The sequence below is a fragment of the Aegilops tauschii genome, chromosome 4 (assembly GCF_002575655.3).
Source record: "Aegilops tauschii subsp. strangulata cultivar AL8/78 chromosome 4, Aet v6.0, whole genome shotgun sequence".
In the NCBI taxonomy this organism is placed as follows: Eukaryota; Viridiplantae; Streptophyta; class Magnoliopsida; order Poales; family Poaceae; genus Aegilops; species Aegilops tauschii.
In genome coordinates this window covers 483,444,673-483,515,416 of record NC_053038.3, presented here as the reverse complement: position 1 = coordinate 483,515,416, position 70,744 = coordinate 483,444,673, and the positions used below count along the sequence as shown (strand labels likewise).

The 70,744-nt window shown below is 46.8% G+C and overlaps 5 protein-coding genes and 2 non-coding genes across 7 annotated transcripts; 3 read left to right on the top strand and 4 right to left on the bottom strand.

Annotated features, from left to right (window-relative positions):
• Positions 1-8,062: 8,062 nt before the first annotated feature.
• LOC109759390 (subtilisin-like protease SBT1.2) lies at positions 8,063-11,172 on the bottom strand. Its single transcript, XM_020318216.3, has one exon. The coding sequence runs from the start codon at positions 10,992-10,994 to the stop codon at positions 8,601-8,603; it is 2,394 nt and encodes a 797-aa protein (XP_020173805.1). The 5' UTR covers positions 10,995-11,172; the 3' UTR covers positions 8,063-8,600.
• A 15,593-nt stretch (positions 11,173-26,765) lies between these two features.
• On the bottom strand, positions 26,766-31,793 carry LOC109759387 (uncharacterized). Its single transcript, XM_020318213.4, has 5 exons — positions 30,135-31,793; positions 29,718-29,880; positions 28,453-28,616; positions 27,329-27,587; positions 26,766-27,246 (listed from the first exon to the last, which is right to left on the bottom strand). Exons 1-5 carry the CDS (start codon positions 31,469-31,471, stop codon positions 27,142-27,144), a joined length of 2,028 nt encoding a protein of 675 aa, XP_020173802.1. The 5' UTR covers positions 31,472-31,793; the 3' UTR covers positions 26,766-27,141.
• An 8,421-nt stretch (positions 31,794-40,214) lies between these two features.
• On the top strand, positions 40,215-41,267 carry LOC109759388 (NDR1/HIN1-like protein 13). The gene has a single exon (XM_020318214.4). It carries the CDS (start codon positions 40,277-40,279, stop codon positions 41,042-41,044), a length of 768 nt encoding a protein of 255 aa, XP_020173803.1. The 5' UTR covers positions 40,215-40,276; the 3' UTR covers positions 41,045-41,267.
• A 2,977-nt stretch (positions 41,268-44,244) lies between these two features.
• On the bottom strand, positions 44,245-44,317 carry TRNAR-ACG (transfer RNA arginine (anticodon ACG)). Its single transcript has one exon. It is a non-coding gene; the product is annotated as a tRNA-Arg (tRNA).
• Positions 44,318-48,950: 4,633 nt separating this feature from the next.
• LOC109759393 (mitochondrial arginine transporter BAC1) lies at positions 48,951-52,756 on the top strand. Its single transcript, XM_020318218.4, has 8 exons — positions 48,951-49,230; positions 50,510-50,599; positions 51,169-51,270; positions 51,374-51,478; positions 51,582-51,674; positions 51,745-51,945; positions 52,021-52,119; positions 52,214-52,756. Exons 1-8 carry the CDS (start codon positions 49,135-49,137, stop codon positions 52,346-52,348), a joined length of 921 nt encoding a protein of 306 aa, XP_020173807.1. The 5' UTR covers positions 48,951-49,134; the 3' UTR covers positions 52,349-52,756.
• A 2,118-nt stretch (positions 52,757-54,874) lies between these two features.
• TRNAD-GUC (transfer RNA aspartic acid (anticodon GUC)) lies at positions 54,875-54,946 on the top strand. The gene has a single exon. It is a non-coding gene; the product is annotated as a tRNA-Asp (tRNA).
• Positions 54,947-55,000: 54 nt separating this feature from the next.
• On the bottom strand, positions 55,001-56,852 carry LOC109759391 (ras-related protein RABH1b). Its single transcript, XM_020318217.4, has 6 exons — positions 56,703-56,852; positions 56,522-56,592; positions 55,936-56,024; positions 55,553-55,664; positions 55,355-55,445; positions 55,001-55,221 (listed from the first exon to the last, which is right to left on the bottom strand). The coding sequence occupies exons 1-6, from the start codon at positions 56,820-56,822 to the stop codon at positions 55,060-55,062; spliced, it is 645 nt and encodes a 214-aa protein (XP_020173806.1). The 5' UTR covers positions 56,823-56,852; the 3' UTR covers positions 55,001-55,059.
• Positions 56,853-70,744: the final 13,892 nt, after the last annotated feature.

Sequence of the window (70,744 nt, the reverse complement as noted above, 5' to 3'; positions counted from 1 at the left end):
GCACGGCGAAAAATGAGCGAGAGACCGACGTCTGTGCATACCTGACCCTCGATGCTGGCACCGCTTTCCGGGTGAGCTGCGACCTCCTCGACGATCCCATGCAATTTGGTGCACGCCGTTTGGATGAGCGCCCAATGGTTCGCCATGGCCTTCGAGTCGCGCTTCATGTGGATGGTGGCGAAGTAGGGGTCGACCAACTTGCACTCGTCAAACTCCGACTTGATGCGCTCCCAGTACGTGTCGGCGCTCTGGTTCATGCTGGTGATCGGGTCGAGGCAGGCGGTTTTCCACGCTTCAGTGAAGCACTCACCTTCTTTGGACGCCCACTTGACGCGCGGCTTGCCGGTCCTGGCCGCCCGCTTCTTCTTTTTCCCTTTCCTCGACGGAGCAGGCGCCGGCTCCTCCTCCTCGTCCTCCTCGTCCTCGTCCTCCTCCTTCTCGCCGTAGTCGAACTCGTCGTCTATGTCGCCGGTGAGGTCCATTGTATCGTCTTGGGCATTGAACCTGGGGGAGGCGGCGGCGGCGGCCGAGCCGCTCGTGATGATGTCGCCCATGTCGGCTTCCTTCGCGTCAGGGTTGCCGAGATGGAACGATGAGGCTTGCGAGAAGTGCAGTGCGCCACGGCACGAAGGCGGCGTCGGGGAGGCTGCGTAAGCCGGCGGTGAGTAGTTGTACGGGAGTATTGGACGCCGGTGAACGCGGGTGAGGGCGTGCGCTGGGGTGGTGGCCATGCGGAAAGGTGATGTTGGGGTTGAACCCGTCGTGCGCGTCGCCGTCGGCGTAGCCAGGCGAGGGCGAGCACCCCCGGGGTTGTGGCGACCCGACGCTCTGCTGGCTCCAAGGGCGTGCGGGTCGTGCCCGCCGGGTGGATTCATCATCCCCGCGCGAGACGCCTCTGCTTGCTCCGCCGCCGCCTGTTCCGCCTGTCGGTGGTGACAGCCTCCCGGCGCTGAACCTCCGCCTTCCAGTCGGCGTTTGACATGCCCGGTGGTTTGGACGGCGGCGCCCTCGACTGGGTGGCATCGGAATCGGTAGCGGCGTGAGGGGCCGTGTACTTCTTCGGCGGCATGGCGGCCGGATGGAGGGGAGATGGAGGACAATGGCGGGAGAAGAGGGGTAGGAGGGGGAAATGGAGGGGGAAAGCGGGGGGATCAGCGGGAAAAGGACCTTCTCTCGCCGACAAAGCGGACCCATCTGTTGCCGCCAGCTGTTATTTCGGTCCAAACCGGCGATAAATAAGGCTCTAGGATGCGACTGGGCCGATTTTTAGGCGCCGGCGCTAAAAAAAGAGCCATGGGGGGCATGTTGGAGACGCGAGTGGAGATGCTTTAATGCCTCAACCAACGACGCGACATTTTGTTGTGTCACCTTGTTTCAGACATGCCAAATGCACTAGAGTGTCATAAGCAATAGAAAGGCACTCGTTTTCTGTGCACATGTCAAGGAAATGCAAAAGCCATTCCTGTGCGGTGTCGATGACATCCTTGTGGCATCTTCCATACCTCGTTCATTGCACAAACAACAGAACCATGACCATTGGGCACCTACAAAATGTGTGGAAGGAGTCCTTGCATTCCCCCCTGCTTATAAAACATGTGGCATACATCTCAAGCATCGGTTTCACCTTATTCTCCAGCGTAGCCAGAGCATTTGTACCAAGTTTCCGCCAAACAAAACTTCCTTTTTTGGGAGGGAGGGGGGCACTTACTCATGCCACACAATGAAATGCTGATGTGTTCATGGAGCGCAAGGCGTTAGGCGCTACATATGAAGAAGACCCACTTGAGTCTAGGGCTCATGCAAGGATTTCGTTGAGATGTCAAGGCGAGGGATTGATCGTTAGGATTTCTTCAATGTGGATTGGCAAGAAGTACTGCTGGAAAAGATCCCCATCCGTCATATATAGTGAGGAGCTCCACCATGGAGTGCAAGCTGACCCTTTCAACTTTTTTATGTGTTGTTCTTGCAGATAATTTAACAATTATTCCCATTCACTATAAATTGTTAGGTGTATGCGCATGTATTTGAGCGCTTGCGTCCGTACTGTGTTAAAAAAAACTGTTAGGCTTTCCCTAAAGAAATAGTATATAGAGGGGCTGCTATAGGTGTGGGAGTTATGTCACGCTTACTCCGTGACTTAGCCCTGCCTCACCTCTGGCGCTGGCTGCGTGGTCGTTATAGTGGTCCAGGTCGTCCATTAGACCAGTTGATGCGTTTTTCCCATTGTTCTGTATTTTCATTAGTATTCTTCAGTTTTTCCCTTATTTTCAAACATATCTTTATTTTTTTAATACACGTTGTACATTTTGCGTATATACGCTTAACATTTTAATGATATGCATTGAACATTTTTCAAATACATGTTCAACATTTGTTTGGCATGGTACACATTGTGTAAAATTAATGGTACACATTGCACTTTTTTAATGCTACAAAACTTTACTATATTACGCAAACAGTTTATTAATTATATTGACTTTTTTTAATGTCACAAATATAGTTTTAAAACGTGAATATTGTGTAAATGTTACGTATGTTATTGTAGTGGTATGCAATAGTTTTTAGAATTTAAATGATTTTTATATTTTATGACATTTTTTCAAACATCATGAATAATTTTTGAAAAGTTTGAATATTTTTTATATGTCATGAGCATTTTTTGAATGAAAATAAGCATTTGTACATTGCACAATTTTTGTACATTGTACTATAAGCATTTTTTCTGTAAATAACATGCACATTTTTTTAATGCGTGGACATTTTCCGAAAGTCAGGAACAATTTTTATAGGGTGCTGACATTTTTCAAAAATTGCATGAATAAAGGCACCACCTCAAATTCCATTCGTACAACATGACAGCCGTTCGATGCTTTGCTCGTGGCGCACAATGACTTGTTGATGTGTTTGTGGACTGTGAGACGTTAGGGAGCTCCTATTTCGCACGTAAGCACCGGAACCAGCCGGTTTTTAATACTTCTGAAAGAAATTATGAAACCAAAATGATCTACGGATTTTATAAAAAAAAAATCATCCATTTGAGAAAAAGGTCATCGATTTTTTTATAAATCTCATCAATGTTGAAAAAACGTTCATCAATTTAGGAAAAAAAATCAACAATTGGGAAAAAGTTCATCCAATTAAAAAAATTTCATCAATTTTGAAAAATTAATCACAAAATTTGAAAAACAATCATCCATTTTGAAGAAAAACTTCACAAAATTTGAAGAAAAAAAGTTCATGAATTTGGATATTTTTGTGCATTTAGGAAAAGAAAAAGGGAACAGAAAAAGAAAAAAGAGAAACAACTGCGTTTTCTGGCATTGCGTGAAAATACGGAAAATGGCACAACACGTCCAGTGGCCAACTTGGTTAGTGTGTTTGGTGCCAAGTTGCAGAATGCACTATAACGGGCGTCTGAAGCACAAAATAGAAAGTGTCGAGACGTTAGGAGGTCCACCACGGAGTGCAAGCTGACCCTTCCCACTTTTTTATTTGTTATTCTTGCAGATAATTTAACTTTTATTTTCAATGAATATAAGGCTTCCCCTGAAAAAATAGCATATCCAGGGGCTGCTATAGGCATGGGAGCTATGTAACACTTCTTGCGCGATGTAGCTCCGCATCACCTCTGGCGCTGGTGGCCTAGTGGCTTTAGGGGTCCAGGCCGTCCATTAAGGCAGATTTGTTTTTTCTTACATTTTCCTGTATTTTCTGCCAATTTTTTATTTACTTATGTTCCTTTACTTAGTTTTTTCTACGTTTTTTCAATACATTTGTTCTTGTAAACACGTTATACATTTTTTTGGAAATGCGCATCACATTTTATTGACTTGCATTGAACATTTTTTAAAATACATGACAAACGTTTGTTTGAATATATATTTATTTTTTATGAATAAATGCAAACCATTTTATAATACATGCTGCACATTTTTTTGAATGGTATGGATTTTATTCATATTAAGCGAACATTTTTTAAAACAAACTATGTTTGGCTAGTTGTGAGATGTATCTCCGCCTTGCCTCTGGCGTTGAGTGCGCGGTCGCATTAGTGGGCGGGCCCGTCAAGGCGGTTTTTAGAAGGTTCTTTATACTGGTTTGGACCGGTTTTAGAACCTTGCGTGCAATTCTTTTTTTTTTACCTTTTCTTTCTTTATTTCTTCATTGGTTATCTCCGTGTTTTTCCTCTTCTTTCTTTTTTTCTTTATTTGTTTTTCAAATACATGCCTACTTTATTAATACAAGTTCTACATTTCTTGTATACATACCAAACATCTTATAAATTTGGACATTTTCCCAAATATATGTCAATTTTGTTTCAGATACACGTTTGAACATTTTCTCAGATACAAGTTAAAACAAAATTAAACACACATTGAAGATTTTTTAACGGTAAGAAACATTATTTTAAATTACGTGAATGTCGTTTTTGTACGAACGTTTTTTTAAACGTCAGACTCAGTTTAGAGCGTGTGAACATTTTTTCAAATGTCATGTACATTTTTTTGAATGGTTTTAATATTTTATAAAATTACTTTTGTATATATTTACATTATATTATAATTTTCTTAAATGTCAGAGAAATTGTTTCGAAACACTTGAGATTTTTTAAATGTCACAAACTTTTTTGTGAATGGTACGAACATTTGCTGAAAATTACGCTAACATAAAATGTACAATAGTTACTATTTTCCAGAGTTGTGATGAAAGTTTTTAAAATTTGAAGTAATTTATGTTTTAAAATATATGTATTTATAATATTTCAAACATATAAAAAGCTGTGAAAAAAGGAAAATAAAAATAAAAATTAGTGGAAACTTTACTGGGCTGGCCCAATAGGATTGCTACCCTCGTATGAGCCGAAACAAAGCCTCTGCTAAAGGACGCTTATAACGAATAGTTTTTTTTCGTTCCTTTCTCTCATTTTTAATTCAGCTTCTTAAAAAATAAAACATAAAATAATCATACAATTGAACTTAGTATTTAAAAGTATTCAAGATTTTTTGAAAACTGTTAATGATTTTATAAAAGTGTTCATACAATTTTAAAAAGTGTCCATAATATTTTTTAAAAAAGTTTTTAAGACATTTCAAAACAGTATTCGGGCTCCAAAAAATGTGTGACATTCTCAAACTTGTTCATGTAGTAAAATAAATGTTTGCATGTTTTGCAAAATGTCCACACAATTGAGAAAGTGTTCACGTATACTCCACAATCATGTGACACAAGATGATCTGAGCTAGTAATGTACATGTGTATTGCAAGTCGGAACCTATAACCAAGTAAGATCAAGTATTGACATATCACACATTATAGCATTCAAACATGTATATTTGGAGTCACGTATGCACGAAATTTGATATTTACATTTAATTCAGGTAGTTCATTCCTTTGAAAAATAAATTATTTGATATAATTATTGTCAACCTTAAACAAAAAATAAAGAAAGAAAAAATTCAATGACAATTCTTTTAGGGCAAAAAAAGCTTGAGTGAACTAAAATATGGAAGAATAAAAAAAGGGTTGAGATGTCATATTGTGCACCGATAATCATAAAGTAAAAAAATCAATGTCAATTCACTTAGAAGAAAAGATTTCACAAAATAAAAGCATGGTAGATTATAGAACAAAAAAGAGAAGCGTGTGTATTTTGATATTTGTGCATATAGTGCATTATGCTTAAGCATATCTACGAAGTCTTCTAGATCGTACATATGGCAAAATTAGGTGTAGTGAACAGAATGTCCAATGGCCAACAATACTTTTGATTTGCCAACTCTTCATCGTCTGATTGACTTTATCCAACATCCAATATTCAAAGTTATTCTTACACTATATAGTGGTATAGATTTTGATCGATTGGGCGCTCCACACTTTTGTATTTGCCATTGGTCTTCTATGCCACCGTCCCATTGTCCGCACATGCTCACCTGTCGTCCCACGTTGTGTATGTTGTTGCTATTGTGGTGCCGAGTTGTCCTCACTGGTAGGAGTGTATGCAACAATCATAGATTCCTAAATTTGGTAGGTCTAAGCCTAAATCCTTAGTTATTTATTATATTTTTGTATTTCCGTCATTTAATAATATAGTCAAATATATTTTTTAAAGTCAATTTTATAAACCTTGACATTTATAGAGAGAACTATTTATATCTACAATAACAAATACATACAATGTGAAAATACGTCTCATGATGTATGCAGTAGTATGTATGTGGTATTTAGATGAGATATTTTTCACTATAAAATTTGATCAAAGGTTGTCAAGCTTGCCTTTTAAAAAACTATATGCTCTGCATTATGAAGTGGAGAGAGGATTAGTTTATTAGTTCTTTAAAAGAAATAAGGCCTCAATCTACATTCTGTCCACGAAGAGCTGGCTATGTTAAATACTCACGGATTAACAAAATTCTTGTATTACTCACATTTATCGTAGTCAAAATAATGTAAGCCACTTGTTGGCATCCTTTGATAGGATTATGGGTCGCACCATGGTGTGGCTTGAATCTGGACCTAATGAGGTCGTTAAACTCTGTAATTCTGTTGGTAGCTCGGCTACGTGAGTAATATAAATAATTTCCCGCAAAAAAAAAAAGAGTTGGCTATGTTGCAACAACCAACGGAAGGCACGTGCTTTGAAAGATCCTTGTTTTGGCAGTCGGTAGATTTTATTGACTTAGAATAGAGCATCAAGAGGATACAAACACAATGATCACAACCAGGCTCGGCACAGTGAGAATGCACACATGCAACACCAACACTCATAAAAAACATGCCAGCAAATACCAAAGTCATATAAGACCAAACCTATGTGTAGGCGAGGAAAAGGTAGAAGAAAAACCAAAAGCGATCAGATCCGTGATCGGCAAACTATATGAATGATCATATCCGCATCAACCATCTCATGACACCACAGGGACGACGAGTTTTTTCAACATCAACACCTTCATTAAGGAAGCGGCGCTCAATAGCCCCCATCACCGGGTCCAACCATCTAAGGCCAGAATCTAGATTTTCACCTGAAGGACCAGCCCGAGAATATCCGAGCAATGTCTTCAACAAGTTAACAATGTATAAACATCACCATTGTCTAGTATAACCAACTCGGATATCTTAGGTTTTCACTCCGGAGCTCGAGACCGGGTGCTCGAATAGCATCACTTTTGACGTCACTCATGTGTCGTTGCCATCAGTTTTCTGCGATCCCAGCAGCTACATGCGGCGTGCGACTACGGCCGCTGCACAATCATCATCCTGCTTGCAGGGGCGGAGCCAGGATTTAGACATAGGGGGGGGGGGGGGGCAGATGACGATGAAGCCAGAAATATTTCGTGTCTCATAAATTATTGGAGAGTTTTATATCTAGTTTTCACTCTAACTTAGCTTTGCTCGAATAGACAAAAAATATTTGCAGTCGGGTGTGTCTAGCTATTGCAAATAGTGGTGAACAATTCCACATACACGGCTGGTAGATTAAGTTGATAATCAAACAGTTGAAAAATATGGCATGAAGTACCTTGATACAGAACATTATCATGTGTATGTTTAAGATATATGAACATGACCAATCATTGTATAACTAAATGAATTGATTTAGCTTGTATTCATGCAGTTTTGTACAGTATGAAAAATCATCACTCCTTGGGAGTTGGGACAACACCAAATTTTACTTGATAACTACTAACGTGAGGACATACTTAAACAAGTAGAATCAATTTGCACTGTATGAAAAAAAAAAAACAATCAAGGCTGCCGAAATACATACCTGGAGTATCAAATCCAGCCCCTCCCATTCCCCTCTGCCGGTCACTACGGCTGGCCAGTTTGTAGGCATAGATGCGACAGCCATCCGCTGGTCAACTTCGCTTGATGAAGCATGGATGGATCTGTGCTTCCGAAAGATTGTGCACACCTATGCACTAGCACGGCGACGGCGGCCGATGGAAGCGCTTGATTAAGCCTTATGCTGGGCGTGTGGGCAGCGGCGGCAACAGATGGATTGGAGGTTTAGGTCAAACGGCGTGGAAATAGAACAACCGTGTGCGTTGATCCGTGATTTGTCTGATGCGTAGATCACTCAAGGGAAATCAATGCCATTTGGGCTAATTGTCTTGGACTTGGGCCAAACAACAAAGTCCAATCTAGTAGGCATCCGTGATTAGACTAATTGCTGCTAATAGATAGGCCGCTGGTAAATAAAAAATACACAATAGATTAGTAGTTTAGTACTAGCCCCCCCCCAAAACATCCATGGGGGTGGCCGAACCATGGCGGGGGCCTGGCCCCCCCGCTCGTCCCCCCACTGCCTCCGCCCCTGCCTGCTTGTATTCTCTTCTCTCAGTTGCACAAGAGATGTGCATAGTTAACAAACTTATTTCTCTGATTGAGATGATTTGGATTTTTGGGCTTGGGAATCCATCTCGATAAACCAACCAGGTGTTGGCTCTCTAACTCAAGTCCTCCCTTCCCCGCTCTACTTCGGAGGGGAACTACTAATATCATCGGATCCTGGATACAGCAAACTGGAGAGAAGAATCAGGCACTGCACTAGCTACCAGCAAGCTGCTGATCATGCCTGATCGCCTGCTAAATTTGCACCTCTACTCCACGGGCCAGGTCACGGCAATGGGGCTCCTCACCGTGCGCCGCCTGCCCTGCCCAGCGCTCTGCTGCTTCCACACCAGGTACCCCTCCGCGCTGTCCTTCCCCGCCGCGGCCGACGCGTCCACCCGCACCTGGAAGCTCTTCTTCTCGCCGAACTCCGCGAACGCCAGCGTCGTGGGCGCGACCGTGACCTTGATTCCGGGCGGGGCGGCCACCCGCGCCGTGTACGTCGAGTTGGGCGCACCCACGTTGGTGACCGTCCTCCGGAGCACTGCTGATGTCTCGCCGCCGCCGTCCTTGAACGCCACCGCGATCGACGGGTAGTTGAGCGTGAACCCCGGGTTCTCGTGCAGCAGCTCGCTGCAGTTGACGGCGCTGTGCGTGATCTTGAACACCTCCCTCTGCGTGTACCCCAGCGTGCAGAGGTGCGTCACGTAGTCGGCCGGCTCGATGTCGTACACCAGGCCCGGGTCCACGGCGAGGGCCGGGTTCACGTGCCCGGCGCCCATGGCGAACGCGTCGGCGCGGTCCCCGCCGTCTCCGTCGGTGATCGGCTTGCCCTGCCGGTCAGTCACGTCGGCCGTCGTCATGATCGCTGACCGCACCATCGCTGGGCTCCATGAAGGGTGCGCTGACCTGACCAGCGCCGCGATGCCGCTCACGTGCGGGCACGCCATCGACGTCCCCGACAGCACCGTGAAGTTGGACCGCCGCGCGTCGCCGTCCAGCCCCGACGGGCCAACGCTGCCCGGCCACGCTGCGATGATGTTAACCCCGGGGGCGATCACGTCCGGCTTCAGCACCGACGGGCTCGTCACGCTCGGCCCGCGCGCCGAGAAGAGCGCCACCGCTGGCGCGCGCGCTAGCCCGATCCGCGTGCCGCCGAACGCGATCCTCGCCACCGGCCGCGGCGTCGAGCTGATGTAGTTCTTGAGCTCGACAGCCTCCTGGTAGCCGACGAGCGTCGCGGGAAGGACGTGCACGTCGACGGAGTCCTCCTGCCGGTTGATCTCGGAGTTCGCGAGCACCATGGCCGCGCCGCCCGCTTCTTTCACCGCCTGGCCTTTGTCTGCCCGGCCGGTGATGCCGCGGTCGCATACCACCATCTTCCCGGCGACTTCGGCCGCGGAGAGGGACCCCTTCATGCAGTACATCGCTTCCCGGGACCCACCGGCGGCGTAGAACAGCTCGAGCGCCTTCTTCCCGCCATTTTTCAAATCGATTTTTCCCGGGTACATGGACTCGCCGTACAGGACCCGGCCGTTGCCGAGCCGGACGTAGGCCGGGAAGCGGCGGTCCAGTGTGGCGGCGCCGACGGTGAGCATCCAGGGCGCTTCGTTGGCCACGGAGCTCGGCTCCGGCCCGTTGTTACCGGCGGCGCTCACGACGGAGACGCCGCGCACCGTGGCACGGAAGCTGCCGATGGCGATGCTGTCCTCGAAGAGCGGGATGGGGAAGCCGCCGAGCGAGAGCGACAGCACGTCGACGCCGTCGCGCACCGCGTCGTCCATCCCAGCGAGGATATCGGAGCTGAAGCATCCGTTGAACCAGCAGACCTTGTAGGCGGCGACGTGCGCGCCGGGAGACACGCCGCGCGCCTCCCCGGCCCCGGCGCCGAGGACACTGGCTCCGGCCACGGCGGACCCCGCGGCTGTCGACGCCGTGTGAGTCCCGTGCCCGTGCGCGTCCCGCGGCGAAGCGTACTCCCGCGCGCGCGCTGCGGCGTCAGACGGGTCCGTCGGGTAGTTGGCGCGGTGGCCCTTGGAGTAGAACCGCGCGCCGACGAGCTTCCGATTGCAGTTCGTCGCGTTGAACCGCTCCCCGGTCTCGCACACGCCCCGCCACCGGTCCGGCACCGGCGGCATCCCGCGGTCGTCGAAGCTCGGGCTCTCCGGCCACACGCCCGTGTCGAGCACCCCGACGACCACGCCACGGCCGTACCGCGCGCGTGCCCACGCCCCGGTCGGGCACACGTTGAGGCCGAGGAAACGGTACGAGTACGTGGTGTGCAGCTCGACCCGGCGGTCCTCGCGCACCGACGCGACGCCCTGCAGCGCCCGCAGAGCTGCCGCCTCGCCGACCGTGAGCCGCGCCGCAAAGCCGTCGAACACGGTGTGGTAAGAGTACAGCAGCCGCGACGACGGCTTCCGCTGGCGCTTGTCATCTTGCTCCACCGAGGAAGGCACGGATTTGATGAGGAAGGCGAGGTGCCAGTCGTGGTCGGAGGAGGTTGCGTCGCCGCCGCCGGTAGATCCGCGTGGGTGCAGCTGCACAATGTAGGTCCGCAGAGCCTCCGCCTGATCCGCGGCGGCGCCATGAAGAAACACCAACGAGGAGAGGAAGAGGGAGAAGAACGCCACGTGGGAGGCGAACAGGTGGAGGAAACCCATGGCTACCTAGCTAAGCAACAATCGAGCAGGTGATCACTTTGGTTTGCAACGGTGAGGTGGGAGATGGAGAGGTGGGATTCATCGGAATGCACGGTGCTATTTGAAGCGGCAGCGCCGGGGAGCGGCGCGCGGGCGCGGGGGGAGGCGCGGCGAGATTTGAGACGGGGAGGGAGGCCTCGTGAGGAGGATCACCCTCATCACCGGCCGTGACACGAGACGGGTACCGGAGGGAGTAATGGCAGGCAGGGCCGGCCGGGCTCCGGCCGCTAGTCACCCGATCGAGCTCTGACTGACGCTGGGTTCCTTAATGGCGCAGACACGGGTAGAGACAGAGGAGGAAGACGGAGGGAGGAGCGTACCTGCGCGTGGTGTGAGGAGGAGTAATTGTTCAGCGTGCGGGACGGGGCGGGTGTGGTGCTACACGACGAAGACGGGCGCGCAGGGCCTGAATCCTCCATTGCTCGTCCGTGCCAGTGCCAAGCCATGCAAGGGCAGAATTGACAAATTTAACCTCAAAGCCAAAGTATTTCATAAACTAAACTGTTTTTGAAAATATTTCACACCGCTGACCCTTTTATGCAGCTCCCAACAGTAAGGCGCTGCACTCTACTTGCAACTCCTTAAGTTAGGCGCTGCACAGTGTAGTGCACTCCTTACAGCTAGGCGCTGCACAGTGTGGCGCCTGTGTGTTAGGCGCTGCACAGTAGAGTCTAGCGCCTTACTGTTAGCCGCTGCACATTAGGGGTCAGCTGAGTGAAATATTTTTAAACATAGTTTAATTTGTTAAATAGTTTCGCCCCGAGGTCAAATTTATGGTTTTTGCCCCATGCAAGCGCCGGCCTCGCTGCCTCGTGCGTGCCATTTATGATGCCTGCTGCCTCCTTGCTTCTGTTGCGCGCCGCCCCAAGAACGTCTTTCATTCTTTGCACGCGTATATGGTGATCTATGCGATGCGTGGCCGAGGCGCTCCTCCTGCGAGAAGGTTCTTTTTTTTTTGCGAGAAGCTTTGCACCAGCGTATTTTATCATTGTGATGTGGGCTGTGGTATGCTTGCTATACCTGGACAAAAAACTTTAAAAAAAATTCCGAAAATCTGGTACTACTATTTAATTCTATGTTCGGAGGGTTACTAGGAAAATTTGAGATCATTTGCTTAGCCATTTGAAAGTTTTGGATGGTCTTTGAAAGTTTCTGTCCAGTTTGGCTAAAGCATTTAAGCTTTTTCGACATAGTGAAAAATGGTCAATAATTTACCCTAGGTTCTCTGAGTATCATAGAAAATTTTGATAGTATTTTGCCTAGCAATTTGAGAGTTTGGCTAATTTTGCTATTTTGGTGAAATTTGGACTCAAAACAATTCTAAGACAGATCAACTTCGGCTTGGCTCGATCCAAGCCAGTCAAGCCACTCCCCTAGTAAATGACATGTAGGTCTTGCATTTCGAATTTTGCTTCCACATCCTAACCTACTTTATTACATGATTTTTCGTACTAAAAACCTCTAGAGTTGTTATTTTGTGTTACAACTGCCTCTAACTTACGTAATGCTATAATGTCCTCAAATAAAAACTAGTTAAGCACTCCCCTCTAAAAACAAGTTGCAACTAGCACAAACACAGTCGACTACTCAACTTGGATGTGAATCTTAAGAATAGAGTAGGTATGTTGATTGCTCCTGGATGAGGAGGGAGACTGGACTACCTCAACTACCTACTCCGCTAGCTCATGCTACCAGGCACTCTTCATACGCGCCTGCGAGGACCCACACTGGAGGATCACCTGGAAGCTTTGGGTGCCGCTTCACATTAAGTTTCATCTGCCTTTCGCTCCAGGACCAATGCTGGACAGCTGAGCGCCTAGTTCGTCATGGGCTACCCCACGAGGCCGCTTGCGCCTTCTGCGGTAAAGGGGAGAAAACAATGCAACATCTATTCACGGGTTGCTCGTTCTCCCGGCAGGTGTGGCATGAGATACTAGGCTGGATTAGATCAACCGCCCTGTCGAGTGTGGACACTGACTTCCACTCCTACTGGGCCTACTCTTTCGACCATGCACCCAGGCCGGCGCGAAAGGGATTGGCCTCCCTCGTCATCTTCACTGCCTGGTGGCTCTGGAAGCACCGGAACGTTGGCATCTTCGACGGCGAGCGGCCTTCGGTCTCCCACCTCGCCAACATAATCAGAGACGAAGCTCACCTTTGGGCTAGGGCCGGCGCCACCAGGATCCAACATATCATCCCCAAGAGCTAGTTTGTGTTCATGTAGGGGTTGAGCAACCCCGTACCTGTCTGCTCCTAACTCACTTCCATGCCTTCTTGTGTACATGGCTTAGTGAGTTCGTGTAATCCCATGTTGTAACGCTCTTCTTTTATCAATGGAAAGACACGCAGCCTTAGCATATTTGCAAAAAAAAGGACGAGGAGGGAGACTGAGCCGCTTCCGCCATGGCGAATTTCTCACCTGCCTTTGATGACAGTTAATTCGATCAACAATAAGGTCTTGTGCTTTATTCACCGAGTTTTAACATCGTAAGATTTCGGGGGTTGATAGACTAATACTGAAGGATATTTGACTTATCGCGTCAAGTGTATAGGGTGCAACAGGCCGAACCATGTGGCTAGTTTTTTTATTTGTTTTTAGTTTTTCCACTTTTGCTCGTATTTTTTTTATTTTAGTTTTTCATCTATTTGATTTTTGTTTTCCCTTTTATTATTTTATGGGATACCTTTTTTTTATTCTAGGGCAAAATGTGAATACTTTTGAAGTGTATAAACATATAACCTGGCATGGCTCAACAATTTTTTTCAAATCATAATTTTTTTTGAAAAGTTCATTAACTTATTTGTAACATATGATAATTTATTTATGCGCATGAACATTTCTATTGTGATATGTGAAATTTTTTGTTTTCCCAAAAAAATGTTTTGACAATTAACCTTTTGATTTTTTTAAAAAATATTAAAGAAAAGTATAGTTCCTAAATATATACAAAGTAAAATATATTAGTTATGGGTCTTACTAGTGGTGACCCATATAATAACCCTTGAGGCGATTTGCTAAGCTATCTCTGGATCTGGCGGAAGCGGGACTCCTTCTCCTTCTTATGGGCATCATATAGCTAATTCCCAACCTGAAGGCAGAAGGTCTTCTTGATCTTGGCCTCTACCTTAGCAGGCCAATCCTTCTTATCAGCACGAGGAGGTTGCTCAAAATCACCATCACTCGAGCCATCAGTATCTGCAGAAAGCTCCTCTCTCATACCACCACGAGGGTTAGAATGCTTCTTCACCCAGAGACGCTTCACGTCATGAACAGTGAGGTTGTTGACGTTTAATTTAAGCATGTGCACGTGCACGTGGGATGGACGTGTGGAGGGAGACGTAGAGTTCGAAAACATATAAAGTAAATCTAGGTTTCGATATAAAACATATAAATGTTGCGGTTGCATTTGAAAATAAAAAAAATGCAAAAATATATTCAACATTGATCTTGTTCCGAATATCTTGTCAAAAAACATGGCGATGAAAGAACTAATTCGGATGTACGGTTCAACATATATGACAATATTTATATGGAGTGACACCGACCCAGTGATGGGAGAGAAAAGTGTGGAGTGTGTTTTGTTTTTAACATAGTACATGAGGCCTTTCTGCAAATATTCTACCAATCCATGTTTGAGCTTACTTGCATCCCTATGTTTCATATCCAATGGCTCAAATGCCAGTCGCGCATCCGGTGCAACAACTGGTCTGGTGCATAGGATACGTTCTCCCATAGCATGTATAAAAGTTACACTGGTTTGCCGATCCTCGCCGTCCTTGCGTCCACCGGAGCTCGATAGCGCGGAATCGAGCTCCACCACCAACCATCCACTTGCGTACGAGACGGGTGAAGGGGGCATCGCAAAAACAGATCAGGAGCTTTGGAGCATACGCCAGCTGCATGATGGATGCAGGAGAGCTCACAGTCACGGGAGAGAAGGGGGGAAGAGGCGGGTGGAGATGCGTGCCGTTTCTCGTGGAATTGTTTTCCAATAAGAATGTAGTGGTATGTGACTGTGGTGTATCTATACTCAGAGGTCAAGAGATGATAAAATAAAGGAAAAGAATCCAAAATAAACCTTGAATTTGTAGACGAAAGCTACATCGAAACCTGAACTTCCAATCCCTGAAATCAGCACACCGAACTCTTTAATCCCGATCTATTTTAAACCTTGAGTGTATTCCCAAACAGAGACAGCAGGTTGAACCCGGGATCTTCAGCTGCGGCTGGACGCGACTGGGCCGGCCCACAAGGCGCAGCCAACGATCCGGTTCGGCCCTGCCGCCACATAGACAATCCCGTCGAAAACCCGCTCAAGGTTTAAAATAGACCGGGATTAAAGAGTTCGGTGTGCTGATTTTAGGGATTAGAAGTTCAGGGTCCGATTTAGCTTTTGTCTACAAATTCAAGGTTTATTTTGGACTTTTTTCTAAAATAAAAGGAAAACATAACGCATGGAGCCGAGAAATGGACGGCGATCGAGCGAGGTGCTACGTACCCATTGCCGCCGAGGCTGGTGCACGTAGTACGTACGTCCACGGCCGGTGGCCACCCCGGGGGCCAGGTGAGTAGTACCGCGCGCGCCACCGCCGGCGGCTGGCTAGCCTGCCCCCCGATGCATGTAATGGCTGCCTAGTAAGCCCCACATGCGACCACGCGTGGCAGACACATAGTATATGCTGAATTTGGTAGTACGTTGCATGCTAGTGCATCTCTTGCATGCATGCACGCACGGCAAGATCATGTCAAGATGCACCGCACTGTATATGGCCTCGGTTGGTCAGAGAGGTGCATGTGTCCCTCCAGCCGGCCATGACGACGCTGCGTGTGGGCGCGGCGCGGTCGACATTTGGTTGCGTCGACATCGTGGGTCAAATTTTAGGTTTGACGTACGTGTGTGTCGTTGAGCTGGATTGATCTACTTGCAAGAGGTTATGTTGTAGATGCTCCTGTGGTAACATTGTTATTAATTGTTCTTGGAACTACACATATGGTTCATGTCATCCCTGTGTCTTTTTGGAGTATGTGGTCTTCCAGCATCTAAAAGAAAGTTCTCCCCGAATGTCTATCCGTTCGATCGTGCCGCCGCCGGTACGGTGGAACATAGTAGTGGACTGTATTATTGCTAGCTTCCACCAGTGACGGCCGTCCTCCAGTTAAGCTAGCCTCATGCACATGCATGCACCGTCTTCTAGCTAGCCTGTTTGCCCCGCCGTTCCACGCCGGTCTCCCTCCGTACGTGGACATTTCAACGTCGGCCGTTGCTCCGGCCAATATCTCTCCACATCTCCCCCCCTCTATCTCTCTCTCTCTCACACACACACGCGCGGCCGAGCCAACGTTGGTCGTATCCACGGTTGAATATTCTCGCCCTATATAAAGGGCCCATTGGCCATTGCATACGCTGTACTACTCCGGTGACAGAGACCACGTCCCTGCTACTGCTAGCTTCTTCTCACGTTGCGCGCAATATGGACGGACGTGATCCAGCCGCTACAGGTCCATGGTGGTACCCCGACGACTGCCCTGCCCCTGGCGAGGTCGCGGCCGTTGCAGGAGCCGCCGGCGGCGACGACGACGAGTTCCTCGACATGTTCGTCGTCAGCTCCATGCATGCATGTGGCTAGGTTTGGTTATTTCCGCAATGCATGATTCACCATCGATCGTACCTGTACGTGTGTTGTTGCAGTGAATATCTGCTCGGGATGGGGTGGGAAGCAGGCGCGCCTGTTTCCTGCGCCCGCTCTTCGCCACCGCGCGCGCCCCCTGAGCCGCCACCTTCCGACGACGTGATGGCAACGTGGCTCTACCCAATCGTCAGCGGCGACGAAAATGCCGGCGACGGCCCGATGGTGAGGAACGAGCCGTCGGCGATGGCCGCGGAGACCAAGGGGAAGCTTCCAGCTACGGAGGGCGTGGCCGATGTCAAGGTAAGAACACGTGAACACAATTACTATATGCGTGTCTTTTTAGTTGCTACTCCCTCCGTTCCTAAATATAAGTCTTTTTAGACATTTCAAATGAACTACAACATACGGATGTATGTAGACATATTTTAGAGTATAGATTCACTCATTTTGCTTTGTATGTAGTCACTTGTTGGAATCTCTAAAAAGACTTATATTTGAAAACGGAGGGAGTATATATTATGCATCTAAAACACCCAATGGAACTTGGGTCTAGGGCTCTAGCTAGGTGCACCTTAATTGAATATTTTTTAATATATAAAAATAAAAAAATGTCACAGATAGGGTCTAGTGTTATACTCACGTGTAAAATTTCACGAAGATATTACTTTCGTGGTCTTCTGTGTGCAAGAAACAAAGCCAGTTATATATAAAAGTCACTACTCGAGTTCTTTTGAAGTTACAACTTCGTTTTTCTCGTCCAAAAGAACACTGAAGGCATTTCTTCATGAAACTTCATACATGAGTAGAACACACGATCATGTTCGCCAAAAAAATAGAATTGCTTGGTTTTTAAATATTTTTACAATTTAAAATGCCATATAGGGTGTGCCTAGACCCATGTCCCAAAAATATGCACCACTCTATTCATGTGTTGTCAAGTCAGTTTAAGTAGATAAGAAGCTCTTCTCTCTGACTCTTCTTCTTCTTGCAAGATTTTTTGGTGAACTTAAGGAAACATAATGATCATTTTCTAACAAATGGTGAATGGTGGATTTTATTAACTTAAAAGGAAGCGTGAAGGAAAAACAAACACGATGAGCACATACCCGGCCTTTGCATAGCTAAGATGCACACAGTCAGTACTAACCCACACACAACAGATCACGTCAACATTGAGCAAATTTATACAAGACCGAAGCCATGTCTATGGTCCGGTATTATCTGGATGTTTGATCACGTACTAATATATTTGTACCCTTTTGTTTAACTTGTATAATTTCTGAGGTAATACTCCGGATGCAATAAGGATTCTGCTTTCTGTTTTACTTTTCTTTGCTCTTAATCTTCCCTAAAACTCAAACCTCAACATCTTGTATAGTCTTTCCGTGTTTTTAAGGGAATCAGCCTCCTTTAGCAATAAACAGGGTAGGATATACGTGCATGCGTTCATAGGGGTGAGTGTACATGCGTTTGTGTGCGCGCGCGCGCATTGTACTGTGATTCTAAAAAAAAAGCACTCTAGACTGTTAATTAAGAAGGAAAATAAGTCATGTTATAACTTATAAGAAAGTCTAAAGATGTTCCTCTGAGTTGAGAAGATGTTTCCTCTTCTAAAAACATGTACATGTATGCAGATTATCCTAATGTGTAGTGGTCTGATCTGTGTGTTTCCGCAAGCATGCATGTGGACTGATTGATTTTTCTTAACCAAAGAGGACAACATCATGCAATTTCCAAGGAACAAGCAAGTGGACTGAATTTCCCATAATAATTTGCACATGGTGGAAAACAGAGCACGGCTCGAGTGGCTTGAGAAGCATGTCTATGCCTCGCCTGCCTGGGTTCGAGTCCGGATTTCTTCTAAGATGGCGACTCCGGGTGCTAGTATCCTGGAGTTTGCTTTTTTTTCACGTAGTGGAGTCAACTGTATATTTTTTTTCAACTTGTGTCTCTGTTTTACTCAACTCTTTTCATGGAATTTTGTGGAAAGCCGTAATCGGTGAAAATCGTATGTGCGGCTTCGAGCGTAAGCACTAAAACGGTGCAACAAAAATGGCCGTGTGCACCAATCATGTCGAGCTAATCTTGCTCAGCATATACGTGCAATTCGTATCTCCGCTTGACTCTGCCATCATCATCAGGACACAAACATGGCGAGCGATTCAGGCGGGAGGAGGAAGGCGGTATCAGCATCAACATCGGGAGGGCCAAACAGGACAAGGCCGTCTCATCACTCAGAGACGCACAACAGTACGGAAAAGGTAATGCTCTGCTTTGGCCGCCTCCTCGATCGTCTCGCGTCTCCACTCCCATGCCGAACAAACCGTCGCATCGCCATGCAATTTTGGCTGTGCAGAGGCGAAGGTGCAAGATCAGTGACAGGCTGAGGACCCTGCAGCAGCTCGTCCCTGGGTGCGATAAGGTCCGGTTTCTGAATTTTACTGTGATCGATCACCCATCCTTATTCTTCAGAGCGTTTTGTGAGCTGAAGCTGCAAGTTTCTTATGGCGTGGCGCCTCGCTCTCATGGACATTCCTCTGCGCTGTGCAGACTAACCAGGAGTCGACGCTGGACCAGACGATCAAGTACATGAAGTCGCTGCAGCAGCAGGTCCAGGCAATGATCATGAGGCAAGCACCAGCAGTGTACCCCACCATGCACACGGCATCGGCGCCGGCCGTCATGGTGCCGCCCGGCGCCGGAGGCCCCGTCCCGCTCCTGCCTGCAGAGATGGCTCCGTTCGGGGCCATGCTCCCGTGCCCACCTTCACCTTACCACGCCGTGATGGCGCCAGCACCGGCGCCGCCGCCGCCATTGTACCCTCCACAGCCGGCGGCCTCTGCTGCTCCAGATCCAGGGGCCGCCTCCATGGAGCAGCATTACAATCGGGGGAAAGGGAGGAGGAGAAGATTGTGAGGCAGAATCAAGCGACTCGGATGGAATGGCTAGTCTAGCTCTCTGGTGATCCGCTCGGGTTTTCAGTATAATAGTGCTACCTTGCGTCTGTAGCAGGACATATTTGAAATCCTTTTGAACTTTCAATCCCTGTACATGTATTTAGTGTGCTACATCTCGAGTTTTCTGGTCCTTGCATTACTACTTGTTACGAGACAGACACGCATCTCTTGACATATACATACACCCTTTTGGCAGTTTGAGCAGTCAAAACGTCTTGCGTTTAGAGCATCTCTAGACGTTGGTCCCTCAGGGGGCGCCTAAAATCGCCGCCTGGGATGAGCTGGCGCAAAAAATCGACCTGGGGGCGAGTTGGTCCCCAGCCGCCGGCCCCAGGCCGTCCCTAGACGCGGTCAAAGAAGAAATATATATAGCAAATTTCGGTAAAGTTTGGCAAAGTTCGGCTAAACACGACTAAATTTCGGCAAACTTGGGCATATATTAGACATGTTCGCGGATTTTCATTACATAGCAAATATATAACTAATCTAAAAAAGAAACTGGCTGAACGCCGAGTAGTCGCCGTCGTCGCCGCCATCCTCACCGTCGTCATCGTCGGCCTTCTCCTCCTTGACGTGGGCGCCCCTGCTGGACCCCTCCCCGGCGTCGCCATGGCGGACTGGTGGCGGTGGCGGCACGTCGTCGTCGTTGCTGTCGTCGATGACGACGACGACTCCTTCGTCGCGGTGCACTGGCGCTCCCTCGCCATCTTCAGGGAATCCTGTCGTGCCCATTCCAGGGCCGCGTCGTCGTCGAGCTCGACCTCGCTGTGCTTCGTCTTCACGGCAGGGAGACCCGGCTCCATCTTCACTGGCGTGAGCCCCGGCTCCGTCTTTGGCTTGACGAAGCGCGGAGGAGGAGCCGACGAGGAGGCGCGCTGGCCGCCCTCGTTCATGACGATGCCGGCGCTGCGAGTGCGCTGGCCGAGCGGCGTCTCCGCCGCGGGCTCGGCCTTGACGTCGAGCAGCGCCGGAGAGCCGGAGGAGTGGGAGGAAGAGCGCGAGGAGGAAGAAGAGGAGGAGCCGAACCTCCTTGGCACCCATTGTCCGTCGCGTCGGCGGTGCGCCGGGGCGGCCGCCCTCGCCGGGGGGTACGCCAACGGCGGGTTGTTGCCGCCCTCGAGGTGCGTCAGCACGCCCTCGAGTGTGCGGCCGGGGACGCCCCACCACAGGTGGCGCCCCTCGCTGTTCTTCAGGCCGCCGACCACCGGCGCGTCGTTGGTGGACGCAAGCCGCTGCTGCTGACGGCGCTCGAAGTACGCCGCCCAAGCCGCGTGGTTGTCGGCGGCGTACTGGGGGAGGGCGAGCTGGGCGTCGGTGAGGGAGGCGCGCACGACCTCCACCTCGTCGGCGAAGTACGAGGGGCGCGCCACGGCGTCGGGCAACGGGGGAATGGGCACTCCCCCGTTGCTGAGCCTCCACCCCGTCGGCCCAGCGCGCATGTCCGGCGGCGCCAGGATGTTCGCCTGGAACAGGAGCCACGACTCCTGTTCGCGGTGCGTGCGGCGGCCAAAGCCGTTGGCCGCCGCCTCGTCTCCGGGGAAACGCTCGGCCATCGGGAGAGGGGGAGGGAGAGGGAGGGCTCGGCGGCGGCTCACGGGAGAGGGAGAGGGAGGGCTCGGCGGCGGCGCTCGGGAGAGGTAGAACTCGGCGGCTAGGGCGGGCGGGGCTGGTGTGGCCAGAGGCGAGCGAGGCCACCGGCTTATATAGCCGCGCCGCGCCCGTGTGTACGCGTGCGAGGGAGGGGAGGCGTCGGCGCGCCGCCCCGTGACGCGCCGCCCGTGAGGAATCAATGGCAAGGCTGACCGGCGGCAGCCATTGATTCCCCGCGGGAAACCGAGGCGTTGGGGGAAGACGAGGCGCGGTGTCGCTGACGCGGCTGGCCCGCGGCTCTTTCGCGCCAAAACCGCTCGCCCCGGCGCCCCGGGCTGCCCCCAGCGCGCCGAGTTCGGCCTGGGTCCGCCGGCGCTGATTTCGGCCCAGGCTGGCAAAAATCGGGCTCCTGGGGACGCGACTGGGCCGTTTTTTCACTGCCGGCGCGAAAAAATCGCCTGGGAAGGCCTTTCTGGGGGCGCGGCTGGAGATGCTCTTAGGAACAGAGGCGGTATCTTTGTGGCCAACGAATCTACTCATGTAGTGGTAAATAGTACGCGTCCTGCTCCAAAACAATGAAAAAGGTGTGTGCCGCACCCTATAAGGGACTGCCAGTGAGATACTTTGCCAACCCGCTAACACTAAGGCTCTGTTTGTTTGGTCTTTTGCTTATGCTTTTGCAGCTTTTTCACTTTGGTCAAAAAACCATAAAAACTCCTAAATAGGTGTTTTTTGAAGCTTTTATGGCTTTCAGAGCTAAATATTGTTATATTGATTCATCAAAAGCCACAAAGCCCCAAAAGCACCTATTTAGGAGCTTTTATGGCTTTTTGGTCAAAATGGAAAAGCAAGGCTTCCCAAAACTAAAGACCACGACAGTTTGGTTCACAAGAATAAAACCTTGAAAATGAATCTACATTGCATCTACGCGGTTACTTTTTAGTACACGTTGTAGTACCATTTCAGCACATCCACCACAAGTCCACAACTAGACCTGGAAATGATTGTCTCTTAAACCTAGTAACCAAATTTATCTGTTTGAGATCGAAAGTGAAATCTCTGTCTTGATTGATGGTTACAGGCGCTACTTATACCATCTGGAGAGACGCGATCGAAGGAAGGCGTCGGTTCCAGGGGGCAGGAGCGAGAAGCCGCCTGTGCGGGACAAACCGCACGACGGTTTGGGCAAGGGGAGATTTTCCCCTAATTACAAATTGTAATTAATTCTAACACTCCCCCTAATCTACACTTGACCATGTAGAACCATCTTCACGATTATCCGGGAAGCTCTATCATCTCAAAAGATTCTCCTTCAAAAGTTCTTCATAAAATCTTTGATGAGATCCTGAAACATATACTCACAAAGAAAGATAGCACAATGTGATGTCATTAAAATGAGGATATCTCAAGAAGAGACTCCCCCTGACACCTGCAAGTCCCTAAGTCTTCGCATACCAATTCCATGAACACATTTCTGGAATGTAGAATTTGGTAGAGACTTGGTAAATAAATCAGCAAGGTTGTCGCATGATTTGACTTGCAGAATGCTTATTTCCCCGCTTTTCTGAAGATTATGGGGGAAAAACCATTTAGGAGAAATATGCTTGGTGATATTACTCTTGATGTATCCTGTTTGCATCTGCGCAACACAGGCCGCATTATCTTCATAGATAATGGTAGGTGATTTTATCGAACCCATTCCACATGACTGTTGTATGTGGTTTATCATTCTGCGAAGCCATACACATTCGCATGTTGCTTCAAATAATGAAATTATTTCAGAATGATTGGTAGATGTTGCCACCAGAGTCTGTTTCGAAGACTTCCATGATATAGCAGTGCCACCATGTAGGAACACGAAGCCGGTCTGAGATCTGGCATTATGGGGATCAGACAAATAACCGGCATCTGCATATCCAATCATATCAGAGTCCTGATTTTTCTGGAACTGGAAAAATAGGCCAAGATCCTTTGTGCCTTGGAGATATCGAAAGATATTCTTCACTCCAGACCAATGACGTTTGGTGGGAGCTGCGCTATGTCTAGCAAGTAGATTCACTGCAAATGCAATATCAGGTCTTGTGCAATTTGCAAGATACATAAGCGCTCCAACAGCACTAAGGTATGGAACTTCAGGTCCCAACACCTCTTCTCCATCATCCCTTGGTCTGAACGGATCTTTCTCTATGTCTAGAGATCGAACCACCATGGGAGTTTTAGATGGATAGGATTTGTCCATATTGAATTTCTCCAATATTTTCTGGATATAGGCAGATTGGTGTACCATGATTCCTGAGGGAAGATGCTCAAGTTGAATACCTAAGCAAAATTTGGTTTTACCCAAATCCTTCATCTCAAATTCCATCTTTAGGTGATTGCGTGCTTCATCAATGTCTGGTGTGCTGCCGATGATGTTGAGATCGTCAACATACACAGAAATGATGCAAAATCCTGTAGAGGACTTCTTGATGAAAACACATGGGCAATCAGTACTATTGGAGTAACCTTTCTGAAGAAGGAACTCACTGAGTCGGTTGTGCCACATCCGTCCCGACTGCCTGAAGCCATATAATGACTTATTCAGCTTTACACAATACATGTTGCGTTTTGCATTTTTATTCGGGATAGAGATTCCATCAGGAACCTTCATATATATGTCCGAATCTAGTGACCCGTAAAGGTATGCGGTCACGACGTCCATCAACTGCATAGATAGACGATTTTGCACTGCCAAGGATATAAGATATCGAAAAGTGGTTGCACTCATTACTGGAGAATATGTTTCAGTGAAATCAATGCCGGGTTTTTGTGTGAAACCTTGTGCTACGAGCCTTGCTTTATATCTCACCACCTCATTGTTCTCATTCCGTTTCCGGAGAAAAACCCATTTGAATCCCACAGGGAAAACACTGGGAGGTGTAGGTATTGCTTCAGTGAATACCTTTCTTTTGTTAAGCGAGGCAATTTCTGCTTGGATTGCATCCTTCCATTTAGGCCAGTCGGGGCGCTTTTGGCACTCAACGATAGACCTTGGATCATGATCAGTGAGAAGGGTATCTGCAATCTTTTCAGCAAAATATATGTCGACAGTCGTAGTCTTACGGTCAAATGATTCTCCAGAATCAACATAGTTGATGGAAATTTCCTGCACCCCTAGTGACTCTTCGTGATTTCCCAATACGATCGAGTCTGGGTGTTCCGATGTCCCAGTTAGTTTGTGCATACTGGAACTGGGTTGTGGAGATTGCCCTTTCACTGGGTGTATACTACCCATCAGGTGTTTGTCAACGTTGAGTTGACCTGCATTTACTGACTCCGAGGTTTTTTTCCTCGATTTCCTTTGCTGCTTGCTAGAAGCATGCTCTGGGTCAGAGGCCGTACTACTCCCCCTCTTTTTAGGAATAGGGAGTTGAGTGGTTTTTATTGGTACCTCCACTCTTTCTGGCGCGTTTCTGGCCGGGTTTAAGGATTTTGTAACACCTTTCAAATTAGTAAATGAATCTGGCAGATTATTTGCAAGATGTTGCAAATTAATGATCTTCCGAACTTGAAGTTCGGTCTCATGGGTACGTGGATCAGAGGATGAAATGGAATGAGCATTCCAATCAATTTCCGGGCATTCTTTCTGGTACTTGAAATCTCCCCCTAATGCCGAAAATGTTCCTCATTAAATATGCAATCAGCGTGACGGGCTGTGAACAGATCCCCAGTCAGGGGTTCCAGGTACTTAATAATCGACGGCGATTTGTACCCTACATAGATCCCCAACTTCCTGTGTGGGCCCATAGATGTCCGCTGTGGTGGTGAGATCGGGATGTATGCAGCACATCCGAACTTACTCAGATGGGAAATGCTTGGAGGATTTCCACGTACCAATTCCAGAGGGGAAGAACTGTGATATGCAGTTGGCCTCAATTGTATCAAGTCAGCAGCGTGTAAAACAGCATGACCCCAACAAGAGGTTGGCAAATTGCAATTCGTCAACAAAGGTCTTGCAATGAATTTGATCATCTTAATCAACGCTGCAGCCAAACCATTTTGTGTATGGACATATGGAACAGAGTGCTGAACTTCAATCCCCAAAGCCATGCAATAATCATTGAAAGCACGTGAGGAGAATTCTGCAGCATTGTCCATTCGAATTGATTTAATTTGACTTTCAGGATAATGGGCTTGCAACTTAATGACTTGCCTCATTATCTTGGCAAATGCATGGTTTCGTGTGGATAGAAGACACACATGTGACCATCGTGTAGATGCGTTAATCAGAACCATGAAATACCGGAAAGGTCCAGATAATGGCTGAATGGGACCACAAATGTCTCCTTAAATACGTTCAAGGAACTGAAGTGGTTCAGCTTGTATTTTGAGGTGTGAGGGCCTCAAAATTAGCTTTCCCGTGGCACAAGATGTGCACACAAAATCAGAAGATTGAGGAAATTTTGACTCAAGCAAATTATGACCAATGGAATTGCTAATAATTTTTCTCATCATCCCTATTCCAGGATGGCCTAGGCGATCATGCCAGGTTTGGAATGCGTTAACATTCTGAAAAATTACTTTGTATGCAACATGTTCCACGGGTTTGATGTACGTATAGTACAAACCAGACGATAGAGAAGGAATTTTCTCATGTACCTTTTTGCCATATCCGTCATCTTTAGTAAAGAGTAGATACTCCTCTTTGTTGTCTTCATGGGTTTCAATATGAAAACCATTTTTACGGATATCTCGATAACTGATCAGGGTACGTGCAGAATCGGGATATAGTAAAGCATCCTCAATTGTCACATATGTACCACTTGGTAGAATATCTCCATTCGTCTTTTTCAGAGTTTGGAAAAATTTCATCTCCCTCAGTATGGAGTTTGTGGCACCACTGTCCACAAGGCATAATTCCTCTTCCATCGGATTGTCCCCGTAGAAAACGGCGGCGAGTGCTCCCTCTCTTCTCCTTTCTCTGATGTTTCTTTTGCTCTCGCTGGCTGTTCTACGTGCGTGATAACGTGTTTGAGATCGAAAGTGAAATCTCTGTCTTGATTGATGGTTACAGGCGCTACTTATACCATCTGAAGAGACGCGATCGAAGGGAGGCGTCGGTTCCAGGGGGCAGGAGCGAGAAGCCGCCTGTGCGGGACAAACCGCACGACGGTTTGGGCAAGGGGAGATTTTCCCCTAATTACAAATTGTAATTAATTCTAACATTATCCAAGCTAATTATGCTATTGCAAAGCAAAACAAGCAAATTTGCTATCAATGAAAATAGCAGCTTCTTTTAGTCAAATTATCCACACCATATCTCTATGAAAATACAATAAAAAAATAATGATCTTCAATCAAAGAAACAATTGGTAACAAGTTGTTCAATTGTGATATACTCCTATAATCAATCAGCTTTGGTCCAACAGTACATCAACTATGTACTGAATGAAACGCCCGCCATATATACCTTCTGTAACAGGCAAAACAGGTGAGCTCTACAATACATTTTCTGTAATACCACAGACATGAACATGATGAGCTATTATTTCATTACCAAAACTGGAGAGAAGAGTTCAAGCAAGTTGGAGTGACCAAAATATATAGCAACAACTAGCAACTTGTCCACCATTACTAATTATTCTCCGTCCACACAATCCAAAGGAAAACGATACAGCAGATACAAACTAGACAACTTGGAAAGCACACGTTTTTTTTTCTTTACAACTATACACCATCACCATCGGAATAGGCGCGCAGCAAAACTTACATCTCGGATGGCAACACCTGGTAAATTCTACAGAAGTTGACGATGTGTCGAACCTTTCTTGCAGCCAAAAACCACCCTTCTGAACTCAGAAGACCGTGTGCAGATACATCATAGTAAACAGCTACTGAAACATAAATTGACAACAATACAGATTTCTTTGGCGCCGCAGATTGTACACCTTTCACCTCCTAGAGATGGCTCTAGAGATTCTCTTACAACAGGGACTGGTCCGAAGGGCTTCTTCATGAGGGCGGATTGCTTCAACCAGGGCATTATGGAGATGGCCCTGTCAAGGAAAAACGATAGTGAGCAATATGCATGCTGTAATTTGAAGTACTTCAAAAAATCATATGGATCGAAACACTCACCCTGCTGTTAACAAGGGCAGTATGAATGACATAGTTCGCAAAAGGGTCTTGCAGCAGTTGTTCAAAATGAGGCACTGAAATCAAGTCAAACACTATGGCAGCTTTGTCTTCATCTGAGAAGACCTTCAGGCATTTCTCAACCACATTGCTGCTCACTTTTTGCTTTGAGAGATAAACATAACTTCCTTCAAACTGAGATGCCAGGTGTGCATTTGCAGAAGGAATTTTCTGGTCCAGGACATACTGTACCACATAATTGCTGAAACAGGGGGGAAATAGGCAAGAACTTTAGTTTTATGAGTTAATATAGCTTACATGTTGCCAAACATCTGCCTGAAAAATACCAAGCTATCTCATGATAGAGAAACGAAACATATGATGGATATACATTCACTACTTGCCAAAAGATAAATCAGGTTGGGGATGTCTAACTCTCAAATTATACAAGGGAGCAAGAAAAAAATTGAAACGTGCAAATAGTTATTCCAACAAAGGTTGGGTTCATTTAATTAGCACAGAGTTCATACATTCACTACTTGCCAAAAGATAAATCAGGTTGGGGATGTCTAACTCTCAAATTATACAAGGGAGCAAGAAAAAAATTGAAATGTGCAAATAGTTATTACAACAAAGGTTGGGTTCATGTAATTAGCACACGGTTCGTACCATTATCAGCACGATTATTGTATTGTCTGTGAAATGCAAACAGACCATGAAGACTAATTACTGTTACATGTTATCACCTGAAAATGAGTTGAATCTAGAGCAACAGAAACTATGGGAAAATAAGATTTTTAAGGTCAAGGGACTAATCAAGTTGATGGTGTGAAGATATGGTTCTTCTGAGAAGGGAGGTGAAGATAACTCTTGCTCCAGCAAAAGATCGGTTAATGATAAGATCAAAAAAGTATTATCAGTATAAGCTGGATATTCTTCCCTTTAATTAATCCACCAGTAATATGAATCTATATATCTAGTGTTGATTACATGTCACTGATAAGATCTCTACAAGTAAGCAGACAAGTAAAACTGCTTCACAAAAGAATTGGGAAAGACATAGTGCAAGAATGTTCCTTTATAAATAGCATAAAGTACAAGATAATAAAGAGGAACGGTGGGTTTACCCAAATGGATCTTGAGCGAGCTGAAAGGCATGAGCACACACTTCCACAATTAGCTTCGCCTGATATTCACCACGTGCACTAGTTATGCACTTTTGTAAAACACAGCAGCCATGGCGATGTATTGCCATTTCAAAACAGTGAGTTGCAGCAGCCTCAAATATGAACTGTCCAAAGAGAGTAGAATAAATCAATAAATACATCGCAGATGATAATAATATAACAAAATCAAGTAAGATAACAAGAATTCCGTAACACACTACTAATTTACCCGACATTACTTATGATGTTCATTGAGCTATTGACAGTTTGTAAGGCGATCATACTTGCTCCATAAATAAATTTCTATATGTTGGCATTCACCATTGGATCAACTGTAAGTGCAGAATATACTTGTATAAGGTCTGGTACATTAACTTCATGATCGATATATCCCCATGTTAAAAGAAACCTTAGCATCAATCAGATATTCCTACTGATATTAGTCTTATGGGTTCTTCTCCAACAAAAGGAACGTTCAGAGATATGTAAAAGACAATAGAAGAATAAAGGAATGCATGATATAATAATCAAAGTCAAGTACAGGGGGGGGGGGGGGGGGGAGGGGCACAAAGGGTCACTCCAAACCAAGAATTAGTCCACTGGAGAACCTAAACACTAGTAATTTAGTTAAGCATAACCACAATTAGGTTTTGGATTATTTTAGGACGTGAATTTTTTTTAATGTCCCAATCTGTTAACTCAAATTTCAGGTCATATTTTAGTTACGCCTAGTCGTCCAGATCCCAAGTATCACACAAATAAAAATAAGACCTAGTACTACCTACCTCAAGACTCAAGTGCTAGGTACTTTTTGTATATACAGTGATGCATTTGGAATTAAGATAACAATCAGCAAACAGAGTCTCCTGAATATTGGCTAGCGCATATAAACTGCTAATGAAACTCTTTCAAAGATAAACTTCTAAGAATATGCACATACTGATGCAAATTTACATAATGTAAGTAAACACGTAACGTGTTATAAATTCAAACCAACATAGTTCTAATGAGTTTATGCACATGTGTAGGTTCAAGTACTTCAATATTTAATTTGCACTAGATTGTGCAGGTTGCATGGAGGTCCACAGAACATAGCTGATAAATTCGCTGTCATGGTGCTGATTCTCAAACTTATGGAGTGCATTTGTCAAAAAAAATATGACAATTAATAATTGCTAGAAGTCAGTTATATGACCAAAAATAGCTTTGTAAGTACTATTATGTACCTTGTTCTCCTCTGCACCAAAGTTTGACAAGCACTTCTGTATGACATGATTACCATTGAGATCATTGACAAGATGCATGAAGCCTGGTTGTAGGGCCGAAATAATGAGCACTATCTGCTTCCTGACCTTCAGAGTCTCTATCAATTTCTGAACTGCCCTTGTCCTGAAACAAATCACAACAACCAAATCATCACCAATCATTTGCAAGCATTTACGTAGTAACAAAGGGGGTTTATGTTGCAATGTAAGCATCATGGCACACTTCTACTGCCTGTGCACTTCCTTGTCCAAACACAAATTGCAGCATTCACAAATACAGTAATAATTTGTGACAATTGGCTAGCGAGTAAAATTACTTCTAATTTCAGGATCATGGTGCAGTTAATTGATCGGTTTAGGCAAGAGAAGGTAAATTACCCATGAGAGTTCACAGAGATTCTCAGCAGCTTCACAGGGTCCTCCGTCAGCACGGCAATGATCCTCAGCCTCTGATCCTCATCACACACATCAAGAAGCTTCTGAATGAGATAGTTGGCAAACGAGTTGATCATGAGCTCTGCCATGTGGTCAATGATTCCTTCAAAAATCACATCCACGTGTTGCTTCCCTTCCTCGAACTTCTGCTGCAAGAACCGGCAGCCATTCTGGTCCTTGGCCATGAAGTAGATGTACCCCTTAACTCCAACCATGTTCTCATACCTCAGCATCCGAGGACTCTCCAGCTCCAGTGCCCTGTTGTTGTTGGCATGCTGCTGAAACCTCCTGTCCTTGGCACGGTAGAGAACAGGCATGTTCTTCTTGCCATCAAAATTCTGACCGTCCTCGCGGCGAAACGCCTCCATCTGATTATTCATGCCACCTTTCATGTAGCGATTGCCGGTGTGCACAGGCACGCCGTACTCGCAGTGCAATTTGGGTGAACGGCCTGCTCCACCACGGGGGTCGAGGGCAATCGGACCAGTCCCAACAAACCCCCAGTTGTGCTGTTCTGGGGCAGCCTGCCCAGGAAGCATGAAGGGCTCGGGGTGAGCATGAGCAGGGTGCACCAGGCCCTGTCCCCAACCAATGCCAGTGCCGTTTGCTGTCCTATTGTACATGAAGCCGTTCATATTGACCTCCAGGCCGCTGGGGTGGCCGCCCAGGCCGACGTCCGGGCCGAGCGCGAAGCGGTAGCCGGCCGCCATGGCCTGCTCGTTCACCAGGGGCTCGCCGTGAACCGAGGAGCCCGGCGCACCAAAGGGGTAGCCATAGTACGCGGCGCCACGCGGCGCAGAGAAGTCCGCCGGGGCGCCGTTGCCGACGGGCGGGGCCTGGGGCGCGGCGGGCGCGTCCTCGACGAGCAGGCCGCGGAGCTGGTTCGCCAGCCACTGCTTCTCCGGGTCGTCCACGGGCTGCACGAGCGGGGAGGGCGCGGCGGCGACGAACGGGCTCGACGGATGCAGGGGCGCCGGGCAGACGCGGAGCGGCGGGTGGTACGCGCCGGCGCCGCCGCCGCCCTGGTGATCACCGTCGTCGCGGCGGTTGACGACGACGGCGTAGCAGGCGTCGTCGGCGCGCCGGGGCGACGCGGCGTAGCCTTGATGGCGCGGCGGCGCGAGCCCGTGACGGCGGTCGCCGCCGCCGTGGCCCTGGGAGAGGGCGGCGCCGGCGCCGGCGCGGTGCGCCTGGGGGGAGGTGACCTGGGGGATCTCGCTGAGGAGCAAGTCCATCTCTTTCTCCTCGGGCCGCTCCTCCGCCGCCGCCGGGCCCTTCATCGCCAGATCAACAAACACCGGGCGAGGCGAGGCGAAACCAAGAGGGAGAGGAGGCGGAGGAAAAGCAGAGAGAATCCGATCAGAGATTGCAACCGGGAGGCGGGGCGGGCGGGATCGGCGGGGAATCCGCGGATCGGGAGCGGGGATCGGGAGCAGGGGTTAGCAGTGGTGCATTGGGAGGCGGATGGGGCGGAGGGGAGGGGAGGAGGCCGGTGAGGCATGCAAAAGAGGGGAGAGGAGGGGCGCAGGAGGGAGGCGTTGGTGGGTTTATATACCCAATTGACTGGGCGCAGGGCTTCCTCCCTCCCTCTTGGCTTGGCCTGGCCTCCTCCCCTCCTCCCTGCTCCCTCCCTCAGCTCTTCCCCTTCCTCCGCACCGCACTGCTGGATGGATGACTGACCGGAGGGGACGAGCGTACCACCGTATTTTTTTTTCATTTTTTTATTTTATACCAACACCAACAACAAATGTAGATGATCTTTCTACGTACGCCACGCCATAAAATGCGAGGAATCCGCGGCTTCCGTTGGCTCGCCGGATGGATTTTAACCGCCCTTCCCTTTCCTTTCCTTTGCCACCAGATCTGGGATGGATCTTTTCAGCTTCGGCTTTGGGTAATCCATCCATTGCTACAACTAGTACTACCACCACTACCCTTTTAAATTTGTGCTACCAATTGAGATAGAACCTGCCTTACATAACACGCCAGCCTTTGTTGTGCATTTTAAAATGTTCACGTACGTTCTTGAGACCAGTTTGTGATTGTGTTATGCGGTTTCCTTTTTAGGGGCCGTCTTTGCGTTAGTTATTGATCATGAAGACTAGAAGGATGAACTCTTTGAGCACAACACGTTTGTAGACTCTGACTATTTCCCACCTAAACTCAATGCTTTGGTCTAAAAAAAAGTTTGCAAACTGAAAGTTCTTTTTTTTAATAAGGAAACTGAGGATGATAGGTTGAAATAAGAGCTGCTTTTTTTGTAGAAGTTGAAATAAGAGTTAAATGCGCTATTACAATTTTGACGATGAAACTTTTGAAAAAAAAATACTTTTTGGTGTAACTCTACGACTTGGTATACTTGCGTCATCCTTCTTGTTTCTACGACTTTCTAGGTTGGGTTCCACTATCTCCCGATAACGGACAAAAGAACTTGTTATGATAAAGTGAATACTAATTATGATACTGGCGATGGTAGTTCGAAGACAAGAGTTATCTTAAGTGTGTCTGTACAGTTTTGATGATGCAACGCTAAGAACTTCGTATACTATGCGTCGTCTTTTTTTCTCCTATGGCTTTTTAGGTCCAGTTTCCGTGGTATCGTGAATCCGAACAAAAAGTGCTCGATCACCCGGTGCAAACATAAGGAAACGTAGAACAAAAGACACCCTACTGCTAGCAAAGCCACATCATTGTTTACGAAAAGTCCAAACTACCACACACGGGACGTAAAGCAGACAAAACAAAAAAACCAAAACTGAAAGCCCAGCACGTTTACTTCACTCAATCCGTGTTACCTACAATACACTAGAAGAAACCGCCACGTAAAACCCGTGCACGCACACGAGTGAATGTTATTGGTCTCTTTTCGTGTCGAAATGTTTCAGATTTCCGAGTTTAACTTGCCATGAAAATGTTGCACGTTGATTTTACGTAGTTTTTATAGTTGAAAGCTTTTTTTTTTGTTTTGGGGGTAAAAAATAATGTTTCCTCAAGTGGAGTTGAATGTTTTCGTTCACGTAACCTCAAAGCTCCTCGCAAAAAAAGAGTAACCTCAAAGCTGACCAACCAGTTGGATGCTAAACAATCAGAATATCCTTTTTGCGAAAAGTAAGTGCTTTGTCAACCGGCGTTTCTTCTGGTACTTCGACAACAATGGCATTCTTTTGGAGGGGAACTTTTGGTTTATGGGTGTATATACACCCTATATGAAAAAATATTAACTAAAGGTCAAAAAAATCTGAAAATATTTTTGAAATAAACTTGACCTTCCATTGTACTTGTGAAAAAAATCCACAAAAAGAAAAATCTCCTTTGACTTCTTTAAAAAAAGATAATTTTTCGGCCGAAACATTGTGAATAGTGCCATTTAGCCTTTCGTTTTTAGTACCAAATATTTTTTTTGTTTTTTGCCTTGAAGTTAATGCTGGTTTTTTATTCGTGAAACATTATATAAGTGCAAAAGAAAGTCAAGTTTATTATAAAAAACTTTATGAACTACTTTTTTCGTATTTTTTTTCATATAGAGTGTAGATACAACCAGAAACCAACGGGTATTTCCCACATTCTTTTTCTTTAGTTTCGGTGGTCACTCTATGGGAGTGACGGAATTTGTAGAGAGGCTAAGAAGAATCGTTCTAAGCAATACATGCCCACCAAAAAAGCGCAAAGAGCAAGTAGACTAAACTGCTCTCCCTTGCTATAAAGTAAAACGAAGAGTAGAAAGAAAGAGGCAAATATGACACTTGGCTGTTGGGCTAATCCAAACCGGGAAAAGAAGAGCAGAAACTTGCCCGTGTGGCGACTCCAACTGCTCTGCTCAGTGCACCCCATGGACAATCCTTCACACTTCCTCTGCCCCAAGCATATGGTTTTTCTTTCCTTTTTTGCCGGGAGTGCCCAAGTATATGATGCAAGCTAGTAGAGATTATGCGGTGAAGGTACGAGTTTAGCTACTTTATTATACATTTTTTCCGGGAATTAAAAATGTGACAGGTTAAGAGACCCACCCAACTATTTAAGGAAATATTTCCTCCATGCTTGTTAGCCATGCGATCCTTCGTCTTCATGCATCACTGACCAAGTCACATCATACGTTTCCAGTTCTGCACACCAGCATTGATTTTTCATTAGAGGGTCTACTTCATTGCAGCAAGAATAATTTTCTTTTAGTACAATTAATGAATGTTAATTGCCATCCATGAAGGGCATTCGATTCATCAGTTGAGAACGTATGGCAATTGGGATTAGTGCAGTGGTATACAATGGTTAAAATTGATCAGTGCTATTTTTCTTCAAACATACCGTGAGCGTTTTTTTTAAACAAGGACAAAATCTCTGACATTTCAGGCAGAGCTACCGGAAGCAAATGACTGCACTCTCCTTAATTGTGCACGTGGGTTGCCATGGGGTCAAAAAACACAATAAGATGACCATACGTGAAAAATCTTGATGTAATGCAAAACAGATAGATAAAATAAAAATATGTTTTGGTTATCTCTGATACTCCCTCCGTTCCTTTATATAAGGTGTATTTGTTTTTTATAAAATTCCAAAATGTAAGGTGCATTTCTTCTAATTCATCATAATTCCGCTTTTAACCCTCCAGAAAAAGGAAAGTATATTTCTCCTAATTGCATATATATCTCCTTGTAGAGAAAAAAAAGTATCTTTCTCTCGATTGCGTGTATCTCTTCCTTTACTAATCTAAATGATTTACTTGTCGATAATCAACTAATTAGCCAAGAGTGATTTCGCCCTACATTGTCTATAATTATGTGCCTTGGTCACCGTGCCGAAACTAATACACCTTATATAAAGGAATGGAGGGAGTATTAATGGGGAGTTGATAGGTTCGCTCACCTTTTGCCGGTTTTTAACTCCCCATTTCCCTCCCTCATTTGATTTCCTGTTGACTTTTGTAGTAATCTTCTTGCAATTTTTTTAAATATAAATAGAATGGCTTAGAATAACCTGAACCAAATCAGTACATTTAACAAACCACATTCTGCATTAACTCAATTAAATCTTAGCAAAATCTCAACTAAATAAATAAAATCTTTGCCTTTCCTACCCATATGTAAATTAAATCAAATCATACTAAAACCTCAACTAAACTAATACTCCTAAATAAAAGAAATCTTGTCTTACCCTAAGCATACTCAAATCAAATTAAATCTTACTAAAACCACTACTAAATCAAAACTTTTCTTGTTTTGCTCTACGCATACTCAAATCAAAATCAAATCTTACCAAAATCTATAATATGATGGGTGTAAGGTATATGTCAGACAAGATTGATATTAAACCACTAGAATATGTATGTCTCGTTGCAACGAACAGACAACTAGTTAGTAAAGCATAATTTTTGTTATTTCTTAAACGGATAAAATAGCTATGTGTCCGTGATTGATATTTATTTGCTTATATATGAATTGTGAATTTACTTCTATTTATTGAGTTGCCAAAGATGTTTGGCAGGTACCAAAATTTACCACAAGAAACAATTTATTTACATACCATGAATTGATTGCTTTACAGTAGATTGATCTAGTTTATTGGGTTAACAAAAATTGGTTTGATGGGAACCATAAAGGGATGAAAACCGAAAAAAAAATCAGTGGAGGATGAGAGGATGGACGAAGAGGTGGTAGGGAAAAAATATCGTAAGATTAAACTATGCGTTTTTTAAGTAGTAAATACTCCCACCGTCCCAAAATAAATGTCTCAACTTTGTACTAATTTTATGTGTACAACTTAGGTCAAATTCGTATGTGAACCCCTTCACTGCTGTATGCGAGGGCACCCTAAGCGCTAGGGTTTCTCGTGCTTCCCGTCGGCGCCGCCACCGGTCTATCTCATCTTCTATGGTCTTAGGGTCATGGAAGTGCGGTGGATCTCAACCCTTGCCGGTGGGAGGGCTTCGTTTTCAGATGTTTTTTTATATTTTGTTAGGGTTCGTGTCTTGCTCAGAGAGGCGAGGCGGTGGCGGCTCCCTGAAGATGGAATAAGGTCCTCCCGCCCAAGCCCCTGTCCCGATGGTGTTTATAGCATCGTTGGAGGGCGTGTGGAGGTTTGTCTCCGGCGGATCTCGCGGGATTCAGTCAATGTTTGTTTTCGATGGACCCACGTGGATCCGGTCTTCGTTCGTCTATGTTCATGTGTCTGCAAGTTGGATCATTTTGATCTACACATCTCTTCATCGGCGGTAGTTGTTGTCCTGGCGCACTGGTCCTATGAGGCCTTTGCACGATGACTTCGTCGTTGTCTATTACAATTAGGTTTGCCCGACTCCGGCGAGAGAGGGGCGATGAAGGTGGCGCATCTTCGGCTCGCTCCAGTGTTTGTAGTCGTCACTAGGTGGTCTATTTACTTCTGATTTTCTTTTTACTACCTTAACAGTTGATGAATATATTGAATTTTTCCTCGCAAAAAAATGTACTAAATTTAATACGTAGTTGTACTAAGTTTAAGACACTTTTATTTTAGGATGAAGGGAGCAGAAGAGAAGTTTGTATTTGTTTTTTCTTTCTTTTTCACTAATTATGCTATGACTGGCGTAGCGGCCCGCCGGCCCCTTCAGGAGTGCATGCTGCATTTCATTAATTATGAAGAGGGTTTGATATGTACTCCCTCCGTTTCTAAATATAAGTCTTTTTAGACAATTCAAATAGACTACAACAGATGTATGTAGACATATTTTAAAGTGTAGATTCACTCATTTTGCTTTGTATGTAGTAGTCACTTATTGAAATCTCTAGAAAGATTTATATTTGGGAACGAAGGGAGTACAATTAAACCACCCAAAGTTGATGTATCTCAGTGTTTCGACCTAGCGATTGACGGGTCTGCTGCTTTTTGAATCTTGGCAAAAATGATTGTTGGCATCGATGATTTCAGAAGACTCCAATTCGTTTGAGACATAAATCTCAAATGACCTATACAATCTCTACTCCTAATGGAGCAGTTGGTAGCCTGGTATGATTTATTTTCGTCCGGTTTTTCTTCGTCCCACCTCCTCCCACTTGGTTTTCTCCCTCCCATTAAAAAACCAAATCCCATTAGGGGGATCTTGTTTCATGCTTCCTTTGTAGGTGCTGATTCAATTCAATTACGTAAATAATAAGTAATTAAGAATTCAGAAATTGCACCATATATGTGAGATCACCTTCCTAATAGATAGACATAAGATTTTTCTCGATAACCTTTCATAATAAAATGAGATATTTCTTCACAAAAATCACTAGTCCCACACGCTATGTCATTTATTATTATCATTCTCTCTACTATTAATTGAGAATCACAAGTTTCATATGGGCGCATGCATCCGCGCGCCCCTGCGAAGGGACGTCGTGCACGACACCATGAAAGATGTTGTGGCCGGGCCTAACGCTGGCACGGTGCTTGAGAATGCCAGGGCGTGGATCACAGCGTCGAAGCCGGCTGTGGGGGGAGGCGCATTACATTTCTTGTAGAGCCACACAGGCTACCGTCTCAAATAAAGTGTGTCCATTTAAATATCAAGAAATTCGTTAAAGGAATGTGTCCTACATTACTCGGTAGTCGTCATCATTGGCGTTTGTAGCAGCCATTCAGGCGTTTTTTTAGAAATCGAGCACTAAATCAATTTTGAAATCAAACCATTGATGCAATTAATTAGCTAAGCAGTTAATTACGTATGCAATTAATCTCTACTCCTAATGAAGCAGTTGGTAGCCGGGTACGGTTTATTTTCGTCCGGTTTTTCTTCGTCCCACCTCCCACCACCTCCTCCCACTTGGTTTTCTCCCTCCCATTAAAAAACCAAACCCCATTAGGGGGATCTTGTTTCATGCTTCCGTGCTGATTCAATTCAATTACGTAAACAATAAGTAATTAAGAATTCAGAAATTGCACCATATATGTGAGATCACCTTCCTAAAAGATAGACATAAGATTTTTCTCGATAACCTTCCATAATAAAATGAGATATTTCTTCATAAAAAATCACTAATCCCGCGCGCTATGTCATTTATTATTATCATTATTTTTACTATTAATTGAGAATCACAAGTTTCATATGGGCGCATGCATCCGCGCGCCCCTGCGAAGGGACGTCGTGCACGACACCATGGAAGATGTCGTGGTCGGGCCTAACGCTGGCAAGGTGCTTGAGAATGCCATGGCGTGGATCGCAGCATCGAGGACAACCGTGGGGGAGGCGGGTCATCAGACCGCCACGTGGACTCGGTCATATTATATTCTTGTAGAGCCACACAGGCTACCGTCTCAAATCAGGTGTGTCCATTTAAATATCAAGAAATTCATTAAGGGAATGTGTCCTATATTACTCGGTAGTCGTCATCATTGGCGTTTGTAGCAGCCATTCATGCGATTTTATTTAGAAATCGAGCACTAAATCAATTTTGAAATTAAACCATTGATGCAATTAATTAGCTAGATAGTTAATTACGTATGCAATTAATTAGATCCATTTAAATAGGATTTTTTTGCACCGAATCAATTTGGAGGTTGAGTGATTAATGCAATTAATTAATTTGTTAGACAATTATTTATGCCTACAGATAATTAGAAGTAGGGATATTTTCCACTTAGTCAGATAATTAATTGATTTGGTAATTAGGCATGCAAAGAATTAGGTAGGTCGTTAATTATTTGTGTACTTAATTAATTAAGAAAGCAGTTAATCGCGGTGAATCATTTTGAAAGCGTTCGTGGACAAGGACGATCAACGGGCTCTGAACTACATGGCCAAGCACCGAGCACCGCTTGCCAACATGAACAACAGCCACCATGCACTTGCGAGATGGGCGACCTAGCGTTCACCTAGTGTATGAAGACTATGCTCCGCATGATGTCCACACGCTGACGGTTGCCGAAATATTCGCGGGTGAGGACAACACGACACAACATTGGCCAGGTGGTTCATGCGATAATAAGAAGAAAGAGTGTTCCAAGAACAAGAAGGAAAAAGAACTAAAGCCATCAAACGGTCCGTGGTGTTGGAGAAAGAAAAGAGCGTTCCAAATAATAAGAGAGAGAAAAAAGAAAGAGTATTCTTGAAAATAAGTAGGAACGAGAACTAAACACGACGAAGAAATGAGAAAGAAGAAGATGAGGCGTCGATGACGAACACACTAATGTTGACGTGGTGCTTGTTGGCGCCAATGAAACGGGTTAGCGAAGACGCGAGGAGTAGAAGGTGTAGGGAAAGACGAGGAAGAGAAGAACGACAATTATCCCTTCTAGCATATGTGGGATGGAGGTGGAGCTTATTGGCGACTAGGAATACATTCATGTTGCCACTCTCCTCCAATGTCAATGTGCATTTGCAAAGTTGAATGGACGTTTGAGAATGCTATCTATAGTTATTTGTTGCTTTGTGTCAATAGTATGTTGTTAGTTTAACCCGCTATATTATATTGTAAACATGAAAAATTTCATCCTTATTGCAATGCACGACGACGATGAGGTCGACGTCATCTGGTTCTAAAGGAGGTGGCTCCAGCGAGAAATGTCCCGCTACGGCAAGAAGCCGATCAGGAATGGGAGGTTCCGACAGAAAAAGAGAAGGTGCGTCATTAGATGAGGTTTTTTGTGTTGAACCCGAGTGTTACAGATAACATTGCGGATAGCCCGTAGCAACGCACGAGCGTTCTGCTAGTAAAAAGTAGAGTGTATCTAGGTCTGATCTAACTATTATCTAAGCGACTCAATCAAACATCACAATGAAAGAAAAGTTGAAAAAGACAGCATGAGGCTCTACTAAAATCATGGACATAGAACTTAGATCTCGTCTATATGAGAATTTAGCAAATCCGAAAAAGAATACAATCAGTAAGGTGCATCCTGGCAGCTGCATCGGCAGAAGCAAGCTGGCCGGGTGCCACGTCGGGCGCGATGGCGGTTGCGACGAGCCTTGACCGGTGGTGCGTGCCACCAGCCAACAATAGGCATGTCGTCAAAACCGTGGCGCGCACGGGCGCTCCTCCTGGTTTCCCTCCAAATCGGGCCTCCCGCCCGCCTCATGCGACGTCCTCCGCCAGCTCCCTCCCGCCCCCTCGCACCTCGCCGTCCTCTTTCCTTCCATGGCGGAGAGGGCGCTCCCGCCGCCCGTGCCCGAGCAGGCCTCCGCCGCCGCCGCCCAGCTCAGGGCGCCGCCGCACGAGACCTACGTCGTCAAGGTCCAGAAGGACCAGATATACCGCGTGCCGCCCCCCGAGAACGCCTACCTCGCCGAGCGGTACCGCGCGGAGCGCGCCGGCGGCGGCAAGAGCGGCGGCGGCTCGGCGTGCTCGACGCCCCTCCTGCTCACGCTCGGCCTGGCGGCCGCGGCGGTGCTGCTCCTGGGCGCCAGCGTCTGGCTCTCCGTCGTCGTGATGCGGCCGGCCCCGCCGAGCTTCTCCGTGAACAGGCTCTCCGCGCGCAACGCGTCGGCGCAGCGCCACGCGGAGGTGGACTACGACTTCTTCCTCACGGCGATCAACCCCAACAAGGTGACCGCGCTGTGGTACAAGGACGGGGGCACGGCCAGGCTGCTGCACCAGGGCACGGCCCTGGCCAAGGCCGCGGACGTGGGGACGCCCGAGGACGGCGGCGCGGACGCCAAGGACTTCAACGTGCTGCTGCGCGGCGGCGGCCACGCGACATCCAAGGCGGTGGAGAGGGCGCTCAGGGGGTCGAAGAAGGAGGCCGTGGCGCTGGAGCTCGCCGTGGAGTTCCCCGTGCAGGTGCACGTGGGCGCGCTCGCGTTCGCGGCCAAGAGGCTGGCCGTGGCGTGCGAGATGAGAACGGCGGGGCTAGGGAAGCACGTGCACATTTCGTCGCAGAAGTGCAGGAGCAGCTTCGGGAAGTGACCGACGCCGACCGCCGCGCGCCGGCGCCGGCGCTTTGTGCATATAGTGGGATCGAGGGCCGAACGGGCAGGGCGACGCGTGAAGTGTGGACGGTGGGATCGTACGTGTACGTCGCGTGTAAATGTGTCTTGTAGCTCGTGCTTGATGACTCTCGAGGCTCTTTGTGTGCAAATATGTGTAAGTTGTTACTAACCGGAATCTGGGACTCGCTGGACTTGTGTAATCATGGAAGAATGTTCACGCGTGATACATGTGTTATATTTTTTCCACATTTACATTCTTCGGTTTCACGCTAGCTAGCTGCTGTGTACTTTGCTTGAGGCTGATTCAGATCATCTGCAACCGGAACACCCACTCCCTCCCTCCCTCCCCGAGCAATGCTACACCTACGCAGAGACTCTTACGTACCTTACGTAATTGCTGATCTGGCCGTTTTTAATTAGTCATTAGTTGGGGGCACGGGCCCACCCTTGAAATCAGGGGGCAGTTTGATTAACGCTTTAGCAAATTACGTAGGTTACGTAAGTGCTTTTCGTAGGTTTAGCATTTTCGCTCCTTCCCCCACGCTCGGACGGACAGTCCTGCCAACATCTGGATTCAAACGATAATGCTCCATATGCTCCATCTACGAACAGGCTACCTAAAGTAACGTAATTTTCCTAACTGTAAATCCTCTTCCCCCTGATTTCAACCGGGATGGCCCCAGCCACTAATCCTCATCCAATTAACTACCTCCACATCAGCCTTTACGTAAAAACCTCACGTAAGTTTACGTGGGTCTAGCATTACCCAACAGGACCCCTCAAATCTAACCCATATGCTCGCGCTGTCCGGCACCACTCGAACACAGTCTATATATGGGGCGGATTTGGGCCTACTTGAACGTGTTCGCCATATCGGATTGACGTACGGGACACACGCAAAAACGCTTTGGTTCGTCAAGGGAGGTCATCGGTTCGGTGGCTGCATTCATGGCGCAGGTCGGTGCACCATTCGAGGGGCCAAGAACCTAGCCCCCCGCACCACCACTGCTTCCACGTATGTGCCCCCTTCCGCTCCGTCCCTTGCTATCAGCCATGGTCCGCCGGAAGGTCACGTATTACAAAATGCTGAAGCCAGAGCATCAGCAGAGATAGCGGTCGAGATGGCATTGTCGAGGAACGTCGCGCCTCTCGCATTGCGCCGGGTGACGCGGTTGGAAGTGAAGCAAGCGGGTGTTGCCCGCCCGCGTGGCGCTCGTCGCCGATCTCGGCCTCATGGCCGAAAACCAAGCCATGCTCGGTTCACTCCGGTCCAAGCAGGATGTGGCGGCAAGCCACCGCCTTATCCACCTGCGCGACGTGAGGCGGGAGCGGCTCTTCGTGGACGGTGACGAGGAGGAGGAAACACCGGAGATTCGCCTTGCCGCCTGACCATGAGATCCACACCTTCGATGATGGCGAGTAGTTTAGGATGGTTTGCTTTTTGAATATAGCTTGTTTGTTTCATACGTGGAGTACGTATGATGAAACAAACGGTGCACGAAGTAGCACGAGAGTGAGGATTTGCAAATGTGGGATGTGGTTGCAATCGTGGATAAAGAAGGGGTGACCGGCTTCACGTCCGTGAACATACAGGGGGTCATATTTGTTCAGGCTGTACATAATTGTTTTTCTACCGCGCCGGTAAAACCAAACCAAGCCGAGCATTTTGACATGTCGGGAGCCGGTAAAACGTAGGGGCTGTTTGGTTTGTGACTAACTTTGCCAAAGGTTGCCACACCTAAGGTTAGGTAAGTTTGACTGACTTAGGTGAGTGTTTGGTTCAAGCCATACCTTAGGCAAGCCACACTTGAGCCCCACATGGCATACACACAAAAAGTGTGGCAAGATTCTCTTAGGCTTGCCAAATTGTGGCTCTTATTTTAATGAACTAAGCTTAGGCAAGGTTGGCAAAAATATGTGGCAAAGTGTGGTAATGCTAGGCCTAGAACCAAACAGCCCCGTAGTAGTAGTATGATGGAAGCAGTGGGAAGAAACTGCTCCTGTGGCCTTGTCGAGAAAGCGACAGCAGTGCTTCACTTGTGTTCGGACTGTCGTTGTTTGACGCGATGCAGACGTGCTCGGCCGGCGATCCTGGATCGTACTAGCACGAAGTACCCCTACAACTACAAGGACGCACGGCTAGCGACGGTTCGGTCAGCCTGCCTCTCTCCTACGACATTCGCCGGTCGTCGGTTCGTCACCATGCTCGACAGTCGAGCCGACCAACGCGCACGTCCTCTCGGTCGCCGCGTCGCGGGTGGCAATGGGACGGGGGCGACGTATGCCATGCCAATGCTGCGCGCGCGTCAGTCCCGCGAACATACGTGCGCGGGCGCGGCAGGCGATGGCCCGCGGGGGTTCGTCACGCACGCCGCCGGTGTCTGTACGTGAAAGCAGCGGAAGGCTCCGGCGGTCCTGTCGCCGCGCCATTGGCTGCCTGCCCTCGTCTACTCCCTGTCCCTGGTCATCCGGAGTGCTAGTTGACGACGCCCGTCGTTGACAGGTGCCGATCAGTCACATCCATGTTCCTCCCTCCGCCCCGGCAAGCCGGTGTGGACTGTGGACCCGAGAACGGGAGAAGTAATTCTCAAACCCAGTGCTTCGCAAGGCTAGTGGCTATGGGAGAGGGACTGAGATCAGGGGACATGCACTTTTGCATGTCACCGTGTGCCTTGCGGCTCGAATTTAAATTTAAACATTGCGAAAAAATTTAAAAAAATCATGCATGTTCACGGCACATATTAAGATAACTCCTAAAAAATTCAGATCAAAATTCGAAACATACATCAAGAAGAAAAAAGAGAAATCTGTCATGAATAGTTGCGAATGGTTCTCTGTATACTATTCACATCTGAGTTTCTCTTTTTTGTTTCTTGATGTATGTTTTAAATTTTGATCTGATTTTTTTAGGGATTATCTTAGTATGTGCTGTGAACATGCATGATTTTTTTAAATTTTTTTTTGTAATGTTTAAATTTGAATTCGGGCCGCAAGGCACACGGTGACATACAAAGGTGCATGTCACCTGATCTCTGTCCATGGGAGAGAGACTCGCCGAAGCAGTGGCAGTAGTAGGTAAAACAAAATGTTTGTCGGAGGAGCTTCGAAGCACGGGTAGGTTTTTTATTTATAGAAATATAAGAATGTGCCCCCAAAAAAAACAATAGAGGACAAAAACGACTCCGCTGGGGATCGAACCCAGAATCTCTGGTTTCGTAGACCAGCGCCTTATCCATTGGGCCACGGAGTCCTTGCTGTAATTCTAGCAGGTTCTGCTGATAGGTTGTAGCGTGACAACTTCGGGTCGATTCTCCTAATGACATGACTTAATCTAGTGCTGCAAACTGGGTAATTTGTTGAAAACTGACCGTTCAAGTTACTTAGGCTAAAAATAATAATATAGCACGGCTAAAAAAAGAAGACCATCCAAGTTACTTCTATCCATGACTCTAAGGTGGTGGCAGATACAAGTACCCGAAACTATAAGATCACGTTTCTTTCGAATTACAGTAAAAATATACATGTTTACGTATGTGGACATACTCCCTACCATTATGAGCACTTTCAATTTTGTCATGCTAGTGTATACGTGGCTTGTAACTTGACCGCAAAAAAAAAGATCTTTGAGATTGATAATGTTTCCACATGCATTTCCTGATTATGGGCACATCATATACTAAAAGAATAGCGTCGGACGGTCTGAAATACATCTACAAAAATGAAGCACCTGATCTGGCAGATTTTGAGATTGACGAAATTATCACAGACACCTCGTAGTCGACGTGTACATTATACCACTAAAATAATACCGTCGAGAAGTTAGAACATATCTTAAAAAATACAAGCACATGCCAAATCTCCTTTTCAAAAAACAAAACAAAACAAAATAACATTGTATATCATCCAACATTGTGTTGATGTCATGACCTTTATGGTCAATTTGATGTATATTATACCCACATGTATCTAGTCTAACATTTATTTGAAAGTAATGTGGTAGGGGAAGCCCCTACAATGTTTTTGTTTTTGCTTTTGAAAGAATAAGAACTCAAATTCACATCCATGAGGACTTGAGCCTAGGTGGCTTAGTGAGGTAGGTGAAGGAAATATACCCTAGAGGCAACAATAAAGTTGTTATATATTTCCTTATATCATGATAAATGTTTATTATCCATGTTAGAATTGTATTAACCAGAAACTTGATACATGTGTGGATACATAGACAAAACACCGTGTCCCTAGTAAGCCTCTACTAGACTAGCTCGTTAATCAAAGATGGTTAAGTTTTCTAACCATAGACATGTGTTGTCATTTGATGAACGGGATCACATCATTAGGAGAATGATGTGATGGACAAGACCTATTCGTTAGCTTAGCATAATGATCGTTAAGTTTTATTGCTATTGCTTTCTTCATGTCATATACATATTCCTTTGACTATGAGATTATGCAACTCCCGGATACCGGAGGAATACCTTGTGTGCTATCAAACGTCACAACGTAACTGGGTGATTATAAAGATGCTCTACAGGTGTCTCCGAAGGTGTTTGTTGGGTTGGCATAGATCGAGATTAGGATTTGTCACTCCGAGTATCGGAGAGGTATCTCCGGGCCCTCTCGGTAATGCACATCATGATAAGCCTTGCAAGCAATGTGACTAATGAGTTAGTTGCGGGATGATGCATTACGGAACGAGTAAAGAGACTTGCCAGTAACGAGATTGAACTAGGTATGAAGATGCCGACGATCGAATATCGGGCAAGTAACATACCGAGTACATATGTTGTCATTGCGGTTTGACCGATAAAGATCTTCGTAGAATATGTAGGAACCAATATGAGCATCGAGGTTCCGCTGTTGGTTATTGATCGAAGATGTGTCTCGGTAATGTCTACATAGTTGTCGAACCCGTAGGGTCCGCACGCTTAACGTTCGATGACGATTTGTATTATGAGTTATGTGTTTTGGTGACCGAAGATTGTTCGGAGTCTTGGATAAGATCACAGACATGACGAGGAGTCTCTAAATGGCCGAGAGATAAAGATTGATATATTGGACGATAGTATTCGGACACCGGAATGGTTCCGGAGTGTTTCAGGAATTTATCAGAGTACCGAGGGGTTACCGGAACCCCCCGGGGAAAGTAATGGGCCACATGGCCATAAGGGGAGAGAGGGGGCAGCCCACAAGGGGTGGCGCCCCCCCATGGGGAGTCCGAATTGGACAAGGGGAGGGGGCGCGGCCCCCTTTCCTTCTCCCTCTCCTTCCCCCTTTTCCCCTCCGAAAGAAGGAAGGGGGGCCGACTAGGACTAGGAGTCCTAGTGGGTTTCCCCCCGCTTGGCGCGCCCCCTAGGGCCGGCCTCCTCCCCTCTCCTCCTTTATATACGGGGGCAGGGGGCACCCCTAAAGCACATCAATTGTTTCTTAGCCGTGTGCGCTACCCCCCTCCACCGTTTACTCCTCCAGTCATATTGTCGTAGTGCTTAGGCGAAGCCCTGCGCGGATCACATCACCATCACCGTCACCACGCCGTCGTGCTGACGAAACTCTCCCTCGACACTTTGTTGGATCAAGAGTTTGAGGGACGTCATCGAGCTGAATGTGTGCTGAACTCAGAGGTGTCATACGTTCGGTATTTGATCGGTTGGATTGCGAAGACGTTCGACTACATCAACCGCGTTAAATTAACGCTTCCGCTTTCGATCTACAAGGGTACGTGGACACACTCTTCCCCTCTCGTTGCTATGCATCTCCTAGATAGATCTTGTGTGATCGTAGGATTTTTTTTTGAAATTGCATGCTACGTTCGCCAACAGTAGGATCAACGCATTTGTTTAATTTCCACAAAATAATCTAACACAGTTGTTGCTAATGGCCAATGGTGATGGTGATTTGAACAATGGGAAATGATGGGGAGGGGGGCGAGTGTGTTTTGATATACAGGGAACAAAATGCTAGTTGTAAAGTAGCCAACAGTGTATACGGGTCCTTCTTTTAGATGATGTAAGTGGTTCTACTTAAGAGTTAGTACACCCAGATGGTCCTAACTCTGGCAGGTAGTATTCTCCTTTGATGCTTTGCGCGTATCTTTTTGTGTTGTTTTCCCTCTGAAATTTTATACCTGCACAATAGCAATTACTTCCTCCGTAAACTAATATAAAAGCGTTTAGATCACTACCATATTGTGATTTTGCTGGAAAAAAATCTTCAGTCTTGTTAGTTTTCATTCACTTTTGGCAAGTCTAGAAGGCAAAAGCTAAGCAACGAAAAAAATAGATACGTTTAGACTGTATCACAACACAACCGCGATAAAAAACAAGAAATTGTTGTGGTATGGTATAAAAACATGAACATACACATGATGCAAACTGTACACGCCAATTAGTTATATTCATTCAAATAACACAAAGGTAACTATTGCATTTACGAAAGAAAGGTTGGATAGATCATTATGGGCCATGTTGTCAACGAGGCGAAGGAACTTCTGAAAGGATACCGGGAACTTTCTAGTCTAATATTAACCGTTCACAAAACAAGGTTGTGGATTTGTTAGCTAGTACTATGTTGCGAGTGGAGAACCTAGCCAACATGTGGTTACAAGATGCCCCAAGTGCCATAGTATGCCTATTGGCCACTGATTGTAACCTTGCTCATTTTTAGTAAAGTTCCATGATTTCATAAAAAAAACTAGGTAAGAACGACGACACTACATGATCGAGCCGGATCGAAGGAACCATCATAAGGCAATCATCTAAGTTGGTGGTGACGCTGATTCATGTCGAGAATGTAGGTGGCATGGGAGATGGTGGGATGGAGGGGGGAGGTGAGGATGCTAGATGGCGGCTTCGTAGGACCTTTTGTTTTAGAACAAGGTTTTTCTTTTGAGGGAAGGCCATCATGGCTAGCTTTACTAAATCACGAAAACATTTACATCATCTATGAGCGTGCCGACAATGAAGTCAGGAGGCTCGTCCAACCAAGTAAGAGTAGACTTATTACAAAAACCATAGTTAGCTAGCACATGAGCCGCTTGATTACATGAACGAATACAATGCTTAAAAATGACCTCCCCAATTGCAGTATCTATGTCCACACATTCTGCAAATAGTGTTGCAGCTTCATCCCACCATCTTGTATGACTAGAACAAAAATTAATTACTTGAAGCGAATCTGATTCCGCTTCAATCCGATTGAAACCAAAAGAGTTGGCAAATGCCAAGCCGTCTCTCATAGCCGCCGCTTCCGTGGTAATTGCATCAGCTACAACTGGAATGAACTTACATTGTGCGGCGATAAACTGACCCCTATCATCTCTGAGGACAGCAGCTGTCGCACCACTTCCTTCATCTGCAAAGAAAGCTGCATCAACGTTTAATTTTGTAAATCTTGGGTCTGGCTTGCATCATTTTGTTTCAGGCATATCATGAGATCTTGCTGTAGCGGTCTGGAAGTTTCTTGCTATAGAAAGAACCGAGATTGACCATCTTCATGAAGGTGGCACCGTTTCATTATGTGTTACTTGCCTCCGAATCCACCAAAGATACCAGCCTCCCATTGCAAGAGCTTCTTTAAAATTTAAAATTTATACTTGGGTGTATAAGCAAATGGATCTCCGGCAGTGAAAGTAAATGCTAAAAAATAACTGAACCGGATCTATCCACCAGCAGTGAAGGTCAATGAGATCCATCATACCAAGTCTGGTCCACAAGTATGGGACTTTGCATCTTTTTTTTGGAAGGCAGTGGTTGTTTCTGACGTATAAAACCGCTCGAGAAGCCCCAAAAATCTAATCCTACCCGTTGTTTCATTCGGCCCAGACTAGTCTGAAGTGGGCCATAACATCCGCCCCCGATAGCCCATCGACATCCCCTTTCTCTGCTCTCCAACCGGACGACCTCCGCCTGCCGAAACAGAAACGAAAAAACACTGCCCAAGTTGCTCGGCGACTCGGCGCTTTCCCTTTTTCCCCTCGAGCGCCGGCGCCGGCGCCGGCGTGCGGCCGGAAACCTCCATTGCTCCCCGCTTCGACGTTTTCCTATTCAGCGCTGCAAGTTCACCTGCCGTGGGATGGCTGGCTTAGGCGACGCCGCCAAGGAATACATCGCTGGATCCGCTGCAGGCGTCGCCCAGGTGGTCGTCGGCCACCCTTTCGACACCGTGAAGGTAATTCTCTTTCCTCTTTTCTCCGCTTCCTTTTCCGTCCATCTCTTGCTGATTGGTGCGCCTCGCTCGCCGGGTAATTTGATCTCTTGTGCTCCAGTGCTTTGGTTGTGTTTCGTATGCTATATGCTATGCCCGCAGCGTTGCTGTTCGATCAAATGCCTGTTAGGGATAGACTTCGTAATGCCAAAAGGAAACACAAGCGAAGTTGGACGTTGACACAGCTTTTAAAACCAGAATTGAAGCCCATTACACATAGGTAAACAACTAGTGACGAAGAACTCAAGGAATTCAAGGTATTGGGTTCATAAGCCAAATCGAGCCCAAGTAAAGCTCCTCAAACGGGCCTAAAATTGCTGTCGCTAAGAATTTAAATGAGAGGGGGTATTGACAGGTAATTAGATTATGACTGCTGTTGTTACTAGTTGCTGCTACAAGATTGCAAGTGCAGTGTTTGGTATTACTTGCTTGAGAATACTTTCTCATCATTCCCTTTATCTGTCTGTTATGATCGTTCTGATGATGAAGTATGGAGAAATACCTGTAGGTAATTTGGTTGATATTACCGGCTTTTGAGTGCGCTTAGAAATACCTGGCATTAGTCGTGTTCAATTCCGAATTCAGCTGGTTGTACTTTCCGTCTTCTAATTCGACCGGGCATGCATACCTTCATTGATTCAGGACATGCCAAGCTTTTTATCTTCTTTGAGTTTGTATTTTTTTTTATGTTTGCACAGGTGCTACCTAATAAAACATTTCATCCAGAAATGATCATATCCATAGGATCTTATTGTTTCATTGTCTTGACTTAATTCTAGGATTTTCTGCTTCACAATTAAACTCTTTGGAGTCCTGACCAGTTGTTCATTAACTCATACCGTCATACAGTAGTGTGTTTTTCTAATGGTGGCGTTGGAGATTTTTGAGGCATACTAAGCAATGTTACATTTGTAGTTTCCAAACAAGGCATTGCTCCCTATAGAAAGCATGGTTGCCATAAGGTCCATGTTCCAGGTGTTTGTGTCACTTTATGATTTGTCTCGCTGCCAATGGTATGCGAGGTGATACTGGCAAACTGGGAAATTAATTGCACTTCTTTTGTTGTAATTAGGATACTCCGCAAAAGTAGTTGTTTATGCCAGTGTATGAGAATGCCCAGAATATATTTTTGTTTTCCTGTGCATATACTAGGAAAAACTCTGCAGTTTGGATGGAATATATGTTAACCATTTTCTTTATATTTTCCGCCATGTGAATTCAAGATAACTTTGTTCATCAATAGGTCAAATTGCAAGCTCACAACACCACGGCTCACGGAAAGGTCTACAAGAATGCATTCCACTGCACTAGTAGGATACTGGTTGATGAAGGAGTAAGCCCCTTCTTTTGTATGTCTCACTTTAGATTTAGTTTGTACTCAGTATTACTCAATTAATCGAGTATGTTGCTTTTATACAAAGCACCTGGTGTTTTTCTAGTCCTACATATACATGTTCTGTTCCATAGAGAACAAAATGAAACTGGCAACTGTTTTCAGTTAACAGTTCATGCTAGGAAAATTGCCTGGACTGCATTGTGTATTCATCTGACTATTATCAATTGAAAGTATGATTTTATGGAGACTCATTTAATATAGTCCTCTAATACATGACTAGTTTACGAAGCTAAGGAAATTACAAACAAATCAACTATCTTATGACAGCATTTTCATTGCATCTTTCAACTAGTTAGAACAATTTATTAAAGGATGAGCGGTCATCATTCATCTTGTTAACGGATCAAATTACCATTTTTCTATGGAGTTAATGCTAGGCACAATTTTAGAACCTACAGGTACTAAACTGAAAACCGCAATAGATTAGTTTATCTACATTTTTGATAGGATACAGTTTTATCAACATATTACTGGAAGTTTATTGTATTGATTATTTTCCATGACAGATAAGAGGGTTGTATAAAGGCGCGTCATCTTCATTTATTGGTATAGCACTTGAAAGCTCCCTTTTTTTTGGCACATATGCACAAGCCAAACAATTACTACAGGTAATTTTTTTTTCCTTTGGTATACCAATTACAGGTGGAATGCAAATGCTTCTGTCAAGGCCTTATCTTAGTTATTAAATTAGTCTGTTCGTTTTAATTTTAGGGAAAATCTGAGGATTATAAGCCGCGGCTAAAGGTAATTATTCCTTCTGCTGCCTGCAGTGGAGCCCTGATCAGCTGCATCCTTGCTCCAACTGAGCTGACCAAGGTCAGTCCTGCATCAATCTCCCTTTTTTAGAGTTGTTAGCAAGTACACAGCAGGAGGCATGATTCAGGTGACATTTAATGATGTAATCTCAAGAAATCTCCAGTGCAGAATGCAAGTTCAAGGGAAGGATGTGATGTATGCGACCCAGTACTCCAGCCCTCTAGATTGCGCTGTGAAAACACTGCAGCGTGAAGGGGTGAGCTTAATGGCCTTCTGCAAGCTCTTCTACATTGTGTCTAGTCTAAGGATCTGTTATTATGTTACAGGTTAGGGGTATATTTCGTGGTGGTTTAGCAACATTGTACAGAGAGGCAATTGGCAATGCTGTCTTCTTCTGCACTTATGAGTACAGCCGATATTGGATGCACAACTATATAGATTCTCGGCAATTTTCTAGCAACAGTGGCTTAGTTGTGGCAAAAGATATCGGGATAGGAATTATGAGTGGTGGCCTTAGTGGGATGGCTGTAAGTATATCATAATCTTTCAAGTTTATTGTAAGATACGTTTTTCTTCAATTTGACTAGTATTTCACTCTGCAGTTCTGGACAGCTACCCTGCCAATGGATGTTGCCAAAACGATTATTCAGACAGATCATAACCCTCAGTCGAGCCGAAATCCGTTTCGGGTTTTAAACATGGTACATGCCCTGCGATGGTTCACGATCTTCTGTTTTCGTTAGATAGATATATTGCCTTTGCTTGACCATGGCCGCTATGCCTGAAATGCTGCAGGTCTATAGGAGAGCTGGTCTGGCTGGATGTTATGCTGGTCTTGGGCCAACACTAGCAAGAGCATTCCCTGCCAATGCAGCAGCGATTGTTGCCTGGGAGTACAGTGCTAAGATTCTTGGTATAAGGCGTGAGTAATGCGAGGGATACGATGCTTGTGGCGATATTTACCTGCTTCATTCCCCCACAAAAGTCAATAAGAAAGTCAGGAAACTAATCTTTTTCCTGGACTGGATGGTATTTATCACGATGACAGCAAAAAAGGGCAAAGTGGCTCTAGTTTGTGTAGACATGAGTTTGATCGCGGAGGTTATTGGGGAATGAAGCAATTTGCCATGTTTTCATGATTAACTGCTCTCACCTTGCTTGCTGTTACTACTACGGAAATCATTTTATGGTTTACGAGTTAGGGTTTTCTTTGAGAAGTACAAAGTTAGTACAAAGTTGAGTCACTTATTTTGGGATGGAGGGAGTATATGGTTACTGTTCTGTGGTTGGAATGAAAGTTGGGATTTTCAATAATACGTACTGTATCTGTTAGTGTTCTATGTGATTGAAAGAATCATTTTTATCAGACGTTTTAGACATTCAGACACTGTTGAAAACAGTACACGGCAAGCTGTCTGAAACGTCTTAAAAACAAACGGAGGGAGTATTATTGTTCGTTCAATCTAAACTACTACTCCCTCCGTTCCAAAAAGAGAGGGGCCGATCATGAAGTGACCACCAAGAAGTGTTCTCATGTCGTCGTAAACAGGAAGATCTCACAACAGGCTGAAGTAGGCATGAGCGACTATTGTTCAGTGCTTATATGTAGTCATACTTTTTGTGCAATACCATTTGCAAGTGCATTATAAGTCAAAAGTCACTCATCAAATGCACCCACCTCTGATTATGTCACCGTGCTTGATTACGGTTGCCTTGGTAAATCAAAAGTCAAAAGTCACTCATCAAATGCCTCACCGACTCACCGTCCAGAACAGACGACATGAATCTACGCTCGTGAATCATGCTGCCATAGGCGCAAAAACGAAGAGTACATCATCAAATTCATCTAGCTCACACAATGCAGGTGAATTTTGGAGTGAATTGCGCAAAACCACACATTGAAGCGTAGGTTTGCAGGAAAGACTCTTCTACGAATTTGTGCCACAAAACACTGATTTTAGTCCTAATCTTTTGCAAAAAACACTGATCAACCGTTTTATGCATTTTAACCTAGATTATGACATGTGGGGCCCTGGTATTTTTGCATAGTCACCCTTCGGGTAAAAGTACAAAACGCAATCAGCTCCTTGTCGCCGGCCTGCAGCAGAGGCATCGGCGCTCATGGTCCTCGTCGCCAGCCATGGCCACACCGTCCAGAGGGGGGGAAGAGGTTGGCTCATCGGCGTTGGCCGGTGGTGCCGCATCTGGCGGTGGTGGGACGAGCACCAGAGGACGAGGCGGTGGCTGGTTCATGCACGCGGCAGCGCTGCTGGCTTGGAGTCGCCATGCGCTTGGTACCGTCGGCCACCGCGCGCTCACCGCCGAGGTCGCTGCTTGTTGCAGCTTGCGCGCCGCCGTCGCTGCTTGTGCCGAGCTGCGCGGCGCTGCTGGTGAATTTGGGCTGCCCAGAGAGCAGAGCAGCAGCACGCCGGCCATGGCTGATGGGTCTCGTCACCGAGAATGGGAGCAGAGAGCACGGCCGCGGCACAAGCGCATCCTCAAGGCGCAGGCGAGCCTGCTCTTGCTGGCGCAAACGTCGAGCAAGGGCGCCAGAGGTTGAGCCCAAGGCGCGGCGCGCAACCCGCTCGGCGGCGGTGGACGCGAAGCCCCTGCTGAACTTGGCGGCGAGGAGGGCGCTTGTGTCTGCTCCGGCAGGTCGCCGCACCGGGCGGTCGCGTAGACGAGCCCTGTCGCCGCCTCCCGCCACGGAGTAACGCGCAGTCCGGGTGGCCTACCTGGAGCAGCTGCCCCGACCACCACTCCGCCTCTAGCGCGCCGACCAGACTACCTCCTATCGCTGCCACCCACGTCCTGTGCCACCACGTGCCAGATCTGGCCGGGTCCGATGTTCCCCGCCTCCACAACCCACGTCCAAGGACGGCCTGCGCCAGGATCCGGCGGGCCCAGTCTCCACCACGCCTCATCCCTCCTCCTTCCCGTCAAGGCGGGTTGAGCTGCGCGTCGGGGTCGTAGCCGGGAAGGGAGGTGGCGGCGCTGGGAGGGCGGGGGCGCGCCGGGAGGGAGGTGGCGGCGCTGGGAGGCGGGGGCGCGTCGGGAGGGAGGTGGCGGCGCTGGGAGGCGGGGGCGCGCCGGAGGGAGGTGGAGGAGCAGGGATAGGGTAGTTTTTCAGGGGAGAATTTTTTTAGAGAGGGGAGGACGTTTTGGCAAAAAGACCGTTAGCCACATCAGCAAATGGTGGGCTCCATCTGTCATAATCGTCATCAAATGGGCTAAAGCCATCAACTAGTGTTTTTTGCAAAAGATTAGGCTAAGAATCAGTATTTTCGGGCACAAATTCGTAGAAGAGTCTTTTCTGCAAACCTACGCTTCAATGTGGTGGTTTTTTGCAATTCACTCTGATTTTTGCAAGGCAGAAACATGACATCTAGCTCACACAATGTAGGTAATTAACCGTCGTTAGCGATTAGTAAGCAGCATTCCGCCTATCATCACCAAGTCGTTGTAGTATAGTGGTAAGTATTCCCGCCTGTCACGCGGGTGACCCGGGTTCGATCCCCGGCAACGGCGATGTTTTTTTCTTCTCACGCCTAACAAATTTTGCATTTCTCTGTCCGCAATCTGTTTTGGTCAAAATTACATTCTTGCTCAAAAATCTCTCCTCTAATAAAAGAACACAAAGCTCAGCAAGAGCATCCTCCTGCTTTCTGCTCCTGCTGCCCAGGCGCGCCTGAGCCTGCTGGCCCGGAGGCGGGCCTCAGGTTGATGTCCACCATGTCCTCCTGCTTCGCCGACGAGAGGGCGTCCATCCCAGGCAGGGACGCGGCGATCGTGCGGAACAGAGCCTGCAGTCAGCAGGGTTCCAGGTTCCGCGGTCAGATGTTTGGCTGGAGAAATGTGGAGCTGCAGAATGCTTCTGCTTGCCCAAGCGAAGTGAAAATAAATTCTTCTACATTAGATAAAAGAAGTTGGGAGAACCTTGATGTTGAAGCCGGCCTTGGCGCTGGTCTCCATGAACAAGGCGCCGTGCTCCTTGGCCTTGGCCTCCCCTTCGTCCGTGGGCACTTGCCTGGAGGCGGCAACATTCAGGTGAATAAACGGAAGAAAATGAATCGCCAAGATTGGCGCAATGTGGCTTTCGCCACAGAGGTTCAGGGATATGTATAATGTACGTACCTCTGGTCAACGAGGTCTGTTTTGTTTCCGACGAGCACGATCAGCACATCTTTGCCTCTTGCCGTGTTCACCTCATCGATCCACTTCGATGTATGCAGAAACGATTGCGTGTCTGCAGAAAACAATGGTGTGTACGAGGATGATGCATGCTGGCATGCTTTCTTCATATCATCAGATACAGTTCTGTGGTTGAAGATGTCACTGTGACTAAGTACCCTCAGATGAAATGGTTCAAACTGATTCATCTATATGTCCGCTCAGATTTCATGAGTCAGTAGCAAACAGTTTGAAAATAAATTTCAGATTGGAACACTACTTTGTATTGCAGTACAAATTAGCTACATATTCTGCTGGCGAGTATTTTGTAATAACAGGCAACTTGCCAGTTACATCGTAGACGATGACCGCGACAGAAGAGTCTCTGATGTAGCTTGGAATCAGACTCCGGAACCTCTCCTGCCCAGCCGTGTCCCTGCACATTTTCACAGTTACAAACAACTATGTCACCCTTCGAGATTTTCACATTTGACATGTGCAAGCATGTTTCCGGCATCTCAAGTCCTCAGGGAAGGGGAAAAATATTACTGGTGTTTCAGGACTTACGGTTCAGGTTTCTCTAAAAGAAACAGTTAAGAACTACACCCTGTGTTCCTAAATATAAGACGATTTTGCAATTGAAGTGCAAAAGCGTCTTATATTTAGGAACAAAAGTAGTATTACAAAATTATCTAGATTTTGGAAACACAGAAATATTCTTCTTGAAAAAAATACGGTGATAAAAAGAAGAAGATTTGGAGGCTTTCCCAATGTCGAAAATGACAAGCAAGCATGGATGCGTCAGAATTTAGAAATAATTATCCGGGCATATGCAGCACAACTGAATTAATTTTACAACTATAACAAGGCAGCTCAACGATGAACGATCCCTCCCCTAAAGGAGGCTACCAAAAGGAAACTAGTATTGCATACCATAGCTGCAGGCGAACCGTGCGGTCCTCGAGGTACATGGTCTTGGAGAGGAAATCGATCCCGATGGTGGCCTGCACACAGAGTCACAGCAGACGGTCAGAATTTGCCAATCGTACGAGGTTGGGGCGATCGATCGGGAGCTTTGCAAATCGAATACTAGAAAGGAGGGAGGGAGGGGGACCTGGTAGGTGGCGTCGAACTTGTCGTACATGAAGCGGGTGATGATGGCGGTCTTGCCCACCGCCTGGTCGCCGAGGAACACCAGCTTGTACTTGGCCAGCGCCGACACCGCCGGCGCCATGGCTAGCTTGCTTGCTCGGCCCGGAGCTAGCTCGTCGGGCGATCTCTTCTGCTCCGAGTTGGACGCTCCCCGGAATGATTTGGATCGAGTCGTGGAGGTGCGTGCTCGACCGGGTTTGGACGCGTGAAACCAGTGGAAAGGGGACGGAAGAAGAAGAAGAAGGCTTGCTTTGAACGGAGAAGGGGAGGAGGCGACTTTGGACGTTTCCGAAGCCAGCTGGGGAAGGAGTCCCGTGTATTGACGGGTCATCCGTCCATGCAAATACTACTGCTCCTTCAAAGTTTGTATTCTTTCTTGGAACTTTCTCTTCCTTGGCCACGAAGTACATAAATCCAAGCTAGTAATTGGTGCGTTCCAAAAGGGGGCGACCTAACTGCAACAAACGTTTGCAGTTTTGTCGACTCATTTGCCACGTGTTGTTATCATCGACGTCTTGTTCTTCTTTTGAAACATCACCTCCTCTGTTTTCTTAAACGGGAACTGCGCATGTTCGCCATGGTAACAGCCTGCTTTTGTCCAGATGGCAAAGCTCAGTGGCCGAGCCAGCATTAGGGTACATGAGGGTCAGGCAAGTCGATGGAAAATCATACGTCCAGTGCGACGATGTAATAGTTCTCTGCTCCGAGGCTGTAACGACGTACGCAGCTAGGTTTGTACTATTACTCTAAATTTGTCTACGGTGGCTAAAAGATAAAAATAAACATCAATAATAATTTCATCGGAACATAACCTAGCGGCAAATACCCTTTCAATATATATTATCATGCAAATGCCGAAGCGAGTCGCCTACCTTTCTATTACAGAAAATTTACGGAACTAAAGTCATCCAACTATACATGACACCAACAACATTTTGGCAGGTTGTGCAACAAATACCCATCACTAACACAAACCGGGCCTAGTTTAAACCTCGACATCTAACCACTCCTCATTGGCAACATCACCCTCGACAACCTTACTCATCGATCGCCATGTGAAGATCCTTTGATCAAATCGCCAATAGTTTGGAATAGTGGAGGCTGATCGATGGCAACCGGACACTTGAGCATGTTGGTGATGTCGTCCAGCTGCGGCGGATACCCCCGGATCCCTCGTTTTCTTTTAACATAACCAAACGATATCTCCGCTCCCCATATCTCCATGTGACAACATACATGGAACCTCCTATTTGATAGCCACTGCATAATAGCGTCCTGGTGGGCAGGCCCATGCTAGCGCAATGTAGCGAGCAAGCCTGTGTTTTTTTGGGTTTCTATCGCTTTTATTAATTTTTCATCATTTTCCCATTCGATTTTCAAATATATTTTTTTGAAATATATTTTTTCAAAAATGCATGGGAATGATTTTCGAAAAAATATGATCATTTTTGGGGAAAATAATTTTAAAAAATTACGAAAATATTACAAAAGTGAACTTTTTATTTTATTGAACATTATTTAAAAAGTAAAATATTGCTTTTGATTATTTTGAGTTTTTCTTAAAATATTTTTTAATACTTGAAAAATACAACAATAAGATTTAGAACAAGACAGGAAAATAAAAAAAGAAACGGACCGGAACCTTCTAGAATGTTCCTATAACAGTTCAAAACCGAACAGTAAGGTACTGGGCTACATGGGCCGGCCAAGATCTGTCGCTAGCTGGCTTGCCATGTGCCCATGTGTGATTTTAGTCGCACAGAGCATGTAATAGAAAATGCCAACATCCATCACCGGTGGCAGACTGCTTCCCGCGAACTCCGACTACTCTAGTGTACCTAATCAAACAGTATAGCTCACTAGATCAGTTTTGGGAAGGTTCCATGGTGTTCGTATGGTTTTAGAACGTTTCATGAGTTTTTCTTCTTCTTTGTTCCTATATGTTTTTTATTGTTTTGTCTCCTCTTTTTTCCCCTTACACACATGTCAAAAAGATTGTACATTTTTTGTATACATGGGTATTATTTTATTAATAAATAATTTAAAAAAGTTATATACATGATGAACAATATTTTTCAAATTCAGGTTATAAATATTTACATTCAATTAATAGTTAAACATTTTCAAATACACGTTTGAATATCTTGTTAGTGGTACGAAATAGTTTCAAAAATCACACGAACATTTAGATTGTGCTGCCACCTTCGATCTATATTAATTATCACTGATTTAGTGCAACTTTGTACTAAATCTGCAACAATAAATATGGCGGAGTGTGTAATATTTGGAAAAAATTGCACGAACATTTTTAATAGTTCAAAACTTTAAAAAATATGTGGACATGTTTTTACATTGTATAATTGTTTTCAAAAATGTCATTGACATATTTTTAATTGCATGATTGTTTTTGTAAATCTCACAAGCATTTTTTAAAGTCATGCCACCATTTGTTTACATTGGATGAACATTTTGTAAAATGTCAAAAACATATTTTGGAGACGTATGAACATTTTCAAGTGTCACTATTTTTTTTGAATGATATGAGCATTTTCAAAAAGTTGAATGAGAAGTTTTTTTTAAAACTGCAATGGATGTTTCATAAGATCAAATATAAGAGAAATCAACAGGACTTTTTTAGGGGTAAAAAAACCAACAAGACTTGCGCTAGCAAGCCAACGCTCCTTTGCATTGGCCCGCCGCATTTAGGAAGCGCGAGAGGTGAACGAATTCTTTCGGTTCGGGCGTTAGAAATAAGTGGGCTTGGCCCATTAACAATTTCTGAAATCTCAAAGTGGCCCATGTGTAAAATAGCAAGTGATGGCTCTAAAGTTTAGTCACACCAAAGAAGTTGAGGAGGTGTGAGACCTATTTTTATAGTGGGTTTTATCCACCACTCTAAGTGGTGTGTTAAGAAAAGAAATAGGTGACCACACGTGCTCGCTCGCCTCGCCTGGTCAGGTTGGGCTTTGGTCGGGGCCGGGGCGCAAGCCACATGCACTTGAATGGTCCGCCGAAATCCGGTCTTTTTTGCATTACATGGGCGCAACTTCCTTTTGTCGCTCCTCCACAAAAAAAACTTCCTTTTGTCATTTTATTTTTAATGTCTTGGCATAAAAGTTGATTATTTATTGTTCGGTAACTATACAAATTTAAATCCAAGTCGGTTCGAGATCGTGATCGCAACATGATACCGCCTTTGGTTCTATTATATATACTGCTACCGGCCACAGTCAAAGACACATCGAAAACACTTAGGGTTTTGCCTCATCTCGCAACTTGCGCAAACGCGGTCTACTCCATCCTGAACACCAGCGTGCACCAGCGTGCAGGAGAGCGGGTCTCCAAAATCATTCCTCCTTGCGATCTTGCACCGAAAAGAGGACAAATTAGGTTTTTGGAAAGCGCTCCACATGACTGCTCAAGTTCGTTATCACAGGTCATTTTCCGTCCAAGCCAGGCGGTGTTACTCATTGTCGTCTCCATCGCCATTGCCAACATCATCATCAACAACACCACTCCCCCAGCAGCTAACGAACAATACGTCCATCCACCGTGATTCGTTAAAGTCTCGATGTATAGTTTCTGTTTCATGTGCGATGCTACTGCATGTTTTCTTGTTCATCTAGTATGCTAGACTCTTGCATGATATTTTTATGTGTTAGTACGCGCCGCAAATGGGGCGGCTATACCTTGCTTCAAGCGAGTCCGATAGAAGACTCGCCTGAACCAAGGTGCTAGATGGGCTGACCCAGGCATGCGCGGGGGGGGGGGGGGGGGGGGTGGTCACAACCTCCTTTTTTCATGTTTTTTTTGCTTTCCTTTTTTTTACCTTCGTTTATACATCCAAATATTCTAAATGAATATATTACAAAAACACTTTACGAAAAATATTTGAAAAAATATGTTAACCAAGCATTTGAAAATATTTAAATACATACAGAGAAAATGTTTCTCATGCATACAAAAAAATGTTGGGAAACGTAGTAATTTCAAAATTTTCCTACGCACACACAGGATCATGGTGATGCATAGCAACAAGAGGGGAGAGTGTTGTCCACGTACCCTCATAGACCGAAAGCGGAAGCGTTAGCACAACACGGTTGATGTAGTCGTACGTCTTCACGATCCGACCGATCAAGTACCGAACGCATGGTACCTCCGAGTTCAGCACACGTTCAGCTCGATGACGTCCCTCGAACTCCGATCCAGCCGAGCTTTGAGAGAGAGTTCCGTCAGCATGACGGCGTGGTGACGATGATGATGTTCTACCGACGCAGGGCTTCGCCTAAGCACCGCTACGATATTATCGAGGTGGATTATGGTGGAGGGGGGCACCGCACACGGCTAAGAGATCAAGAGATCAATTGTTGTGTCTATGGGGTGCCCCCCTCCTCCGTATATAAAGGGGGGAGGAGGAGAGGGCCGGCCAAGGGGGTGGCGCGCCCTAGGAGGGGGAAACCTACTCCAAGTAGGTTTGCCTCTCCCTTTCCTAGTCCAAGAAGGAGGGGGAAGGAAGGAGTGGGAGAGGGGAAAGGCAAGGGGGGCGCCGCCCCCCCTTCCTTTCCTATTCGGACTCAAGGGGAGGGGGCGCGCCTCTTGCCCTGGCCGGCCCCTCTCTCTCTCCACTAGGGCCCAACAAGGCCCGTTAGTTCCGGGGGGGGGGGTTCCGGTAACCCCCGGTACTCCGATAAATGTCCGAAACCTTTCCGATGTCCAAACATAGTCGTCCAATATATCAATCTTTACGTCTTGACCATTTCGAGACTCCTCGTCATGTCCGTGATCACATCCGGGACTCCGAACAACCTTCGGTACATCAAAACACATAAACTCATAATATAACCGTCATCGAACTTTAAGCGTGCGGACCCTACGGGTTCGAGAACTATGTAGACATGACCGAGACACGTCTCCGGTCAATAACCAATAGCGGAACCTGGATGCTCATATTGGCTCCCACATATTCTACGAAGATCTTTATCGGTCAAACCGCATAACAACATACGTTGTTTCCTTTGTCATCGGTATGTTACTTGCCCGAGATTCGATCGTCGGTATCTCAATACCTAGTTCAATCTCGTTACCGGCAAGTCTCTTTACTCGTTCTGTAATACATCATTCCGCAACTAACTCATTAGTTGCAATGCTTGCAAGGCTTATAGTGATGTGCATTACCGAGTGGGCACAGAGATACCTCTCTGACAATCGGAGCGACAAATCCTAATCTCGAAATACGCCAACCCAACAAGTACCTTTGGAGACACCTGTAGAGCACCTTTATAATCACCCAGTTACGTTGTGACATTTGGTAGCACACAAAGTGTTCCTCCGGTAAACGGGAGTTGCATAATCTCATAGTCATAGGAACATGTATAAGTCATGAAGAAAGCAATAGCAGAATACTAAACGATCATGTGCTAAGCTAACGGAATGGGTCAAGTCAATCACATCATTCTCCTAACGATGTGATCCCGTTAATCAAATGATAACTCATGTCAATGGCTAGGAAATATAACCATCTTTGATCAACGAGCTAGTCAAGTAGAGGCATACTAGTGACACTTTGTTTGTCTATGTATTCACACAAGTATTACGTTTCCGGTTAATACAATTCTAGCATGAATAATAAACATTTATCATGATATAAGAAAATAAATAATAACTTTATTATTGCCTCTAGGGCACATTTTCTTCAGTCTCCCACTTGCACTAGAGTCAATAATCTAGATTACACAGTAATGATTCTAACACTGTAACGCCCGGATAATCAAGCTACAGTAATCCCACGCTAATGGTGCCACGTCACCACAGTTACTGTTGCTAAGCTACCGTTAGGTCAAACCGTTTCAAAATTTAAATTAATGTCAACAATAAAAGTTTTTCAAAATTTACAACAAAAATATTCGGGAGGTGTCGTATTTTGCATAAGTAAATATGGTGTAGTAAACACATTTTTATAAAATGCCTAAATAATTTAAATTGAAATAAAACAGAAAAGCAAATAAATAAAAGAAAGAAAATACAAAAGAGAAAACAAACAAAAAAAGGGAGAAAACCCCCTAGGCCGTGGCCCAACTGGGCCAACCCATCAGGCCCAGCCGGCCACCCACTTCCCCCCTTATCCACTCACCACCCCCACCCACTCCACCGACACCCCCACTCTCCCCTCCCTCTCCCGATCCAGATCGGATCGGGCTCGACGCCGCCGCCTCGCCCTCGTCCGTCACCGCCTCGCCGGAGCGCGTCCTCGCCGGCCTGCCTCCTCCTCCTCGCCGGACTGCCTCCTCCACATCGCTGTCGTCCCCGCCTTCCACCCCGAGCCCCGATGCCCCAGACCTCGCGCCCCCCCGTGAGGACCCTCCTCCTTCTCCTCTTCCCCACGCCCCGCCAGCGCGTGCCCGCACGCGCCCGCCGTGGCTGCGTCCGGCCGCCCTCGCTCCGCCCCGCCGCTGCAGTCCCGTCGCCTGCCCCGCACCCCCTGCCAGCGCGCACTCGCCGCGGTCGCCGCGCCCCGCGCGCGCTCAGCCGCGCTGGTCGCCGCACCGTTCCGCTGGTCCCTCGTCCCGTCCGCGCTCACCGCGCGGTGCCATCGCTGCGGGCGGCGCACCCCCTCCCCGGCTCCCCCTGCGACCACGCGCGCCCGCCGTGGCCGCGCTCGGCCACTTCCTCCGCCCCGCACGGCGCTCGCCGCCGCGCTCACCGCCTCCACCACCGCGCCCCACGGCCCCCTCCGTTCGCCCTCACCACCGCCGCGGCTTGCGCCCCCCGCCCTCGGCCTCGTCGCCGCTTCGACCTGGGGGCCACGCCGTGCCGCCCCCGCGTGCTGGTCGCCGCTCGGGCTTGACCCCACCCGCGGCGCTCGTCGCCGGGTCCGCCCGTCGCCCGCGCCGCACACGCGCGCCGCTCCCGCGCCCGCCTGTGGCCCCTGGGCCACTGCCAGGTGGGGCCTCGCGCCCCTGAGCCCGAACCCCCTAGGGCCAATGACATGTGGGGCCCAGCCCACATAACGAAAAAATAATAATAATAAAAAATAATAATAAAAATAAATTTAATTAATTAATTAATTAATTAACTAAATTAATTTAGTTAATTAACCCTGTTTAGATTAATCTAATTTAATTAATTAGTTTAATTATTAGTTAATTAATTAGTTAACCCTAATTACCCTAATCAGTCTATGTCATGTGGGACCCACGTGTCAGATGACTGCTGATGTCAGCATGATGTCATGCTGATGTCATCGCAACACTGTTTCGGATAATGTATATATTAAATAATTAAATAAATTCCAGAAATTAATAAAATCTTTAAAATTTAATATAAAATAAACCGTAGCTCGGATGGAAAAACTTTGTACATGAAAGTTGCTCAGAACGACGAGACGAATCCGAATACGTAGTCCGTTTGTCAGCCACACGTTCCTAGAATAGCGAACATGGAACTTTCCCCCTCCGTTTCATCTGTCCGAAAATGCGAAACATCGGGAATACTTTCCCGGATGTTCCCCCCCTTCGCCGGTACCACCTACTGCCGCGTTAGGACACACCTAGCACCGCTCATTGTCATGTCACGCATCGTCATGCTTATGTTTGCATTGTATTTACTGTTTCTTCCCCCCTCTTCTCTCCGGTAGACTACGAGACCGACACTGCTGCTGCCCAGTTCGACTACGGAGTTGACGACCCCTCCTACTTGCCAGAGCAACCAGGCAAGCCCCCCCTTGATCACCAGATATCGCCTATTCTTAGAGTAGTGTAACATGTTACTACTTTCCGTTAATCCTATACTGATGCATAGCCTGTCCTTGCTTCTACCGTTGTTACCTTTACCTGCAATCCTACATGCTTAGAATAGAATGCTAGTTTTCCATCAGTGGCCCTACATTCTTGTCCGTCTGCTGTGCTATACTATCGGGCCGTGATCACTTGGGCGGTGATCACGGGTATATATTTATGTACCATATACATGACACATGTGGTGACTAAAGTCGGGTCGGCTCGTAGGAGTACCCGCAAGTGGATCTTTGTGGCGGAGCGACAGGGCAGGTTGAGACCGCCTAGGTGAGAGGTGGGCCTGGCCCTGGATGGCGTCCGCGGTTACTTCGACATAACACACTTAACGAGTTCTTGGTATTTGATCTGAGTCTGGCCATTTGGTCTATACGCACTAACCATCTACGCGGGAGTAGTTATGGGTATCCCGGCGTCGTGGTATCAGCCGAAGCCTTCGTGACGTCAGCGACTGAGTGGCGCGCGCAGGATTGGACTGGAACGCCACTAGGCTAGGTCTGCTTCCGGCCGCATACGCAACGTGCATGTGTGCAATGGGCGATGGGCCCAGACCCCTGCGCGCATAGGATTTAGACCGGCGTGCTGACCTCTCTGTTGTGCTTAGGTGGGGTTGCGACGTGTTGTTCTTCCGAGGCCGGGCATGACCCAGAAAAGTGTGTCGGGCCAAATGGGATCGAGCGTGTTGGGTTATGTGGTGCACCCATGCAGGGAAGTTTATCTATTCGAATAGCCGTGTCCCTCGGTAAAAGGACGACCCGGAGTTGTACCTTGACCTTATGACAACTAGAACCGGATACTTAATAAAATACACCCTTCCAAGTGCCAGATACAACCCGGTGATCGCTCTCTAACAGGGCGACGAGGAGGGGATCGCCGGGTAGGATTATGCTATGGATGCTACTTGGAGGACTTCAATCTACTCTCTTCTACATGCTGCAAGATGGAGGCTGCCAGAAGCGTAGTCTTCGACAAGACTAGCTATCCCCCTCTTATTCTGGCGTTCTGCAGTTCAGTCCACTGATATGGCCCTTTACACATATACCCATGCATATGTAGTGTAGCTCCTTGCTTGCGAGTACTTTGGATGAGTACTCACGGTTGCTTCTCTCCCTCTTTTCCCCCTTTCCTTTCTACCTGGTTGTCGCAACCAGATGCTGGAGTCCAGGAGCCAGACGCCACCGTCGACGACGACTCCTACGACACTGGAGGTGCCTACTACTACGTGCAGCCCGCTGACAACGACCAGGAGTAGTTAGGAGGATCCCAGGCAGGAGGCCTGCGCCTCGTTCGATCAGTATCCCAGTTTGTGCTAGCCTTCTTAAGGCAAACTTGTTTAACTTGTGTCTGTACTCACATATTGTTGCTTCCGCTGACTCGTCTGTGATCGAGCACTTGTATTCGAGCCCTCGAGGCCCCTGGCTTGTATTATGATGCTTGTATGACTTATTTATGTTTTAGAGTTGTGTTGTGATATCTTCCCGTGAGTCCCTGATCTTGATCGTACACATTTGTGTGCATGATTAGTGTACGGTCAAATCGGGGGCGTCACAAGTTGGTATCAGAGCCGACTGCCGGTAGGAATCCCCCTTTCCACACTCCTTGGCCGAAGTCGAGTCTAGACATTACAAAAACTTTTACTAACATGGCTGTGTGGCTTACGGGCCCACGTCGCCATTGGGTGGTACTAGGATCTTTTACTCCTCGACCTTTACTCTGGGACTCTGAACTCTCTTCTACTCGGGTTAAACGAATTTACTAACTCTAACACTAGGATCCCGTGACCGCATTCACCCCAAAGTTGGATAAGCCATAGTTGTTTCTTAGAATAGTATTTTGAACAATTCACACACTGTCATTTGACTCCTTTGAAACGTCTTTGCTTTCAGATGGAACCCACGAGGCAGGTCGTGCGCCACACGACGGCCATTGGTGCCTCGGGATCACCTGCTGTGCTAGCTGAGATGATGACCTATCTGGGTTATCGCTGGCACCCTGAGTACACCGTCTACGAGGAGTACCAGGACTTTAACCAGGAGCAGTACCGTGCCATCGTCCACCTCTACTCGCGGGAGTATGACTCCACTACTGTGCTGCACACCGCTCATGGTGTTGGTGTGACCATCGATATGGCTGTCCACGATGCTGCTTATGCTGCTCTGACACGCCTTCGTGGAGAGTATCGGGAGTTGGACACCTCCCCTTTCAGGCACATTGCTATCGCATCTGATGTTGGTGCGGAGGGATACTATACTGCTGCCTACTCCACTGTCACCCGAGAGCCCTTCTACCATCAGAACCTGGTTCTGCATGCTGATGGGCTGGATCGAGCTAACCGAGCTCTTCGCCACGATTTGTACACCACCCGTCAGCACCTTTACCGTGCTCTGACGCTGTTACACCCCTTTGTCCGATCTAGGGAGCTGCCCCATTCTGCGATCTACCCAGCCAGGACTGTGATGCCCCAGGGTGTCGGCTGGCCAGATGTAGGAGGCCACTCTCCCGCACTTGGACCTCTTCTGCCACCTGAGCGTCAGGTTCTGCACCAGAGTATTCGCGGACCCCAGGTTCCTGACGTGGAGTTCCCGATGCGACACTACCAGCTTTCAGGCTACACCTACCTCCACAGTACCTCTTGGGACTGATGTAGGCTTGCTTGTTAGTGTTAGATGCATTCGCCGCGAGCCTGTGTGCCGCCTATGTTGTTTTAGTCTATGTACTGAACTCTGTGTACTGAACTCTATGCATGACCCCTTTTTGTAAGTTATGCCGACTACTATGTAGTAGTTGTCGTGCTCCTTTCATTATGCTTGTTTCATCATGAATGATTCTTGTCTTTGCAAATTTCTCAATGCTGAACTACCCCTGTTATATATTAGCAGGATGGTTAGACCAGGTGGTCGTGGTAGTGGTGGCAATGCCCCACCACCACCTGAGTACATGGCTGGTATGATCCAACAGTTCGAACTGAACCGCCAATTCATGGAAAATATGGTGGCTCAGTTTCCTCGCCCCAATATGGACCAGCAACCAACCCCAGTAACTCTGCAGGATTTCATGCGCCTCAATCCAACTGTGTACCGCAGCTCAACTCAGCCTCTGGATGCTGATGACTGGCTCCGTGACATCACCTATGAGATGGATGTTGGAAATATGCCCTAGAGGCAATAATAAATGGTTATTATTATATTTCTTTGTTCATGGTAATTGTCTATTGTTCATGCTATAATTGTATTGTCCGGAAATCGTAATACATGTGTGAATACATAGACCACAACGTGTCCCTAGTAAGCCTCTAGTTGACTAGCTCGTTGATCAACAGATAGTCATGGTTTCCTGACTATGGACATTGGATGTAATTGATAACGGGATCACATCATTAGGAGAATGATGTGATGGACAAGACTCAATCCTAAGCATAGCATAAAAGATCGTGTAGTTTCGTTTGCTAGAGCTTTTCCAATGTCAAGTATCTTTTCCTTAGACCATGAGATCGTGCAACTCCCGGATACCGTAGGAGTGCTTTGGGTGTGCCAAACGTCACAACGTAACTGGGTGACTATAAAGGTGCATTACGGGTATCTCCGAAAGTGTCTGTTGGGTTGGCACGGATCGAGACTGGGATTTGTCACTCCGTATGACGGAGAGGTATCTCTGGGCCCACTCGGTAATGCATCATCATAATGAGCTCTATGTGACTAAGGCGTTAGTCACGGGATCATGCATTGCGGTACGAGTAAAGAGACTTGCCGGTAACGAGATTGAACAAGGTATTGGGATACCGATGATCAAATCTCGGGCAAGTAACATATCGATTGACAAAGGGAATTGCATACGGGATTGATTGAATCCTCGACACCGTGGTTCATCCGATGAGATCATCGTGGAACATGTGGGAGCCAACATGGGTATCCAGATCCCGCTGTTGGTTATTGACCGGAGAGGCGTCTCGGTCATGTCTGCATGTCTCCCGAACCCGTAGGGTCTACACACTTAAGGTTCGGTGACGCTAGGGTTGTAGAGATATGTGTATGCGGAAACCCGAAAGTTGTTCGGAGTCCCGGATGAGATCCCGGACGTCACGAGAGGTTCCGGAATGGTCCGGAGGTAAAGAATTATATATAGGAAGTCAAGTTTCGGCCACCGGGAAAGTTTCGGGGGTTACAGGTATTGTACCGGGACCACCGGAAGGGTCCCGGGGGTCCACCGGGTGGGGCCACCTATCCCGGAGGGACCCGTGGGCTGAAGTGGGAAGGGAACCAGCCCCTAGTGGGCTGGGCGCCCCCCCATGGGCCTCCCCCCCTGCGCCTAGGGTTGGGAACCCTAGGGTGGGGGGCTTCCCACTTGCCTTGGGGGGCAAGTCACCCCCCTTGGCCGCCGCCCCGTGCCCTAGATGGGTTGTGGCCGGCGCCCCCCCTCCCAGGGGGCCTATATAAAGGGGGGGGAGGGAGGGAAGCAACATTACAGCCTTGGGCACCTCCCTCTCCCCCTGCAACACCTCTCTCTCTCGTATATGCTCGGCGAAGCCCTGCCGGCATCCCGCTACATCCACCACCACGCCGTCGTGCTGCTGGATCTCCATCAACCTCTCCTTCCCCCTTGCTGTATCAAGAAGGAGGAGACGTCGCTGCACCGTACGTGTGTTGAACGCGGAGGTGCCGTCCGTTCGGCACTCGGTCATCGGATTTGGATCACGGCGAGTACGACTCCGTCATCCACGTTCATTGGAACGCTTCCGCTCGCGATCTACAAGGGTATGTAGATGCACTCCTTCCCCTCGTTGCTAGTATACTCCATAGATGCATCTTGGTGAACGTAGGAAAATTTTAAAATTATGCTACGATTCCCAACAGTGGTATCAGAGCCAGGCCTATGCGTAGTTACTATGCACGAGTAGAACACAAAGAAGTTGTGGGCGTTGATGTTGCCAATTCTTCTTGCCGCTACTAGTCGTTTCTTGTTTCGGCGGCATTGTAGGATGAAGCGGCCCGGACCGACCTTACACGTACGCTTACGTGAGACAGGTTCCACCGACTGACATGCACTAGTTGCATAAGGTGGCTAGCGGGTGTCTGTCTCTCCTACTTTAGTCGGAACGGATTCGATGAAAAGGGTCCTTTTGAAGGGTAAATAGAAATTGGCAAATCACGTTGTGGTCATACGTAGGTAAGAAAACGTTCTTGCTAGAAACCTACAAACCACGTAAAAACTTGCAACAACAATTAGAGGACGTCTAACTTGTTTTTGCAGCATGTGCTATGTGATGTGATATGGCCAGAAGATGTGATGAATGATATATGTGATGTATGAGATTGATCATATTCTTGTAATAGGAATCACGACTTGCATGTCGATGAGTATGACAACCGGCAGGAGCCATAGGAGTTGTCTTTATTCTTTTGCATGACATGCGTGTCATTGAATAACGCCATGTAAATTACTTTACTTTGTTGCTAAACGCGTTAGCCATAGAAGTAGAAGTAATCGTTGGCGTGACAACTTCATGAAGACACGATGATGGAGATCATGATGATGGAGATCATGGTGTCATGCCGGTGACGAAGATGATCATGGTGCCCCGAAGATGGAGATCAAAGGAGCATAATGATATTGGCCATATCATGTCACTATTTGATTGCATGTGATGTTTATCATGTTTTTTGCATCTTATTTGCTTAGAACGACGGTAGTAAGTAAGATGATCCCTTATGATAATTTCAAGAAAAGTGTTCACCCTAACTATGCACCGTTGCGAAGGTTCGTTGTTTCGAAGCACCACGTGATGATCGGGTGTGATAGATTCTAACGTTCGAATACAACGGGTGTTGATGAGCCTAGCATGTACAGACATGGCCTCGGAACACACGCAATACACTTAGGTTGACTTGACGAGCCTAGCATGTACAGACATGGCCTCAGAACACGGAGGACCGAAAGGTCGAGCATGAGTCGTATAGAAGATACGATCAACATGGAGATGTTCACCGATCTTGACTAGTCCGTCTCACGTGATGATCGGACACGGCCTAGTTAACTCGGATCATGTTTCACTTAGATGACTGGAGGGATGTCTATCTGAGTGGGAGTTCATTAAATAATTTGATTAGATGAACTTAATTATCATGAACTTAGTCTTAAATCTTTACACTATGTCTTGTAGATCAAATGGCCAACGTTGTCCTCAATTTCAACGCGTTCCTAGAGAAAACCAAGCTGA

Coding starts and splice junctions, on each gene's coding strand:
- LOC109759390 (XM_020318216.3), bottom strand. CDS start 10,994: ATGGGTTTCCTCCACCTGTTCGCCTCCCACGTGGCGTTCTTCTCCCTC.
- LOC109759387 (XM_020318213.4), bottom strand. CDS start 31,471: ATGAAGGGCCCGGCGGCGGCGGAGGAGCGGCCCGAGGAGAAAGAGATG. Junction 29,881..30,134: donor ATCTCTGTGAACTCTCATGG/GTAATTTACCTT, acceptor GATTTGTTTCAG/GACAAGGGCAGTTCAGAAAT. Junction 28,617..29,717: donor TTGGTGCAGAGGAGAACAAG/GTACATAATAGT, acceptor CTCTTTGGACAG/TTCATATTTGAGGCTGCTGC.
- LOC109759388 (XM_020318214.4), top strand. CDS start 40,277: ATGGCGGAGAGGGCGCTCCCGCCGCCCGTGCCCGAGCAGGCCTCCGCC.
- LOC109759393 (XM_020318218.4), top strand. CDS start 49,135: ATGGCTGGCTTAGGCGACGCCGCCAAGGAATACATCGCTGGATCCGCT. Junction 49,231..50,509: donor ACCCTTTCGACACCGTGAAG/GTAATTCTCTTT, acceptor GTTCATCAATAG/GTCAAATTGCAAGCTCACAA. Junction 51,271..51,373: donor AAGCCAAACAATTACTACAG/GTAATTTTTTTT, acceptor TTTTAATTTTAG/GGAAAATCTGAGGATTATAA.
- LOC109759391 (XM_020318217.4), bottom strand. CDS start 56,822: ATGGCGCCGGCGGTGTCGGCGCTGGCCAAGTACAAGCTGGTGTTCCTC. Junction 55,665..55,935: donor CATCGTCTACGATGTAACTG/GCAAGTTGCCTG, acceptor TGTTTTCTGCAG/ACACGCAATCGTTTCTGCAT. Junction 55,446..55,552: donor ACAGACCTCGTTGACCAGAG/GTACGTACATTA, acceptor TGCCGCCTCCAG/GCAAGTGCCCACGGACGAAG.